At 47.8% G+C, this 60,948-nt stretch overlaps 3 protein-coding genes and 2 pseudogenes across 3 annotated transcripts; all 5 read right to left on the bottom strand.

Moving 5' to 3' along the window:
* Nucleotides 1-42,798: 42,798 nt before the first annotated feature.
* On the bottom strand, nt 42,799-47,236 carry LOC109787531 (putative disease resistance protein RGA1; annotated as a pseudogene).
* Nucleotides 47,237-47,332: 96 nt separating this feature from the next.
* On the bottom strand, nt 47,333-49,074 carry LOC109787545 (disease resistance protein RGA2). The gene has a single exon (XM_045232296.2). The coding sequence runs from the start codon at nt 49,072-49,074 to the stop codon at nt 47,593-47,595; it is 1,482 nt and encodes a 493-aa protein (XP_045088231.2). The 3' UTR covers nt 47,333-47,592.
* On the bottom strand, nt 47,333-51,819 carry LOC109787544 (disease resistance protein RGA2). Its single transcript, XM_020346088.4, has 3 exons — nt 50,082-51,819; nt 49,297-49,473; nt 47,333-49,080 (listed from the first exon to the last, which is right to left on the bottom strand). The coding sequence occupies exons 1-2, from the start codon at nt 51,539-51,541 to the stop codon at nt 49,458-49,460; spliced, it is 1,476 nt and encodes a 491-aa protein (XP_020201677.2). The 5' UTR covers nt 51,542-51,819; the 3' UTR covers nt 47,333-49,080; nt 49,297-49,457.
* A 532-nt stretch (nt 51,820-52,351) lies between these two features.
* On the bottom strand, nt 52,352-54,705 carry LOC109787530 (disease resistance protein RGA2-like; annotated as a pseudogene).
* A 124-nt stretch (nt 54,706-54,829) lies between these two features.
* LOC109787529 (disease resistance protein RGA2) lies at nt 54,830-56,783 on the bottom strand. The gene has a single exon (XM_045232297.2). The coding sequence runs from the start codon at nt 56,666-56,668 to the stop codon at nt 55,190-55,192; it is 1,479 nt and encodes a 492-aa protein (XP_045088232.2). The 5' UTR covers nt 56,669-56,783; the 3' UTR covers nt 54,830-55,189.
* Between the last annotated feature and the right edge of the window lie 4,165 nt (nt 56,784-60,948).

A 60,948-nucleotide genomic window follows, 5' to 3' on the forward strand; every position in this document is an offset into this window, starting at 1 on the left:
AAAATTTTACGGGGTTTTAACAATTGATTTTCCAACATGAGTAATGTCCATACCAGTTCCACTTGCCGTGTGTATCTGGTCACCGCCGTGGTACCTTTCCCGCATCGTCAGCTTATCGAGTTCCCCCGTGATATGCTCAGTGGCGCCGGAGTCTGCATACCAATTGGTGTCGATGTCGTAGTTGTTGGTGATGAGGTTGGCTGCTTTCTTCTCCTCATGATCATCATCGTACCGATGCCAGCAGGCTCTTGCCCCACCAGCATGGAACTTGTAGCAGATCTGGCACTCTGGATAGTCTCCTTCTTGCTGCTGTTGTTGTTGCGGTTGGGGGCGAAATCGTTGCTGATGACCGCCACCACCACCACCACGACCAGGAGAAGGAGAGGAGCGGTTCCCTCGACCGCGTCCTCCTCTGTTGCTTCGGCCACGGCCTCCCCTGCCACGGGACTGCCCGCGCCCCCTGTAGACGGCGTTGGCAGAGGAGCGAAAGCCTGCTGGTCCGCCCCCGGCATCTCCATCCGATGATCAAACGCATAGATCTGCGCGAAGAGGTCGTCGACGGTGATGGAGTTCTTGATGGCGCCGACCGCTGCCACGATAGGATCATAGTCCCGATCAAGGCCAGCCAGGATGTAGTCCACCATCTCTGGATCGGTCACCGGACGTCCAGCCGCAGCTAGCTTGTCCCCGAGGTTTTTCATCTTGGCGATGAAGGTGTTGCTTGACATGTTGCCTTTCTTGGTGTTGGAGATGGCCATCCGCAGATTGGTTATGCGTGATTGCGACTGCGAGCGAATAATGTGGTAAGAGCAGTCCATAGATCAAAGGTGATGCCCTTACCGATGACCTGCGCAAGGATTTCCTGAGTGAGAGAGTTCGGCAGGTAGCTCAGAACCTGTTGATCCTTCGACAACCACGGGCCGTATAGAGGATTGGGCTCCATGGCCGTGGTTTTGTCCACCTTGGTGACTTCTACTGTCTTCGGCGGTGCGGCGTCGCTGCCGTCGAGGAGACCGGTCACTTGCGCGCCTCGCAGTGCCGGCATGACCTGTGCCTTCCATAGGAGGTAGTTCCCCCTTGCGAGCTTCTCTGTTGGTGGAGCACCTAGGTTGAGGCCGACGGCGCTTGAGCTCGTAGCCATGGCGATGGAAGGGTGTTAGGGTTTTGGTTTCGCTAGATGATAGGAAGCGACTTGGCTCTGTATACCATGTAAGATTGGATCGATGGAAGCGTTCCTACTCCTCCATAGAGGAGCCGCGGGTATATATTGATTGAGGGCAGGAATAACCCCTGCCCTGGTTTACAAGTAACCCACCGATCGCTAGGATCCAGTAGGATTAGGATAGGAAGTTAAACGGGAGAGGTAGAGATAGATGAAGTAGTTAAGATTACAAAGACTCAAATATCTCTAAGTCTAACACCTGCTTCATCATAGCTTCAGGGACGGGTTCTTGCTTCACCGTAGCTTCAGCAACGGGTTCCTGCTTCACCATTGCTTCAGCAACGGGTTCCTGCTTCACCATTGCTTCAGCAAGGATGGGCAGTGAGATGGATGTCACCAACGGCGACCAAGACACGGGTTCCTGCTTCACCACAGCTTGAGCAGGGATGGGCTGTGGCGAGCTCGCTGCAACGCTGGTGCTGGTGCTGGTGTTGTTGTCTGTGTCATCGTCGCTGGAGGAGTTGATCACACCGTGCGTGCTGACCAAGTCGGCGCCGTCCAAAAGCGAGATGTACGCCGTCTCATCGAATTCCATGATCGTCTCCATAGGCGGGAGGTAGATGGCCGTCGTCTGCATAGGTGGCGGCAGGGGTGGAAGTGGAACTGGAAGCGCGTCCTCGTGCGTCTGCCCGAAGACGCTGGCCGTGCTCTGCGGTGCATGCAGAAGCAGGCCAGACGCAGACGACGCCTGGTTGACGGACGAACTGGACAACGGCGGCGTCGTGTACGCGGGCGGCCACACCACGGGATGCAGATGACGCCTGGTTGCGTGAGTGACGGGCGGCCACGCCACGTCAAGCCATAACAGGAACACGCTTCCGCTTCCGCCTCCGTTAACGCCACCGCCCGACGTGGGATACAGCTCCTCCGGATGCGACAATGGTGGCATCTCATAGTCGGACGACCCGGAGAGGTTCTCCTGCCACTGCGGGAAGGCGCTGCCGCCGACGAGCGACGGTGGAGCCTGATCCTGGAAGTAGTAGGAGTAGGACGACGAGGATCCGTAGATGCTCTGCCAAGAGGCGGAGCTTCCCGCGACGCTGCCGGCGCCACCGCCCGACCCGTGGGTTTCAGAGAGCGGCGGGGGTTGTGGCTGGTGGGACGACGAAGAACCGGCCTCCCACCCGGATGCGGCGGACAACGAGGCGTGCGCGTGAGAGGCCGAGCTCCCTCCAACACCCCCGGCGGCACCGCCGGACCCGAGGGTTTGAGAGAGCAGCGGCGGAGGTGGTGGTGACGAGGTGGCGGCTCCCCATCTGGATCCGTAGGCAGAGGAGTGGGAGGCGAAATGGGTGGCGGCCGGGTTGTACTGGGACGTGCGACGGAGGGAGGAGCTTTGGGAGAGGGAGGTGCGGCCAGGTTGGAAGTGGAACGGCCGGAGTTGCCGGCGGCGGCTGGCGGAGCCGTCCTCCTTGTTCTCCATCGATCGGGATCGAGGATTCGAAGCTCGGCGCTAGGGTATTGGGGAGGAGGAAGGGTTTTGCCGGCGGCTAGCTAGATGGAGGGTGCAATGAATCTGGGCTTGGCAGATGGACGCGCTTTTATACGCGGAGAGCATCGGCGGTCTCGGCATGAACAGAAATGGAAAGTAGCGGGAACTCTGAGAGTGCGAGTAGGCTTTGAGATTCTCCTCGAGTGAGGGGTGATGGGCTGCCGGGCCCCCTTTGTGCCAATCCAGCCCATGCGATGAGAGAGTCTTTTTTTTCTTTTTGAGGATTGCGATGAGAGAGTCTTTTTTTTTTTTTGAGGATTGCGATGAGTGAGTCTTGTGGCTGCTTGCTTTATGATAACCTTTTTTTTCAATTAGCCATTTGTCATGAGATAAATCACCGGACATTCCACAGAGTATGAAATCTTGTACAGTTCTCTGAGGAAAAAAAAACTTGCGCCCAGCTCCATTTGAGCACCCATAGCTTGCAAGTAGAGGAAGAACCACGGTTGCACTATGTCATGGAGAAAGCAACTTTGTACCCCATCAAGTTTGTAAGGAGAAGATATTTTCCATCACAGAAGATGAAGTCGTGCCACGCCAGCTAAGTAATGAGAATTGCTCTGGAAGGCATCGCGAAGTACCTAAGCGTCAGTCTCTTCGGTTTTCTCTACTAACTTTAGTCTAGGGCTCCGTGGCTTAGTAGCTTCGGGCTCCGGCAACAAAGGGCATGTGATCACGAACTTGAAGAATTGATGAACAAAATGGGTTTGAAGCAAGATGATTTTGTTGATACCGTGCTCGAGGAAGAAGAGCCAATGTCGGCGGAAGCTACCCGGTGGCTTGTGGTGCCTAGGGTTCACACCAACACCGAGTATAGCCAACTCTAGACCTATACGAACATGGGATTGGCCTAGGATCCAGCGCATGAACTCCACTTCTGACATTTCGATGAAAACATGTATGTTCTTTAGTATGCACGCCTTGGTGATTTTCCAAGCCTTCTACAATTGAGCTAAGGCGTTTGCATGTGTGAATTAAGATCTACGACCTCTTGGGTCGTTTAGGTACCTCGTCGGCAAACTAGCATGAAAGGTTGGGAAAGTGGACTCAACGGAGCAAATTTGGAAGATTTTGAAGGCAACTTATATCGTGTGCGGGTGAAGATTGATGTGAAGGAGACGTTGAAGCAGACGGGTTCGATCACATGGGGTGGGGGCAATCGCCAAAACTTTTAGTTAAAGTATGAGTGAATCATAGACTAGTGCACCTTGTGTGACATGTTGGGTTACATCCATAATGAGCATGGAGAGGGGTGCACAAGGCTAAATGTTTGGATGGGGACCTCTTGACTGACCCTGATTGGCGTGGCATGGCGTGACCCTGGTTGTGGGATGATCGTGGCTCGTGGAATCTTAGGCTTCTCAATCAGATATTTCCCCCCAATTTCTTTTATTTAACATATTAGGTCGCGTGTTATGACTAGCCTGACTAAAAACTACTCTATTAGTATGTATTTATGTAACATAAAATTGATGTTATTATATTTGTATTCCAAAGTACTCCTTTATCATTATGATTTTGTATCACAAAAGTTACATATTAGTAGTGTAGTTGTTGGTCAAAGACTTGTCCTAACACACAACACAATATGCAAAGTAAAAAAAGAATGAAGGGAGTAGAAGAATTTGTCAAGGTTTTGCCAACACCTCGTCTGGTCACCGGAGAAGCGGAGTCTTCTTGGTCCAGGGTGCATACAATCTTCACTACTTGGATCTTCACCAACCATATTCATGTGCAGCCAGCAGGGTACCAGGGTGTCAGCGCGATATCCGGACGGCATTTTTTAGGTGCCCTGCCGCATTTTTGTGTGGAAAAGCTGTCTATGAAAAGAAATCTTGAATAATCTAGGCATGTGTCCCATTTGTTGTGTAACGTGAGGCCACATTTTAGGCCTTCTAAAGGTTTACGACAAAAAGGAAGTTATGGCAATCAATGACAGATGTTTGGCACCTTCCGGATGTTGGTTCACTGTTGAACACTAGCACAGAGTGGTTCTCTATATCATATGTGATCTCCAGGAGATTGAGCAAATGATGCTGCTACACTTTGGCGCATATGTCATATCTGAAATGAGATTGTTCATTACAAAGCTCCCCCTCCTACTAAAGCTTCATGCCGCTTCTTGTGTAGTTATCTCAATTCTCCACTAGGCCCAACTCAACATCGGATGCTTGAGTGATGTCGTCAAGAGCAATGGAGTTATATAATATGGTCCTAGGTTGCACTGAGGGGTAGCCTCAGTAGAACTTCGACTGATTGTACGAAGGAAGTGTGGATTCCGCCAGAGTTGGGTCGGTAAGATTGGATGTTGATGGTTCATTCTTGGCGACTGATGGAATAGCTTGCACTAGCATGGTTCTACGTGATGACATGGGCAGAGTCATATTCACATCTTGTTGTCAATCCTTCATGTGACATGTGTATTATATATTTTAAGTTTACATTAAATAGACTAGATCCACCAGGTCAAAACAAATAGATTGATAATTTTTGTTCTTGAGAGTAGAAAATGAAGGACTGATCCTCAATGTTATCTATATATGTTTAATTTGTATGTTACCTACTAATGTGTTGCATTTAGGACAAACACTTTTGGGACATCATATTTGTAAGGTCTATGTATAAGTGATCAATACTACCATCATTTATGTTCGTGATACACACAAACATTTGGATCTCCACCGATCACACCACGTACACAACATTTGCTTCCATGTATTGAGAGGTTAAATTAAGAGCCCTAGGCTGACATCTGGGTCCCATCAGGTTTGACAGGTTGGCCATATACTTGTATACATACGGGTCCCCATCGATCACATCGCGTATGCAACATTTGGCTTCGTGTATTGAGAGGCTGACATCAAGGACCCACCAGGTCAAAGCTACTCATGGCATAGCCATCAATGTGAAATTGACAAGATAATTGATCTTAATTCTATGATGAAACTTCTCGTCATAGACGTGCCTAATTTTCACGATGTCCAGACATCTGTCAAGTGTAGTGTACCAACCATCCTAGAAGTTCTCAGGCAGAGCCTGTCGTGGTTCTAAGTCTGATAGTAGAATGGGGGGTAGGGATGTAAAGGCAAGGTCCTAGCTATGGAGAAGTTGTACGCATGAGTTTTACGAGTTCAGGCCCTTCTCGGAGGAAGTAACAGCCCTACGTCTCGGAGCCCGGAGGTGGTCAACTGGATTATATGCGTGTGTGTTACAGGGGGTGCGAACCCTTGTGCCAGTGGAGGGGGTGGCTTATATAGAGTGCGCCAGGACCCCAGCCAGCCCACGTTACAAGGAGTTAAATGTTCATAAAGAAGGAGCGTTACAGGTAACGTCTGTAGTAAAGTAATATAAATGACTATTAAGTCTAAGAGTAAATGCCCGACCGTTGCTGCGCGGAGTGGCTTTAGGTCTTCTGCACGTCGAGTGGTTTAGTGGTCGAGTGACATAAACATGAGGGGTCGTCGAGTGAATGGTAGGTCGAGTGGATTGCATTCGACACCTTCGTTGGGTCCCCCCTATTTACTCCTGAACATCTTTGCTTCTAGGACAAGGACCTTGGGTAGGAAGTATAGGTCATGCCTATTACCCTATCCCAGGTCTATGTCCTCATCATTAGCCCCCGAATGGACTGAGGTCCGAGTGAAAAGAAGGTTGAAGTTGACCCTGCTCTGGCTCTTGCTTTCATCTCCAAATGGATGCCACTTGTTGGAACTTCGGCTTCGTTTCAGTCGCCTTGATCGATTCAGAAATGACCGACTGGTTTTATAACGTCATCCGTCGAGTGTTATCTTTGACATGGAATCTTTGGCATGATCAGTTGTAGAGGATCCCGGATTTCGCGGGATTCGAAATTTTGGTGGAAGCGTGCCAGGCGGAGCACGCCATGGTAAGCGGAGTAGATAAGTAGGGCGTTTCGATTTCTGCGCCACCTTTTTCGCCACGTATCCCGTGTGCGACTGTTAAGGGATTTGACAGGATCGCCCGGACCCACGCGTCAGCCACTCGGAAGTAGGCCCTTAAAAGTGGCGAGGCCGAGGCGTCCGCACAGTGTGTGCACATTCTCCTTCTTCTTCCTCTTGCTCCTTTACCTCGTCCGGCTTCTCCACTCTCGACGCCGCCGCTCCGCCGCCATGGGGAAGGAGAGAACGGCGGCGCTGGAACGCGCAAAGAAGGCGACGGGGGCGGCGAAAAGCAAGAAGGCGAATTGGGGATCTTCATCGCGCTCGGGGCTGCCGTCGGGTTGGATCCAGGGAGATTGGATCTGATCCTCTCTTCAGCAGGAAGACTTGGACGATATGGCTGAGCTAGGGCTGATCGTCCATGAGTCTGCGCGGCTGCCGGAGGGGGAAACGGAGCCACAGCCACGACCGGGTGAGTGTGTTCTGCTCGCCACTCATGTCGACCGCGGCTTCTCGCTTCCTCCACACCCCTTCTTTCGAGGTTTCTTGAATTTCTTCGGGGCTCAACTCCATCATTTCACTCCCAACACTATCACATATCTTGCCGCATTTGTGTCCATGTGCGAGAATTTCCTGGGGTGTCGACCGCACTGGGGTCTTTTTAAGCACATTTTCACTATCCGCTCCCAAACAGTGAAGAAAGCGAACTCGAACGACGAGAAAACCCATGTTATCCAGATGTGTGGGGGTCTGGGTATTCAGAAGAGGAAGAGGAGTTCCTTCCCTTCGATGACTCTTCCTGAGTCGGTCAGGGGCTGACAGTCGACCTGGTTCTATTGCCAGGATATCGCGACCCCAGGCCACTCGACTGGACTTCCCCCTTTCTCTTTTGATCGTGTTCAGACTCCATCTTCGTTGAAAGTGACCGCCGCGGAGAAGGCGGAGACGGGCATGTTGGTCGAGAGGGTAGTTCAACTGATCAACCAAGGTGTCACCGGCATGGATCTGCTGGAGGTGTTCCTTAGTCGGCGCATTCAACCACTCCATGTGGATGTACTCCGGGGCTGGTGATACCGCTCGGGTTCATCCGGAGGAGGTGACGGCCAAAAGAGTGGCCGAGTGGCTGAGGGGCATCACCGGGAACAAGGACAACCCCAGGGGCGCTAGGAGAGTCGAACCTTTCAGCGACAGCAACCAGCCAGACAAGGTTTGGCCATTACAACTGATTGAATTTGGATGTGTTTTCTGACTGTTCGTTGATCCGACTGATTTCCACTTGGCTCCCTGTTTTGTAGATTTATACAAAGATGTACTCAATCCCCAATGGCGAACAAGCTCTGGAGCAGTACCATGAAGGCGAGGACAGCGCGGAGGAGAGCGGCGAGTGGGAGTCACCAGCCGACGATGATGAAGATGAGAGTGATGAGTCGGACGACGAGGAGGTAGCCGACTCACCACCTCGTTCTGAACGTCGATCCAAGCAGCACCATGATCCCGCGGGCAGGCGTGGCAAGGCTGTGGCCTGGAACGCTCCATCTCAAAAGCGCGCTCGGTCTTCGACTCCAGAATTGGCTGAGAAGGTCACCAAGCAGTCCAAGATCAATCTTTCGAAGGCTCGGAAGACCTTGCCTAGAATCAAGATGGACGTTCCTGTTGCTTCTGGGTAAATGTTCTCCCCGTACTTTCTTGTTCTGACCGATTCTCTTGTACTGACCGAGTGGATGATGAACCTTTACAGCCCGGCCTCGGCTGCGACTAATATGGATATCGACTAGACCCCATACAACGAGGAAACCGACGACGCAACTACCTCCAAAGCGAGTAAGTCTGCCCGACTCGAGTTTATTTGGACGACTGAATTGTTTGTCAGCTATCTCCTTGACTTTCTCTATTTGTTGCAGCGCCACGGGATGTTGTTGTGCTCCCGGACGATGAAGAAGAAGTACCGCTGAGGGGAAGGAGGAGGAGGGACAAGGAACTGAGCGGGAAAGCGCCTGAGGCCCAGGTTCCTCAGTCGACTGAGACGCCTGGGACGGCAGTCAAACGATCGTCAGATCCGACACGTACCAACGTCACTTTCGCTATCCCGCTGTCGACTGATTGCCCATCAGGATTGGCTGCTCAGACTTCTGTTGTACCAATACAACCCCACGCATCAGACCCAGCGGTTGCTCCGACTGCTCTGCCATCATCGCTTTTCACTGCGTATCAAACCCCGGACGACCCACCGTCTGCCGCCAAGGAAGCTCTTCTTCAGTTGAACCTTGTGATGGGGCAAATGAAAGTGGTGCATGAGGCCAGTCAGGTGGCCTTCAACGTCGGAGCTGCTCTGCAGACCAATGTCCAGGTTAGTTGATTTCCGATTGATCATATTTCTCGTCCGATCACCCACTGGGGTGTGACTGTTTTGAAGTTGCACGAGTCAATTTGAGTCGTCTTGGATTGAATATTTGAACTAGTGGGGGCACTCTTAGTGCACCCACTGGGTGTAGTCCCCGAGACCATAGTTGACTGCGGGCAGTCGACTGTGGTTTGAGAAGCTGAATTTTGTCACTCGGTCTGGATTGGCCAGGTCGAATGACACCAGAGCCAGTGGGGGCACGCTAAGTGCACCCATTGGGTGTAGTCCCCGAGACCGTGGTTGACTGCGGGCAGTCGACTATGGTCTGAGAACTATTTTTTTTACTCTCGCACTGGGCAGACCATGTCGAGTGTTTATTCAAACCAGTGGGGGCACGCCAAGTGCACCCACTAGGTGTAGTCCCCAAGACTGTCGTTGAATGTTTGATTCGGCGGTAGTCTTAGAGTAGCTATCACTGTGATGTCTTTTTATCTCGGTCAACTGATATGGCTTAAACTGCAGAAATCTTGTGATCTTAGGGCTCAGCTTTCCGCAATGAACAAGCAGCAAATCAGCCTCAACCTTGATCTAGAATTGGCCCAGAAGAATCTCAAGACTGCTCGTGATGAAGTAGCTGCCATGGGAGGTAACCAATCGTCAACTGTCTTTCTCACTGCCGGCCCTTTTCCTTTCCATTTTTGAACCGAGTGACTCCACTCGAGCAGATGTATGTAGTGAAAACCGTCAACTCCAAGCCCGTCTGAAGAATGTTATTTCTTTAGAGAAAATGAAGCAGGCTTTGGAGAAGAAGGATCTGGATGTTGCTGCTGCACAGAAGGAAGCACGAGAGAAAACGGCACTTGCTGACAAGAAGCTTGCTTCAGTCGGCAAGTTAGAAGAGGAGAACTCCAAACTGAAGACTGCTGTCTCTGACGCCAATCAGGAGGTCGAGCGACTGAAGAAAGACAGGGATAGGCTGACTGACCAGCTTGGGAGCCTCAAGGCCAAGAAGGGCGAGTTGGAGTCTTATCTGGGCCAGCTTGCTGCAAAGCTGGTCCTAAAACTTGAAGGTACTGATGATTGACTGACTTATTACGGTCGACTGTCTAGCTTGATTATATCGTCGACTCATCATTTACTCGACTATGTAGAGCTTTGCCAAGACTTTGAAGCGGAAACTGGGCGGGTCGAGACGGGTCTCGATCCCATAAATTGTCCAGTCAAGGATGATGTTGCGATGAATGTGCTGCGGTTGGAATCTCGCATGGACAGCGCGGTTGCTTATCTTGCTCGCCTGAAGGCAGCGATGACTCGGGTTGATGCTGAACTCTGGCCTCAGGCGGAACTGTCTCAAGACCTCGAGTCTCTGATGGCTCGACTGAATCAAATACCTGACCGAGTGCAAGAGTGGAAGAAGTCATCTGCTCGCTGTGGCGCTGATGTCGCGTTGTCCTTGGTCGGAGTGCACTGCAAAGACGTCAAAGAAGACAAGCTGGCGGAGCTCAAGGTTGCTAACACAAAGAGGCACACCTTCCAATCCTTCATGGACACTTTCCTTGACGCTGCCACTCATATTGCAGACAGCATAGACCCTGACAGTTTCTGCGACCCAGCCAGTCCTTCTCCTGACGCGTGACCGAAAAACATTATGCTCCACCTTTATTTGCCTCGGAATGCCGAGTGATTGTGTAATCGTTAAACTTCTTCGGGCTTGATGCTCGAATACTTTTGATCCGTCGTCCAGAACTTTAGGATTTATCTGAACTTGGTTTATCTCTGAATATGCTTGTGTTTGCCTTCGAGTGGATTTTGCTTCTTCAATTGGAATAATCTTTGTACTTGAGATGCAGCTATTGTACTTAAGGCGCAGCTCTGAAGGAGAAGGTCGCAGTCGACCTGCACCTCGTCGTCCTTGCGGATAGGGAGGGAGCACACGTTGTACTTGTGGCGCAGCTCTGAAGGAGAAGGTTACAGTCGACCTGTACCTCGTCGTCCTTGCAGATAGGGATGGAGCGCACATTGTACTTGTGGTGCAGCTCTGAAGGAGAAGGTTACAGTCGACATGTACCTCGTCGTCCTTGCGGATAGGGATGGAGCGCACATTGTACTTGTGGCGCAGCTCTGAAGGAGAAGGTTGCAGTCGACCTGCACCTCGTCGTCCTTGCGGATAGGGATGGAGCGCATATTGTACTTGTGGCGCAGCTCCGAAGGAGAAGGTTGCAGTCGACCTGCACCTAGTCGTCCTTGCGGATGGGGATGGATTTCGAATTTGGCGAGTACTAGACTGCAGCTAAGCCCTTGAGTGGGAGGGTTGCTCATCACTCGGTAGGATTTTACAAACTTAGGCGAGTACTGGACTGCAGCTAAGCCCCCGAGTGGGAGGGTTGCTCACCACTCGATAGGATTTACAAACTTAGGCGAGTACCGGACTGCAGCTAAGCCTCTGAGTGGGAGGGTTGCTCACCACTCGGTAGGCTTTTACAAACTTAGGCGAGTACTGGACTGCAGCTAAGCCCCCGAGTGGGAGGGTTGCTCACCACTCGATAGGATTTACAAACTTAGGCGAGTACCGGACTGCAGCTAAGCCTCTGAGTGGGAGGGTTGCTCACCACTCGGTAGGCTTTTACAAACTTAGGCGAGTACTGGACTGCAGCTAAGCCCCCGAGTGGGAGGGTTGCTCACCACTCGGTAGGATTTTACAAACTTAGGCGAGTACTGGACTGCAGCTAAGCCCCCGAATGAGAGGCTTGCTCACCACTCGGTAGGATTTTTCAAACTTAGGCGAGTACTGGACTGCAGCTAAGCCCCCGAGTGAGAGGCTTGCTCACCACTCGGTAGGATTTTTCAAACTTAGGCGAGTACTGGACTGCAGCTAAGCCCCCGAGTGGGAGGGTTGCTCACCACTCGGTAGGATTATTCAAACTTAGGCGAGTATTGGAATGCAGCTAAGCCTCCGAGTGGGAGGGTTGCTCACCACTCGGTAGGATTTTACAAACTTAGGCGAGTACTGGACTGCAGCTAAGCCTCCGAGTGGGAGGGTTTCTCACCACTCGGTAGGATTTTACAAACTTAGGCGAGAACTGGACTGCAGCTAAGCCCTCGAGTGGGAGGGTTGCTCACCACTCGGTAGGAATTTACAAACTTAGGCGAGTACTGGACTGCAGCTAAGCCCCCGAGTGAGAGGCTTGCTCACCACTCGGTAGGATTTTTCAAACTTAGGCAAGTACTGGACTGCAGCTAAGCCCCCGAGTGGGAGGGTTGCTCACCACTCGGTAGGATTATTCAAACTTAGGCGAGTATTGGAATGCAGCTAAGCCTCCGAGTGGGAGGGTTGCTCACCACTCGGTAGGATTTTACAAACTTAGGCGAGTACTGGACTGCAGCTAAGCCCCCGAATGAGAGGCTTGCTCACCACTCGGTAGGATTTTTCAAACTTAGGCGAGTACTGGACTGCAGCTAAGCCCCCGAGTGAGAGGCTTGCTCACCACTCGGTAGGATTTTTCAAACTTAGGCGAGTACTGGACTGCAGCTAAGCCCCCGAGTGGGAGGGTTCCTCACCACTCGGTAGGATTATTCAAACTTAGGCGAGTATTGGAATGCAGCTAAGCCTCCGAGTGGGAGGGTTGCTCACCACTCGGTAGGATTTTACAAAGTTAGGCGAGTACTGGACTGCAGCTAAGCCTCCGAGTGGGAGGGTTTCTCACCACTCGGTAGGATTTTACAAACTTAGGCGAGTACTGGACTGCAGCTAAGCCCTCGAGTGGGAGGGTTGCTCACCACTCGGTAGGAATTTACAAACTTAGGCGAGTACTGGACTGCAGCTAAGCCCCCGAGTGAGAGGCTTGCTCACCACTCGGTAGGATTTTTCAAACTTAGGCGAGTACTGGACTGCAGCTAAGCCCCTGAGTGAGAGGCTTGCTCACCACTCGGTAGAATTTTACAAACTTAGGCGAGTACTGGACTGCAGCTAAGCCCTCGAGTGGGAGGGTTGCTCACCACTCGGTAGGAATTTACAAACTTAGGCGAGTACTGGACTGCAGCTAAGCCCCCGAGTGAGAGGCTTGCTCACCACTCGGTAGGATTTTTCAAACTTAGGCGAGTACTGGACTGCAGCTAAGCCCCTGAGTGAGAGGCTTGCTCACCACTCGGTAGGATTTTTCAAACTTAGGCGAGTACTAGACTGCAGCTAAGCCCCCGAGTGGGAGGGTTCCTCACCACTCGGTAGGATTTTACAAACTTAGGCGAGTACTGGACTGCAGCTAAGCCTCCGAGTGGGAGGGTTGCTCACCACTTGGTAGGATTTTACAAACTTAGGCGAGTACTGGACTGCAGCTAAGCCCCCGAGTGGGAGGGTTGCTCACCACTCGGTAGGATTTTACAAACTTAGGCGAGTACTGGACTGCAGCTAAGCCCCCGAGTGAGAGGCTTGCTCACCACTCGGTAGGATTTTTCAAACTTAGGCGAGTACTGGACTATAGCTAAGCCCCCGAGTGAGAGGCTTGCTCACCACTCGATAGGATTTTTCAAACTTAGGCGAGTACTGGACTGCAGCTAAGCCCCCGAGTGAGAGGTTTGCTCACCACTCGGTAGGATTTTTCAAACTTAGGCGAAACGGATTCGCGGCAAAGTCACCCACTGGGGGATTTCAGACGCAAGAAAAAGTTACAACAACCATTTAGGAAGACTGTAAAGCTCTTGTCTTTGATAAACAAACTACAAAGGTATTTCTTATTACATCTCATCTGAATGAGTACTTAAGTATAATAGCGGCGGAGCAGCTCCGCGTTCCAAGCCTGTGGCTCGTCTTTCTGATGCTCGACATTGTAAAGATGGTATGCTCCATTGTGGAGAACTCTAGTGACAATGAAGGGACCTTCCCAAGCAGGGGCGAGCTTGTGTGGTTTCTGCTGATCCACTCGAAGAACCAAGTCTCCCTCTTGAAAGGCCCGGTCCCTCACGTTTCTGGCGTGGAATCGACGCAAGTCTTGCTGATAAATGGTCAACCGGATTAAGGCCATCTCTCTTTCCTCCTCTAGGAGATCGACTGCGTCTTGTCGGGCCTGTTCTGCTTCATCTTCAGAGAAGAGCTCGACTCGGGGTGCATTGTGAAGCAAGTCACTCGGTAGGATAGCTTCAGCTCCATAAACCAAGAAGAATGGAGTTCGGCCAGTCGACCGATTGGGAGTTGTCCTCAATCCCCAAAGAACTGATGGAAGTTCATCAACCCAGGCGCCTGCTGCGTGCTTAAGATCACGCATCAGTCGGGGTTTCAGTCCTTTGAGAATCAAGCCATTTGCTCTTTCTGCTTGTCCATTCGACTGGGGGTGGGCGACTGAAGCATAGTCGACTCGTGTGCCTTGGGAAGCACAGAAGGCTTTGAACTCATCAGAATCGAAGTTCGACCCGTTGTCAGTGATGATGCTGTGCGGAACTCCATATCTGAATGTCAATTCTCTGATGAAGCAGACGGCAGTACTGGCTTCAAGATTCTTGATAGGCTTGGCTTCAATCCATTTGGTAAACTTGTCGACTGCTACAAGCACATGAGTGAAGCCGCTCCTACCAGTCCTCAGGGGTCCAACCATATCCAATCCCCAAACAGCAAATGGCCAGACGAGTGGAATAGTCTTCAGGGCTGACGCTGGCTTATGGGAAATATTGGAGTAAAACTGGCAGCCTTCACATTTGTCGACTATATCTTTCACCATTTCATTTGCTCGTGGCCAATAAATCCGGCTCGGTATGCTTTGGCCACGATGGTCTTAGAGGACGCATGGTGACCACAGGTCCCCGAGTGGATGTCGTTGAGGATCACTCGACCTTCTTCTGGTGTGATGCATTTCTGGCTGACTCTGGTTACACTTTCCCTAAATAGTTGTCCTTTTATCACAGTAAAGGCTTTGGATCGATGGACGATCTGTCGAGCCTCTTCTTCATCCTCTGGGAGTTCTTTCCTAAGGATATACGCAATGTATGGCACCGTCCAGTCGGGAGTGATGACCAAAACCTCCATGATCAGGTCGACCACGGCTGGGACTTCGACTTCAGTAAGATCTGTGGCGCTCTTAGTCGACCGATTGGGAGTTGTCCTCAATCCCCAAAGAACTGATGGAAGTTCATCAACCCAGGCGCCTGCTGCGTGCTTGAGATCACGCATCAGTCGGGGTTTCAGTCCTTTGAGAATCAAGCCATTTGCTCTTTCTGCTTGTCCATTCGACTGGGGGTGGGCGACTGAAGCATAGTCGACTCGTGTGCCTTGGGAAGCACAGAAGGCTCTGAACTCATCAGAATCGAAGTTCGACCCGTTGTCAGTGATGATGCTGTGCGGAACTCCATATCTGAATGTCAATTCTCTGATGAAGCTGACGGCAGTACTGGCTTCAAGATTCTTGATAGGCTTGGCTTCAATCCATTTGGTAAACTTGTCGACTGCTACAAGCACATGAGTGAAGCCGCTCCTACCAGTCCTCAGGGGTCCAACCATATCCAATCCCCAAACAGCAAAGGGCCAGACGAGTGGAATAGTCTTCAGGGCTGACGCAGGCTTATGGGAAATATTGGAGTAAAACTGGCAGCCTTCACATTTGTCGACTATATCTTTCGCCATTTCATTTGCTCGTGGCCAATAAATCCGGCTCGGTATGCTTTGGCCACAATGGTCTTAGAGGACGCATGGTGACCACAGGTCCCCGAGTGGATGCCGTTGAGGATCACTCGACCTTCTTCTGGTGTGATGCATTTCTGGCTGACTCTGGTTACACTTTCCCTAAATAGTTGTCCTTTTATCACAGTAAAGGCTTTGGATCGACGGACGATCTATCGAGCCTCTTCTTCATCCTCTGGGAGTTCTTTCCTAAGGATATACACAATGTATGGCACTGTCCAGTCGGGAGTGATGACCAAAACCTCCATGATCAGGTCGACCACGGCTGGGACTTCGACTTCAGTCGGATCTGTGGCACTCTTAGGCTGTGGGGGCTCTTCAGTGAAAGGATCTTCTTGAATTGGAGGTGTATGAATGTGTTCCAAAAACACGTTGCTGGGAATGGCTTCCCTCTTGGAACCTATCTTTGCTAGATCATCGGCTGCTTGATTTTTCAGTCGGGGTATATGATGGAGCTCTAACCCCTCAAATTTCTTTTCCAACTTCCTCACCGCATTGCAGTAACCAGTCATAGCTGGGCTTCTGACGTCCCACTCCTTCATCACTTGATTGACTACCAAATCTGAGTCCCCGTAGACCATGAGGCGACGGACGCCGAGTGAGATGGCCATACGTAACCCATATAAGAGTGCTTCATATTCTGCTTCGTTATTGGAGGAATCCAATGAATCTGGAGAACATATCTGAGCTTGTCTCCTCGGGGAGATACCAGTACCACCCCGGCATCGGAACCATTCAGCATCTTGGAACCATCAAAGAACATGGTCCAGTGCTCCGAGTGGACTTGAGTCGGCAGTTGCTGTTCGATCCACTCGGCGAGGAAATCTGCTATTGCTTTGGACTTGATAGCTTTCTTTGCCTCAAACTTGATATCCAAGGGAAGAAGTTCAATCGCCCACTTTGCCACTCGACCAGTTCCATCTCTGTTGTTCAGAATCTCTGATAATGGAGCGTCGCTGACGACTGTAATGGAGTGGTCAGAGAAATAATGTGCAACCTTCTTCGTGGTCATATAAATCCCATAAACAAGCTTCTGATAATGTGGATATCTTTGCTTTGATGGAGTCAAAACTTCAGAAACATAATATACTGGGCGCTGAACTTTATAGGCTTTTCCTTCTTCTTCCCGCTCGACCGTAAGTACTGTACTGACGACTTGTCCAGTGGCTGCAATGTAAAGCAGTAAAGGCTCTTTGCTGATTGGGGCAGCAAGCACCGGCTGGGTGGAAAGCAGGGCTTTGAGCTCTGCAAATGCTGCATCAGCTTCAGGAGTCCACTTGAACTTATCAGACTTCTTCATCAGTCGGTAAAGAGGCAATGCCTTTTCACCGAGGCGAGAAATGAATCGACTTAAGGCGGCCAAACAACCTGTAAGCTTCTGAACATTGTGCACACGCACAGGGCGTTTCATTCGGAGAATGGCACCAACTTTCTCTGGGTTAGTGTCGATCCCTCGTTCGGAAACGAGAAAACCAAGTAATTTTCCGCCCGGAACTCCGAATGTGCACTTTGATGGATTAAGCTTGATATCATACCTTCTGAGGTTGGCAAAAGTTTCAGCAAGGTCAGCCAGCAGGTCGGAACCTTTACGTGACTTGACCACAATGTCATCCATGTATGCTTCCACATTCCGCCTGATTTGAGTGAGTAAACACTTCTGAATCATCCTCATAAATGTGGCTCCAGCATTCTTCAGGACGAATGGCATGGTGACATAACAGAAGCACCCAAATGGAGTGATGAAAGCTGTTTTTATCTCATCGGGTCCATACAGTCGGATCTGATGATACCCGGAATAAGCGTCCAAAAAGGACAAGCGCTCACACCCTGCAGTCAAGTCGACTATTTGATCGATGCGGGGGAGATGAAAGTGATATTTCGGGCAGGCCCGATTGATATGCTTGAAGTCAATGCACATGCGAAGTGAGTCGTCCTTCTTGGGGACCATGACAACATTGGCTAGCCACTCGGAGTGGTAAATTTCTCGGATAAACTCAGCTGCTAGGAGCCGAGCTACTTCTTCACCGATCGCTTTTCTCTTCTGTACGGCGGACCGTCGAAGATGTTCTTTGACTGGTTTCACTTTTGGGTCGACTCGCAAACGGTGCTCAGCCAGCCCCCTGGGAACACCTGGCATGTCAGAAGGTTTCCATGCAAAGATGTCCCATTTCTCACGGAGGAACTGGATGAGCGCTTCTTCCTATTTGGAGTCGAGCGTTGTCGAAATGTGAGTCGGAGCAGCATTGGGATCGGTCGGGTGAATATGAATCGGCTTCGTTTCACCAGACGACTGAAATGCTGAATCGGTGGCAGGCTTCTTAGCTCGCAACAAATCACTCGGATCTGCATTCTTTTGATACTCCTGCAATTCCACTACTGCCATTTGTGCATCGGCAATCTTTGAGCCCTTCTGGAAGCACTCTTCTTCCTTCTTCCGATTGCTAGTGATAGTGATCACTCCTTTGGGACCAGGCATCTTCAATTTGAGGTACACGTAGAACGGTCGAGCCATAAAACGTGCATGAGCTAGCCTGCCCAGAATAGCATGATAAGCACTCTGGAAATCGACGACTTCAAACGTCAACTTTTCTTTGCGGTAATTCTTGGAATCACCGAAAACCACATCAAGGGCGATCTGGCCGAGTGACTCAGCCTTCTTACCAGGAATAACCCCATGGAAACTCATATTGCTTTCACTGAGTCTGGACATCGGAATGCCCATTCCTTTCAAGGTCTCCGCATACAGTATATTCAGGCCACTGCCACCGTCCATCAGAACCTTAGTCAACCGAGTGCCTTCGACGACTGGGTCGACCACCAACGCTTGCCTCCCAGGGGTGGCTATGTGTGTTGGGTGATCAGACTGGTCGAATGTAATGGCAGTCTGAGACCACTTCAAATAATTGGGCGTCGCTGGGGCGACCATGTTCACTTCTCTGTTGATGACTTTCAGTCGACTTTTGCTCTCAACATCAGCAAAAATCATCAGAGTTGAATTGACGTGAGGGTAACCATCATCGTCCTCTTCCTTATCCTCAACCTTGTCTGATTATTTCTCTTTCTCTTTGGGCTGTTTCTCTCGGAATTGCTGGATCAGGAGCCGACATTGTCGAGTGGTATGCTTCGGGTAGATGAGATTACCCTCCTCGTCTTTTTTGGTGTGAATGTGGCACGGTAAATCCAACACATCATTTCCATCTTGATCTTTTACCTTCATGGGGTTCCATGGCCCATTGGCATCCCCTTGAACTTTCCTTGAGTCACGGCTAAGGCTTCTCCAGGAGCAGCTGGCTCGGCTTTGCGCTTCTACTTCCGACTGGAATTCCCTCCCCCGGTTTCGTGGGCGACTGTTTTGTGCTTGCCACTCCGGAGCCGATCCTCCTCTTCACCATTAGCATACTTGGTGGCAATTTCCATCATTCGACTCAGAGACATATCTCCAGTCCGACCGATCTTCAGATTCAATTCCCGATACTTGACGCCTTCCTGGAAGGCACAAACTGCTTGGTGATCAGACACATTCTCCACCGTGTGGTGCAACGTGATCCATCTCTGGATATAATCTCTCAAAGTTTCATTCGACTTCTGTACACAAGACTGTAACTCTGTCAGCCCTGCTGGTCGTTTGCATGTACCTTCAAATGTTCTAACAAACACCCGAGCGAGCTCTTCCCAGCTATAAATACTGCCAGGTGCTAGCTGATTCAACCACGCTCTGGCCGAGCCCTCTAACATCAGAGGAAGGTGTTTCATGGCCACTTCATCATTACCACCACCAATCTGCACAGCCACTCGGTAGTCCTCAAGCCAAGTGTCAGGCTTGGATTCACCAGTGAACTTGCTGACTCCAGTCGCCAACCTGAAGTTGGGAGGAATCACTGTTGCTCTAATGGCTCTACTGAAACACTCGGGACCCGAAACATGCACCCTGCTGTCGGTCGGGTAATCTCTATCGTGGCCATCTCTGTGTGCTCTATTCCTGTCAACCAGACCTTGAACGAGAATGGATCTCGCGTCAAAGCCCGGCTCCCGGGGGTCGACTGGAATCCTTTGTCCACCACTATGAGGGCATCTGTCATCGTGTTGCCGAGGCGTGTATGACCCACTCCTTGGGGGAGGCGTGGGCACTCGACGACGATCATACTGCTCACAGTTCCTGTACTGATCCTGTCGATCTCCACGTCCCTCACGCCTTGGAGGCGATCTTGGGCTGTGAGCCGACTGAACTGTGCCTGCCATCACAGATCTACTATGAATCCTATTCCGAGACTGTGACACTGTTGTGTTCTGCTCCCCTGCCGCCCGGAGCAAATCCCGGATCTGCATCAAACCCCTACCAGCCTCCGACTGGGAAGGCTGAATCGATTCTGCTATTCGGGCAGCAGCCATGAGATTCTGGATCGGAGTTCGATATACCTGGGTTGGAGGCGGAAAGAGTTGACGTCGACTGGATTCAGGAACTCGCTGCCGAGCACGCTCGTCGAGTGCGTGCTGGAGATTCTCCAGTCGAGTGCGCTCAGCCAAGTTGGCCAGGCGCACCTCCTCCAAGGCCCGGGCCTCGGGGGTTTCTCCAATGATAGGAGTGTGAAGTGCATCCATGTTACGGCGGCGAAGCTCTTCCTTCTGCTGCGAAGAGAGGGGCTCGGGGCGGTACTCCTCGTGGGCACGCGACGGATCGCCTCCGCCATCACCACCGTCGACGCAGGGGAAGCCAGGAGGACTGCACGGTCCGTTGACCATCAGGACTTCCGCCGTAGGGTCACTGCTGTCGCACTTGCATGCGGTCTCAACGGAGCCAGTCAAACAGGCCGTAGAGAGTTTCGTCGGGCTCGATTGCCGCGACTTGAGGGGTGACCGACTGGCGAGCCACCGCGTACCTCGCCCACTGCTAGAGCCTCGACCGACCGGAACGCTTGTGCCGGCGGGCTGCAGGGAGTGAAGACGCCACAGGAGCCGACCGATACTGGGTCGACGGCTGCCGCAGGAGGACGCCGCGGACGCATGCGCGAAAGTGCGTTGCCCCGCGGACGGGGAGCGCCTCGACGTCGAATGGAGCCTCCTGGAGCCAAGCGGAGTCGTCGGCGACGAACACGAGCGCGCCGAGATGGATCTTGCGGCCCTCGGTCAATCCTCCGCCTGAAACCATGCTGATGGGGATCGGAAAAATTGCAACTTCTCCAACAAGTCGCTAAAACACCTGCCCCACAGTGGGCGCCAACTGTCGTGGTTCTAAGTCTGACAGTAGAATGGGGGTAGGGATGTAAAGGCAAGGTCCTAGCTATGGAGAAGCTGTACGCATGAGTTTTACGAGGCCCTTCTCGGAGGAAGTAACAGCCCTACGTCTCGGAGCCCGGAGGCGGTCGACTGGATTATATGCGTGTGTGTTACAGGGGGTGTGAACCCTTGTGCCAGTGGAGGGGGGTGGCTTATATAGAATGCGCCAGGACCCCAGCCAGCCCATGTTACAAGGAGTTCAATGTTCATAAAGAAGGAGCGTTACAGGTAACGTCTGTAGTAAAGTAATATAAATGACTATTAAGTCTAAGAGTAAATGCCCGACCATTGCTGCGCGGAGTGGCTTTAGGTCTTCTGCATGTCGAGTGGTTTAATGGTCGAGTGACATAAACATGGGGGGTCGTCGAGTGAATGGTAGGTCGAGTGGATTGCATTCGACACCTTCATTGGGTCCCCCCTATTTACTCCTGAACCTCTTTGCTTCTAGGACAAGGACCTTAGGTAGGAAGTATAGGTCAGGCCTATTACCCTATCCCAGGTCTATGTCCTCATCAGGGCCCACTTCATATCTATGACACAACGGCTCGCATTCCTATGATGATTTTCAGACTTCATCGTAGATTATTGTCAACTCAATTGGGCATCAACCATGGCTATAACGAAACAAATATATTCATCATAGATGTGCTCACATCTATGATGAATTTTCTCGACCATGGAGTCATTTATATCACTATTTGTTGTAGTGATATGCATATGAGAATAAGCACTCGAAATGACATGGGATAACCATAACCATTGGCGTTCTCACCTATTATACTCTTAAATAGTAGAAGCCAACAAAAAGGGAACATGATGTCCACGTGAAATGCGTGATATCATCAAATCTAATTTTATTGCAAGATATTCCTGGCATGTATTCCCACTAAAAGTAGTGTGAATAGATGACAAATGAAATGTAAGTAATGGAACCTACCATTTAACTACTAGCTTAGCATAATGATACTGGTACACACATAAAATCTAAATTATCTAATGATTCTTATCCAACTACCTACTAAGGGGAAGTTATCACGAACTTGTATGGTGTAGCATGTTTGTTCGTTTATTCACTCAGTTTTTTGTTGTTTCTTTTTCTTTCATTTTAAATATTGTTTATATTTTCAAAATATTCTAAATACATATATTTCAGAGAAATTTACTTCAATTTTGAAAAGCATTTGTCGTGCATTAAGAAATGCTCATGCAAGGGGACCCATTTAATGGTGTGCCTGGGAAAAATATACATTGCAAATACGGTGTCAGGCAAGGGGACCCATTTTCCCCACTGTTATATGTTCTGGTTGGAGAATTATTCCAAATATTAGTCAATGAAGCTTGGAGAAATGGTGTGCTTAGTTTACCTATTGACACCAATAACACTGAAAGTTATCCCATTATCCAGTATGCTGATGACACTCTTGTCATATTACCTGCTGATGAGGAACAAATTAGCAAATTCACTGAGATACTGGACAATTTCTCTAGGTTCACTGCGCTTATTGTTAACTATAGTAAATCATCACTTGTCCCAATCAACATCTCTGATGACAGAGCCCAAGAATTAGCAGACATTCTTGAATGTAAGAAGGAGTCTATGCCTTTCACTTACCTAGGATTGCCTATGGGTATTACAAGACCTAAAGTCATTGATCTCATGCCCATGGTATCCAGATTGGATCAGAGATTATCTGGCATTGCAAACCTGATGACATACTCTGGTAGACTCACACATCTTAAAGCCATTGTATCTGCTTTGCCCATATTTGCCATGTGTTGTATCAGAGTGCCATTTACCATTCTGGATCATTTTGAGAAATCTGGGAGAAGCTTCCTTTGGTATGGGAAGGGGATCAACAAACATGGAAATTGCTTGATTAAGTGGGAGAAAGTTTGACTACCAAAAAAAGCAGGAGGACTAGGTCACTAGTAGAAAAAGGGCCATTTGTCCCGGTTCGTAAGGCCCATTTGTCCCGGTTGCTGAACCGGGACTAAAGGGTCGTTACTAAAGCCCTAGGCCTTTAGTCCCGGTTCTTACACGAACCGGGACAGATGGGCCTCCACGTGGCCGGTGCGGCGAGCCCAGGCAGGAGGGCCTTTGGTCCCGGTTGGTGGCACCAAACGGGACCAATAGGCATCCACGCGTCAGCAGCTGGCAGGAGCTGAGGTTTTTGTTTTTTTTTCTAAAAGGGGGTGGTTTAGGGGGTAATTTAGGGTGTGTTAGCTAGCTAATAGAGAGAAGTGTCCTCTCCTATCTCCGTGCTTGGTTTACCAACGCTACTGCTATGCCTAAACATGGCTTAGATTAAAGTGAAGGCAACATGTGGTGCATGTCGAAAGTAATACTAATCCTAACTTGATCAAGTTTGGATTAGTACTACTTTCGACATGCACCACATGCGTGTTGCCTTCACTTCAATCCAATCCATGTTCATTTCAGCCACTGATATATAATAACTCTTCATGCTCGCATCACGCATCATCATAATAATAATTCCTACTAATCATCATCATACAACTTCTACTCGTTATTAATAACAAGTCATACGATCATCATCCTCATAGTCATCGAACCAACCCTACTTAATTGTTCTTAGCACATGATCATCAGTATTAGGTAGGACCTAAATACCCTCTTTAAGGTAAAATAGCATAAAACAATATAGACCCTGACTCTCCATTATGGAGAATGGAGATCATCCTGTCTCCAATTCTTGCGCTTCACTTCCTTTTGCTTCCAAGAACCTCCTTACGACTGTCCATACATTTTTTCCATTCCTTGATTTTCATGTCTCCACTTCTTTTAGTAATCCGGTATGGACAGTTGAGATTTGTAGGATGACCTGGCCGTATGTTCAAAACATCAAGGTGACCACTCTGATACATCAGATGAGGCACACAATCATTCGGGATTTCCTGTTGAAAAACATATAGTAATAACTTCGTAGTTAGCAATGTAGTTAAGTTTTAAAAGAATTTATGCAAAAGATGTACGGATGTCGTAATACTAAAAAAATCTTACCATGGCATCTCCATGGATGTTACCGTAGTTCAACACGTGCACTAGTGGCACGTATTGACCATAATGTGGAGGAGTTTTACAATAGATATTGTAATTCTCAAGATCAGTACAAAATGCGACCAGATGATTTTTCTCCTTATAAGTTAACTCAGAGCCATCGGTGTAGTAGGTTCGGTCTACCATGTTCCGCACATTGTTTGAACAATCAAAATAAGCTGTCAATGGAAATAAGCTGTCAACTATTTTGAAATGAACAATATAAATTAGTTAATAACTATGTTTGAGAAACTCACATAGCGGTAGAATTGGAGGCGTATCAACAAGGACCCAAATGTCCATATTGTCTTGGTCGATGTCAGGATCACCAAGATCCATGGTGACAAGCATACCCTCATCAAAATCATACATCTTGCAAAGTGCTTCCCAATTTTTGCAACCAAAATGGGTTACGCTCTCAGAATTATACAGATTTACTTCAAAATCCATATCATGATAGGTCCTTCGGTGAATTTTCTTTGTTTCCATACTTTCATGGTCTTCAAAACCCATCCTCTCCAAGACATAGCGTCTTGCATGGCATGAGATAAGCTAGTCGAATTGTAAAAGATGAAAATTACACGTTGAAATAGTTGAAGTCGTGCTTAATTACGAAAAATAACACTTGTTGTCGTTGCCTACCGTTTCAACATCGAAGGTCTCCTCCAGCTTAACACTACTAGGGAAAACCCTAGCAGTAGCGCGGGTATTTTGCCTATCAGTAGCGCGGGACGACGCGCTACTGATAAGGCGCTACAGCTAATGTGTAGCAGTAGCGCCTGTCGTCCCACGCTACTGCTATACATGGCTAGCAGTAGCGCGCCTTAGTGAAGAGCGCTGCTGCTAATATCTGCAGCGCTTTTTAGCAGGAAGCGCTACTGGTAAGGCAGCGCTGCTGCTAACTTTGTTCCCCTCGCTACTGCTAGTTTTATTAGTTTTTTTTCTGCATATTTGTTTTGTATTTGAATAGGCTTTATACAATAATCTTTAGCATATCATACACATACAAATGTAATCATAGCATATACATACAACTAGTCTCATCAAATCATGTCATCATCATAATCATCATCCAACACAAAGTGGTCTCTCGTCATCATCTCGAAAATAGCGATATAAGTATCGATTACTTGCAACACATCGTCATCCACCTAAACAATGATATATGCGAGAAGAGCTATCACTTTGAGTGAGAGCGGAACTATGCAGTACATGAGTTCATATCCCTCTCTCGCATTAGTGTGAACCTAAACTAACTACTGCATGTCGCTCGGAAACCGGAAACCGGTACACCTGAGCCTGACACTCCGGCCACTCGTCGTATATATACTCCTGGCGTAGCACTTCTTCGCCATCGATGATCTATGCACCTGCATCATCACATGAGTCGATGATATGCAACATATATAGTTGAGCAACAGAAAGAGACAGACTTGGCAAAAATAGAAGCAACATATCATAAGCATAAATAACAAAGTTGATCGTACCCAAAATGCCCTAACTAGAGTGATCGTCGCAAGTCGAGGAGGACGGTTTAATTACATCACAAATAAAGTTTCGTCGTGCATAACTCAAAGTTTCATCATACAGAAAGTATGGACTAAACGGACACATTGTCATATATCGACAATCACTCCAACATGGCATGCCATCCATCCAAGTCAGAGAGATAGTCCCCGAGCCTAGTGAAAGGCCTCAGGTCGAGACGCTGAGAGGCTACCCATGTTCGGACGTCTTCCCGCGACATTTGTCCTTCTTCGTAGAACATCCCTGTTTTTCCGACGACCTCCTTCATGATAATTTGGGCAAGTTCACGCTGGATGTGATAGAACTCAGCTCGAAGTCGATGATACTCGATATCTCCTACGTTCTTTGCCCATTGCAGAATATGGGCATCGCCGGATGTAGGTGACATGCGAAGGTTCTGGTGATCCCGTCTGTACTCAAGCATGTGGTGTAGGACATAGAATCCATCATTAAGAGAATCACTCGGTTGCTGGATGCAGCACAAGTCGGTCTTATGGCCGAAGGCGGGACTGCCGTCCCTTCTCTTCTTGTCCTTGACCTCTCCACCCCGTGCGTCGTAGTAAAACATAGCATTGTCGAGAACATCCTTGATGTCAGTGTAATCCTTTTTGTTAATGTTCTTCGACGAGTCCAAGTAAAGAGCGTGGGAGTATCGGGGGTAGAGGATGATGAGGACAGCGCGCCCGCCGCTGCGCAAAATAAGTACACCTCAAATTAATTAGCCTCCACCGTGCAAATGAATGATTGAAATCGAAGGAAGGATATCTGCGCGGATGACTTACAGGGGATGATAAGGCACGAGAATCGCCTCCTTGTCCTTATTGGCGAGCATGAAATTGACGGTGTAGTCCCTCGCGTATTCAAGGTGCTTTGCGCAGACTCCCAAGAAGCCCTCGTGCATGAAGTACGGGTCAGCGACACAGATATGAGGTATCTGCTCAACCCCGATGATGTAGTTCATGTGCAAGGCATAAAGGCGGACAAACGTAAAATCCAGCTTCTTCACGTGAAACATGTCGAATATGTAATCGAATCGAAGGAAGAACTTCTCCGCGGGGAATGTGTCGACGTACGACAATTGTCGCGGAACGTTAACCACGTAGAGTGGGTATCCTGGATCTTTCGAGGCGATGAGGCCTTTCTCTATCCGCAACACATCATCATGAAGTCTCCTTAGATCGACGAATCTGGCCCCTAGCGCTGCTGCAGGTAGGATTGGTTGACCGGAGATATGCCATTTATCCGCAGCGGGGATATCTATACGGTCTTGAACCCGAGGCTGCTGAGGCGGCTGGATCATAGAATCAGCTTTTTTGCCTTTCCTCGGTCTCTTCCTAGACTTCTTTACTACCGGAAAGTCGTCCATAATACGTTCAGCCTCCGGAGACGGCAATTCATGCACCGACTCATGACGCTCAAACCCTAAGTAGGCGCCAGTATAGACATACTGTTGAGTGCCATCGTCATCCTCATCCTCATCTATGAGCCTTTTCCTCACCTTCTCCGCTATCACCCAGCACGACAGCCGACGCTAATTGGGTAGGTGAGGTGTTGATGTTCATACCTAACTGCATGCTCGTGGGTGTGCTCCCGGCTGCCTCCAGACGAAGCAGACTCTTTGGCCACAACAGGACCCACCCATTGCAACAATCACCAAGCCGCCGTGGGGTCTCGTCGTCATCCCCCACTAGTACCAGAGGAGGCAAATTCTCGTGGCCCGGTTTGACACTGGCCACGGAAACCTTGAAGACGTTTGGGGGGATTGGCCGGCTGTGGAACAATGGTTCCTTCGGCTTCATTATCGTCGCCTTCCCCACGTCCACCTTCTGGTCGCCGATGGTGTACAATATGGTGCACGGGGTTTCGTCGGCCTGCAAAGAAAAGTCTGCGACGTGAGACATCCGAAAGGCAATGAAAACGGGAGATTATACATTTATTGAAGGGGGCCAGTGTGACAGATATCATGAGGGCGTCGAGCTCAGCCAAAGCTGAAGCACTACCGAGCACGTTCGGTGCCAGAGCCGGTGCCGGAGCCGGTGCGGGAGCAGGTGCGGGAGCAACCCTAGTCGAGCTGCTCCCCAAGAAGTCAGCAAGGGGAAAGTCCGCTGCATTTTTTTCTGGATTTTGCCTTCTCCAATTGAAAACGGCGGGAACCAAGGAAGTAGACATATCTACAACCACCTGTTTTGCGGCAGCTACCGCTGTTGCGACTGTCTGAGATGATTTCTTCTCAACCGCAATCTCAACCTTCTTGTCGATGTTTTCTTCAGTTAACCTCCGTCTTTCCTTTCTCTCCTCTGTGGTCTCACGGTAGTACTTCTTCCACGTGGCGCCGTCTCCGACACCGTGCATGCGTCCATACGACGGTCGAGTCTCCACTGGGAGTCGTTTCAATATGTTCAATGCCCGGTTGAATGGAGTGTCCCACTTGGGCCTCGCCAATGCCTCAAACGGCGAGTCGCTTTCGGCCGCAATCCTGTGTTGCTCTCTCTGCAAAAGGCACAAGGATTGTTTACAAATATGACTAAGGTGTAGTCGAATTGATCAGAAACTAAAATTACCAGCAGTCTCATGAACTCCGTCGTGACCGCGTTCGTCTCGAAAACCTTCTTCACTGGGTCCCAACGGTGCCAGGCCCTAAGGACGTCACGCTCCTGCGGGACGGTGAACTCCGCCAAGGGGTCTGGGATGCCCAGACTCGCGGCTTCCGCATCCTCCTTGGCCCATATGGACCTCTTCCCGCCGTAACCATGGCTTCCGAGGTGGTGGCACCCAATGTTCCTCTGTTGAAGCCCCTTCATGTAGTTTGACTTTTTTTTGGCATCTTCGGCCTCGCAAGCCGCCTTGAATATTTCAAAGTGCTCTGCCGTGATTGTCGGATTATCCTTTACAATCTCGGAGTAGGGTTCCTTTTTGTCGATGATCCTTGCTTTCACCCATGTTTTCCAGGCGGCCAACGCGTCGCTAAACTTGGACATGGCGTGTTTGTTTATCTTCTTCATTGCCGGGTCCTTATCTGGATTTTTATAATCCTTTTCATTCCGGCCCGGGAACAAGAATATCTGGTGCAGCTTCTTTAGGAGGGAGGGCCTCATATTATCTATCTTCTGTAGTTTCTCATCGTTGATGGTGGAGGTTGTCCATACAATGCAGCCTATTTGATTGTCGTAGCACGCGCGCGCTTCGTCGGGTGCGTTTGGCTCAAAATTGTCGTCGTCCACCTCCGTGACCACCGGTCTAGTAGTCCTGAGTTTGTTAGGAAGTCGTTGCCTCTTTGCTTTCAGTTCTACACCGGCTCCGCTCCCCGAGGCAGCGCCGGTCTCAGTCTCAGCGCCGGTCTCGATGCCGGTCTGAGTCTCAGCGCCGGTCTCAGTCTCAGCAACGGTCTACCTGTCAGTCTCAGTCCCCGATGCGACCGGTGGGCCCAGCAACAACATCGGTTGATCGTCGGCAAGGTTCAAAAATTCGTCTGCCGCCAGGTAGACGTCGTCGCAATAACCAGAACCCTGTCCTTCATCGTTGCTAGCCATGTTTCCTACGATTAAATCTAGTCAATTAATTCTAGACCTAATAAAATGAATAATGACATAAAAAAGGCCTATGTTTTGCAGGAACGTTGACTCCTTCCCGGTGCAGCAAATCCCGGGCACTCGATATCTCCTAGTTTGTAGCATAAGTCATGCCGAAATTCACGGAAAATTTCGGCATGACCTTTGCTAAAAAGTGGACAAATCGAGAACCTGAAATTTACGGGAATGGAAATGAATCAAAATTCCGGCAAAACATAGGCCACTCAGCTTCATTCCCTGGAAACAACAAAAGGCCACTTGGGCACAATTGAACCACCTCAATGAAAAGATATAATCAACAATAAAAGTCTAGGAAGGGATCATCTTTAAAATAAAACTTGCCTAAATTCTTTTCCTAGAAAAATAGTGGTCGAAAATAAATTTTTCTTCTAACCTAGCGAACCTAGTTAACCTAGCTTGTTAACCTAACGAACCAAATTAACCTAGCTAGTTAGTTAACCTAGTTTACCTAGATAATTAACCTAATTAAACTAGTTAACCTAGCTAGTTCTCTGTCAAAGCCCTAAATAAATTTTTGCTTAACCTAGATAATTAACCTAATTAAACTAGTTAACCTAACTAGTTCTCTGTGAAAGCACTAACTACATTTTTGCACTAACCTAGAAAATTAACCTAATTAAACTAGTTAACCTAGCTAGTTAGTATGTCCAATGTTTGTGCTATGCATCAGAGAGAGGGAGAGAGAGAGAGGAGGGGTGCTTACAGACGATGGCTCCGGTGGTGGCGAGGGAGGCAGTGGTGGCGAGGGAGGCAGGGGTGTCTCCGGTGATGGCGAGGGAGGCAGTTGTGGCGAGGGAGGCAGGGGCGTCGAGGGTGGCTCCGGTGGCGCCGAGGGCGGCTCCGGTGGCGTTGATGAGGCCGCGCGGCTCCAGTGGCGTCGACGGCGCGCGGCTCCGGTGGCTCCGGGGGCGTCGACGTCGGCAAGAGACGGCGGCGAAGTGGGGCGACGGCGAATTGGGGACACGGCGGCGAAGTGGGGGAGAGGGATTTGGGGGAGAAGTGGTGGCCGGGTGGAGGGAAAACCGCTGGTTAAGTGAAACATAGCGGTAACGCGTTAAGGGAAACACGCTATAGCTAAGTTAGCTATAGCGCGTTTCACAAAACGCGCTACTGCTAAGCCTGTCTCTTTTTTTCCTTTTCTCATCTATTTTTCTTTACATTTTCTTTTTTCCTTTCTCCTTTTTCTATTTCTTTCATTTTCATTTACTTTTCTATTTGTTGTTCGATTTATTTTATTTTCGTTAGCAGTAGCGCCTTTCTACGAAAACGCGCTGCTACAGTAGACATAGCGGTAGCGCGGTTTAAACAAGAACGCTACTACTATGTGTAGCTTATCGGCTTAGTCGTGAGAATTTTAGTTATAACGCGTTTATAGTTAGGCGCGCTACTGCTACGTTTGTATCTGTAGCGCCCTTATCATGCACGCGCTACTGCTATTTAGCACTAGCGCCCTTTTTTAACAAACGCTACTGCTAAAGTTCTGTGTATAAGGTTTTCCCTAGTAGTGTAATGCTGAAGCGCCGATCTTCGTCCAGGTGAGGCCTGTCGCACAGACCTCGGTCGTCGTGGCACTAGTCGCACTCCCCCGGGAGACTTTCGTCGTCCGAGTATGACATTTTCTATATTCATAATTCAAATATTAAACTTTTACAATTAAATATATGTACTAAAAAACCGAAATTAGATCATTATTATTCATCACGGGTTGACTATCGGTCTGTCGAGTCTTTTCTTGAAAACTCTCAGCTCATGTGGTGTACATATTTGACTGTCGGTGATGGTAGCTCCTCCTTTCATTCCCGAGTGCATTACACCAAGTTGTCTAGCACACGGGAATGAAGGAGAAGCTACCCCCACGACAACAGTCGGGATTCTTCGTCCTCTCATATATATATATATATATATGGTGGAGACTCTCCCTCACTGATTCCTCTCTGACATTTGTGACCGTCGGTGATGGTAGCTCCTCCTTTCATTCCCGAGTGCATTACACCAAATTGTCTAGTACACAGGAACGAAGGAGAAGCTACCCCCACGACAACAGTCGGGATTCTTCGTCCTCTCATATATGGTGGAGACTCGACAGACTTAAAGTCAACCCAAAATATCGTTTAATTATCTTTCTAAAAAAGGACATATCGAGCGCCTGAAATTTGCCGGAACGGAAATATACATGTTTTATCTACATCATATGAGCATTCAAACTTGATGGCATTACATTTCAATGGTTGAAAATATGAGCAAAAACATTTCAAAATATCTTATAGGACTCATATTGACATGGAGATTTGGCTGGTCTCACCTCGAGGTCGGAGGGGGTCGGTGACGGGGACGACAGCGGGCATGATGGAGGGGGCTCCTAGATTTCTGCAAAAACAAAAACCCTATAAGCTATCAACTAATCAAATGCATACGCCTTGCATAGTGCTCTCCAATTTTAGCATTCAAAGTAGGAGTAGTTTTCCAATTTGAGCATTCAATAAGCAAAACCAAATCGTAAAATAAAGTAGTATTCAAATAAGCATGCATTCAATTATAAGCAAAACTACATCATCTCTTGCGTCCGTACATCGTCGAATATTATCACTAATACACCTCGAATACTATCATGCATATAGCATCGCTAATACAGCTAGAACCATAGCGCCCGACGGGTATCGCCGCGGGCGGTGGACACCCAAAGAGAAGGAACCATCACAGGATCACTCCAGTGAGATCCCTGAAGAACCTGCCAGGTATTGTCGAACCTGCCCTCCAACGCAACCATGTAGCGACGGACGTGCTCGTCCTCCTCGCTGACACGGTGATGTACCACCTCCGCGGTGTCCGCAAGCCTCGACACCATCACTGGCCCACGCGACCGCCACCAAACAAGGATCGGGTCAACGACGGGCTGGCTCCTCACCAACCTACGCCCCCCGGAAGGTAGCACCTCCCAATACCAGCCCGGCAGAGCCCAGTCCTGGACATGGCCCCTCTGATCAAGCAGGCCTCCTCCGCCAAGTCGACGACGAGGATGCGGGATAGGCATCGTCAACGTCGATGCGGGAATAATTGCTTGAACTAAAAAATAAACTAGTTCTATTAATTTTCTTGCTAAAAATAAACTACTTCTATAGTAAAATAAAGTAGTTTTATTAAATCAACTAGTTCAACTACTAAGCACTTACTATAAATAAAATAAAGTAGTACTTACTAAAAATAAACTAGTTTAACTAGTTATATTATTTTTCTAACTAATTATATTAAACACTTTCTAAGTAGTACTTACTAAAAGTTATCGGGGAGGGGGGTATATCGACAACGACATACCCGATAAAAAATAAGAAGAGGAAGAAGAAGAAAAAAAAGAGAAGAAGAAGAAAGGAACAGAGGAGGAGATCGAAGAAAAAAACAGAAGAAAAAAAAGAGGAGAAGAAGAAAAAATAGAATAATATATTATTCTATTTCTTCTTCTTCTCATCTATTCCTTCTTCTTCTCCTCTTTTTTTTCTTCTTTTTCATCTTCTTATTTATTTCTCCTCTTCTTCCTCTCCTCCTCCTCTTCTTCTTCTTCTTCTCCTTCTTCCTCTTCTTATTTTCCTTTTTCCTCTCCTGCTTTTTCTTCTAAATATGAACATATACATAAATGACTTTGATCATACACAATTTTCCTATACATACACAATATGAACATATACATAAATTGATAAAGAAAATTCTATGAACAAAAAAAACATAAAAATTCTATGAACAAAATTACAACAGAAAAAAAATCATAAAATTTCTATGAACAAAATTACAACAGAAAAAAATCATAAAAATTCTATGAAAAAATTGACATATTCTTTGCATATGAGCATACAAACATTTGCATATTCAACAATAATATCATCAAAAAAACCTATGAACAGAAAAAAATCTAACTTTTGCATATTCTTTTATGAACAAATTACAACAACTAAACATCTAAATTAATACAACTACACATCTAAATTAATAAAACTACACATCTAAACTTAATTAGCTAGAAAATGCATATGCAGATAGGGCGCCCGGCGACGAGGACAATGAGCTCACTGCAGGGGGGCGGCGACGAGGAAGCAGGGCACGGCGACGGCGACGGTGGGGTAGGGGTGTGGCGACGGGCGACGAGAGGAGGCAGGGCCGGCGGTGTCGGGGCAGGGGTGGCGCGGGGCGGCGACGGCGTCGGGGCGGCGCGGGACGGCGTCGGAGGCAGGGGCGACGATGGCGACGGCGAGGCAAAGGGGCAGCCTGGCGGCGTCGTCGGGGCGGGATCGAAGAACTGAACGAAAATTTTCACAAGTGTTGATTATATAGACGGAGCATTGGTCCCAGTTCGTGCCACCAACCGGGACCAATGCCCCCTTTAGTCCCGGTTGGTGCCACCAACCGGGACCAAAGGTCTCTTTTCAGCAGCCCAAAGGGCGGGAAACAGAGACCTTTGGTCCTAGTTTGTGCCACGAACCGGGACTAAAGGGGGCCATTAGTTTCGGTTGGTGACACGAACCGGGACCAAAGATGGGCATTGGTCCCGGTTCGAGCCACCAACTGGGACCAATAGCCTGTGCCTGGCACAGCCGCGGTGGATGTTTAGTCCCACCTCGCTAGCTGAGGGGCTTCCGCACCAGTTTATAAGCGCGGTTGTGCCTCCCCTTTCGAACTCCTCTGAACTGCAGGCTTACGGGCCTAAACACACTGTATATTTCTGTGGGCCTACTGGGCCTTCTGCGGGCCTGAATCCTAGCCCATGGGTAGGTTTCTAGTCGTATTGAGGCTGTGGTGGCCCAGTAGGTGGCATTTTTTTATTTTTCCCAGTGTTTTTGTTTTCTTTGTTGCTTTATTTTTTTAATTTTTTTCTACTTACAACAAAATACTTACTGTTGCTATTTTTATTTATTTTATTAAGGTTTATTTATTTTATTTTATTATAGTTTATTATAGTTTATTTTATTTTATTTTGTTTCTACTTATTTATTTTATAAAAGTTTATTTTATTTTATTTTTTTTCTACTTATTTATTTTATTTTGTTTCTACTTATTTATAAAAGTTTATTTTGTTTATACTTATTTATTTTATTTTATTTTTGCTTTTTGTATTTATTTTATGAAAATTCTTTTTGCTTTTAATGTTTTGAACAGAAAATACTTTGATAATTTTAGTTGCATAAATTCTATATAATTTTAGTTTCAATAATACTAGAGGTTTATAAAAGCTTTTTAGTTGATTCCTTTAGTACCGGTTCTAAGGCTATTACAAAGGCATTTCATTTGGTACCGGTTCTAAGGCTGGGGCCCCACGAGCACCTTTAGTACCGGTTCGTGGCATGAACCGGTAAAAGAGTTTTTTAGTTGATTCTTTCTGCAGCTGTTTTTTAGTCCCACCTCGCCAAGCGAGAGGCACTCGCAGCGGTTTATAAGCCCTGAGTGCAGAGACGATGAAGGAGAGGTGCAATGCTCACCTGCACGTTGCTTAGCTTCAGGCCTTGAGGAAGTCGTGTAGACTGCACGGAGCTATCAGGGTTTCGGACGAAAACTACACATAGCTCCGTGCAGTCTACACTATTTCCTCAAGGCCTGAAGCTAAGCAACGTGCAGGTGAGCATTGCGCCTCTCTTTTATTTTTAATAATTTATTACAACTCCGGACTTCTTGTGTGTTCAAAATGCAATATTCAAAGCCACATCATCAATTTTCAACTCTTTCTGACTTCATTTGTTATTTTTCATGCATTTACTGATTTTTTTGAGCTATAAGACCCTAAAATTGAAAAGTATTTCAAATGAACTACGAAAAGGTTGAAAGTTGCCATGGTATCATCATTTCACCCACATAGCATGTGCTGGAAAGTTGAGAGGGTTACGGCAAAAACTGGATGCACTTCGTGTACAAAACGGACAATCTATTTTGAGATATCAGGGTTTCATACGGAAACTCGTCTGTTACAACAGGCATTTCAAATGAACTACGAAAAGGTTGAAAGTTGGCATGGTATCATCATAGTAGTTGTGGAGAGAAAGTCTTCACTTTTTCTTCGGTTGTGTCCTTTGCTTATTGCGCTGTAACCATGGATAATCTTCATCGTTTATCAGGATGCTTGGGTCAGCCTTGACTTTGAAGGGAGGAATTTCATGAAACTTTTCATAATCTTCAGACATGTCTGTCTTGCCCTCCACTCCCACGATGTCCCTTTTTCCTGAAAGAACTATGTGGCGCTTTGGCTCATCGTATGATGTATTCGCTTCCTTATCTTTTCTTTTTCTTGGTTTGGTAGACATGTCCTTCACATAGATAACCTGCGCCACATCATTGGCTAGGACAAACGGTTCGTCAGTGTACCCAAGATTGTTCAGTTCCACTGTTGTCATTCCGTACTGTGGGTCTACCTGTACCCCGCCTCCTGGCAGATTGACCCATTTGCACTTAAACAAAGGGACCTTAAAATCATGTCCGTAGTCAAGTTCTCATATGTCCACTATGTAACCATTATATGTGTCCTTTCCCCTCTTGGTTGCTGCATCAAAGCGGACACCACTGTTTTGGTTGGTGCTCTTTTGATCTTGGGCGATCGTGTAAAATGTATTCCCATTTATCTTGTATCCTGTGTAAGTCAATACAGTCGAAGATGGTCCCCTGGACAACAGGTACAGCTCATCACAAACAGTGTTGTCACCTCTGAGACGTGTTTCCAACCAACTGCTGAAAGTCCTGATGTGTTCACATGTAATCCAGTCGTCACACTACTCTGGGTGTTTGGAGCGCAGACTGTTCTTGTGTTCATCGACATACGGGGTCACCAAGGTAGAGTTCTGTAGAACTGTGTAGTGTGCTTGAGACCATGAATGCCCGTCCCTGCATATTATTGAGTCCCCTCTAAGCGTGCCTTTTCCAGTCATTCTCCCCTCATACCGCGATATAGGGAGACCTATCTTCTTAAGGCCAGGAATGAAGTCAACACAAAACCCAATGACATCCTCTGTTTGATGGCCCATGGAGATGCTTTCTTCTGGCCTAGCGTGGTTACGGACATATTTCTTTAGGACTCCCATGAACCTCTCAAAGGGGAACATATTGTGTAGAAATACGGGGCCCAGAATGACAATCTCGTCGACTAGATGAACTAGGACGTGCGTCATGATATTGAAGAAGGATGGTGGGAACACCAGCTCGAAACTGACAAGACATTGCGCCACATCACTCCTTAGCCTTGGTATGATTTCTGGATCGATCACCTTCTGAGAGATTGCATTGAGGAATGCACATAGCTTCACAATGGCTAATCGGACGTTTTCCGGTAGAAGCCCCCTCAATGAAACCGGAAGCAGTTGCGTCATAATCACGTGGTAGTCATGAGACTTTAGGTTCTGGAACTTTTCCTCTGGCATATTTTTTATTCCCTTTATATTCGACGAGAAGCCAGTCGGGACCTTCATACTGAGCAGGCATTCAAAGAAGATTTCCTTCTCTTCTTTGGTAAGAGCGTAGCTGGCAGGACCTTCATACTGCTTTGGAGGCATGCCGTCTTTTTTGTGCAAACGTTGCAGGTCCTCCCGTGCCTTAGGTGTATATTTTGTCTTCCCATACACGCCCAAGAAGCCTAGCAGGTTCACGCAAAGGTTCTTCGTCACGTGCATCACGTCGATTGAAGAGCGGGCCTCTAGGTCTTTCCAGTAGGGTAGGTCCCAAAACATAGATTTCTTCTTCCACATGGGTGCGCGTCCCTCAGCGTCATTCGGAACAGCTAGTCCGCCGGGACCCTTTCCAAAGATTACGTGTAAATCATGACCATAGCAAGTACGTGATCACCGGTATTCATGGTGGGCTTCTTCTGGTGATCTGCCTCGCCTTTGAAATGCTTGCCTTTCTTTCGACATTGATGTTGGTCGAAAGAAATCGACGATGGCCCAGGTACACATTCTTCCTGTATTTGTCCAGGTATATACTTTCGGTGTCAGCTAAACAGTGCGTGCACGTGGTATCCCTTGTTTGTCTGTCCTGAAAGGTTACTGAGAGCGGGCCAATCGTTGATGGTTACAAACAGCAACGCGTGCAGGTTAAATTCCTCCTGTTTGTGCTCATCCCACACACGGACCGTTTCCATTCCACAGCTGTAAAAGTTCTTCAACTAATGACCTTAGGTACACATCAATGTCGGTGCCGGGTTGCTTAGGGCCTTGGATGAGAACTGGCATCATAATGAACTTCCGCTTCATGCACATCCAAGGAGGAAGGTTATACATACATAGAGTCACGGGCCAGGTGCTGTGATTGCTGCTCTGCTCCCCGAAAGGATTAATGCCATCCGCGCTTAAACCAAACCATAGGTTCCTTGGGTCACCTGCAAACTCAGCCCAGTACTTTCTCTCGATTTTTCTTCACTGCGACCCGTCAGCGGGTGCTCTCAACTTCCCGTCTTTCTTACGGCCCTCTCTGTGCCATCGCATCAACTTGGATGCTCTTCGTTTCTGAACAGACGTTTCAACCGTGGTATTATAGGAGCATACCACATCACCTTCGCAGGAACCCTCTTCCTGGGGGGCACGTCGTCAACATCACCAGGGTCATCTCGCCTGATCTTATACCGCATACCGGGCATGCGTTCAAATCCTCTCGTACGCACCGCGGTAGAGGATGCAGTCATTAGGGCATGCATGTATCTTCTGCACCTCCAATCCTAGAGGGCATACAACCTTCTTTGCTGCGTACGTACTGTCGGGCAATTCTTTATCCTTTGGAAGCTTCTTCTTCAATATTTTCAGTAGCTTCTCAAATCCTTTGTCAGGCACATCATTCTCTGCCTTCCACTGCAGCAATTCCAGTACGGTACCGAGCTTTGTGTTGCCATCTTCGCAATTGGAGTACAACCCTTTTTTGTGATCCTCTAACATGCGATCGAACTTCAGCTTCTCCTTTTGACTTTCGCACTGTGTCCTTGCATCAACAATGACCCGAAGAAGATCATCATCATCGAGCACATCGTCTGGTTCCTGATCTTGATCTTCATCAGCTTCCCCCATTGCAGCATCACCGTATTCAAGGGGCACATAGTTATCATCGTCCTCTTCTTCTTCGTTGTCTTTCATCATAACCCCTATTTCTCCGTGCCTCATCCAAACATTATAGTGTGGCATGAAACCCTTATAAAGCAGGTGGGTGTGAAGGATTTTCCGGTCAGAGTAAGACTTTGTATTCCACAATTAGGGCATGGACAACACATAAAACCATTCTGCTTGTTTGCCTCAGCCACTTCGAGAAAATTATGCACGCCCTTAACGTACTCGGAGGTGTGTCTGTCACCATACATCCATTGCCGGTTCATCTGCGTGCATTATATATAATTAGGCAAGTATCTATCTAAAGTAAGAATTCTTTTCTTTCAGAAAGAAGATAAGAACAAGAGGCTCAACACGGTGGTGCCGGCGACGAGATCGGCACGGGCGATCGATGGCGGTGAAGACGGGGACAGGACGTGACAAACCGCTAAACCCATGCAAATCTCGGGGAAAATGGAGCTTGGAGGTCGAGCTTCGAGAGGAGAAAGCTTAACTAGTGTGGCTCGGGCATTTCATCGAACACCTCATGTGCATGGAGGTGAGCTAGAGCACCCAAATACCCTCCCCTCGCCGGCCAGAAAAAACAGAGCACTGTGGAGTGCTCTGCTGCGGCGATGGGGTATATATAGGCAAATCATTTGTCCCGGTTCGTGGCTGGAACCGGGACTAAAGCCCCACCTTCTGTCCCGGTTCGAGCCACGAACCGGGACAAATGTATGTGGGCCAGGAGCGAGGCTTATTGGTCCCGGTTCGTGCCAGGAACCGGGACAAATGGGTCCAGATGAACCGGGACCAATGCCCACGAGGCCCCGGCCGGCCCCTTGGGCTCACGAACCGGGACGTATGCCCCCATGGGTCCCGGTTCGTGACTGAACCGGGACTAATGGGCTGGCCAGGCCCCAACCAAAGCCCTGTTTTCTACTAGTGGGTGTACTAGATCTAAGAATGCAAAACAGAGCTTTACTTACCAAGTACTTATACAAATTCTTCAACAAAAATGATATCCCCTGGGTTAACTTGATATGGAGCAATTACTATGATAATGGGGAATTGCCAAAATTTCCCACACCTGTGGGATCTTTCTGGTGGAGAGACTGTTGTTCTATTCTCCAAGATTACAAAAACATGACAATTTGCTCTGCAGGAATTGGCAACACTGTCAGCCTATGGCATGATAATTGGTGTCCACAGCCAATGATGAACATGATGGCTCAACTATTCTCCTATGTAAAAAATGAACACATCACTCTCGAGGCTGCCACCAATCTGGATGACTACAATTTTTTTGAGATGTTTCATCTTCCTATGTCCAGCATTGCTGTCCAGCAGAGTACTCAACTCAGAGCCCTGATCAATGACAGGGGGAACCAGGCAGAGAAGGATTCATGGAAATTTTATTGGGGTGGCTCTAACTATTCCAATAAAAGAATATACCTGGAATATATTGGGAACCCTGCTGATCCACCCAAGCCATTTCAGTGGATATGGAAATCATGCACCCTAGCTAAGCAAAAGTTTTTCTTCTGGTTGCTTCTACAGGACAGACTAAACACTAGAGATTTGCTTACAAGGAAAAATTTCCATATTGAGTCTACAAGATGTGTGCTATGTGATGATGAACTAAAGGAATACCTTACTCATCTTTTCTTTAGTTGTGATTTCAGCCAGAATTTCTAGATGGCTATTGGATTTCAATGGAACACAGATTTTGAGCTTTTGAAGATGCTCGTGGAGGGTAAGAGATATAATAATGATGTACTCCCTCCGTCCCAAAATTCTTGTCTTAGATTTGTCTAGATACGGATGTATCAAGTCACGTATTAGGTACATCCGTATCTAGACAAATCTAAGACAAGAATTTTGGGGCGGAGGGAGTATGTTATAAGGAATGCCTCATAGCAGGATGTTGGAGTATTTGGAAGCACAAAAACAGCATCATCTTTGATCACAAACCCAAAAATATGCAATATTGCATTAGTACTTCCAAGGAGCACTTTGAGATGATCATTAAAAAAGTCAAACCTAGTTTGAAAGAAGGGATGCAGAGTTGGCTAGATTACTTGTAGACTCTTTTTCTTATCATGTAAATCTTGTACAGTGATATAACTTGTGTCCTCATATTAATGAAAATCAGAGTTACAGTGGGGGTCTTCCCCACTGTGTTTGCTCAAAAAAAAATTGCTCATGCAGTGTAAACAAATGTTCATGCAACTTCTTAAAAATGTTAGTAACAACCAAATTCATGACATTAGAAAATGTTCACGCGTTTCAAAAAATATGTCCGTGACTTTAAAAGAAATGTTTAAATGACCATTCAAAAAATGTTAATAACATTTTACAAAAAGTGTTCACGCATTCTAAAATACGTTCACGACATTTTTGCAAAAATGTCAATAGAATGTGAAAAATGATTTTCATGTAATTTACAAATAAAAAATGTTTGTAACATTTTAAAAATTCAACTGTGTCACATATGTGTTTTTGAAATTTTTAAAAATATATCAAAGCAATTTTTAAAAAATCATGTTTAAAAAATGTTTGGTATCATTCATAAAATGTTCAATGTGTATTTGAAATTGTTTAACATTTTCTCACAAAAATATTCAAACAAGAATTGAAAAATAATTATACTCATGAAATGTAAAGAATATTCAAATAAATAAAAAATGGTTAGTGCCATTCAAAAAAATTAATATGTATTTGAATAATGTTTAACATGTATAAAAATTTTCAAAAACAACTATTTGAAAAAAAAACTCATGGTATATTTGAAAAATGTTCAAGTTGCATCAAAATATATTCCATGTATATACAAATAGTGTATAGCAGTATTGAAAAAATTAGACATGTATTGAAAAAAGAAAAGGAGAAAAAGAAAAAGAAAAAAAAAAGAAAACAGAAGCAACATAGGCAGAAAAAAAGAGAGGAAAGTATACTTTTCCCACTCCAATGTCCTCTTACGGATCAAATCACGGATAAATCACCCCTAGACTTGTTCTTACCGGATAAATCTGCCCCTGAGTGGTTTCGCTCTGAAAAGTATACTACATGGAAGGTTCTAAAATCGGTCGATACCGGTCAGTAGAACCTTCACCCGCAAAAAAAAAAGTAGAACCTTCCTAAAACCGGTTTAATGGGTTGACCCACTAAGATGTGGGCGACTCCAGTGACAGAGGCCAGGTCAGGCTCCTCTCGCAATAAGTGGATATAGGTTTGGTGATTAGGGTCCATCTATATCTCAATCGATTGTCTCAAAAAAATCTATATCTCAATCAAGACTTCAACAGAGATTTTCCTTAAGCAAAATAGTGCAGGCAGTTACATTTTTGTGTAAACAAAATTACACTTTTATAAACTAAATGAGACTTGCAGAAATCTCAGACGATTGAGACTTACTAACAGGACATATATCCTTCTCTAAAAAATGATTTTATTCCAAGGCTTGTTTGTTGACCAGATTATGTATATAAGTGATTGCAACTAAACGATGAGCTAGCTACTGGCCGGGTAGCAACCACAACATACTCCACTAGGAGATCGGTCAGCCGAGAACTCTAACCATGCATGAACCACCTCTCTATGGCTCCATTTCGGTTGCAGTGCTCTTGTTCTAGTGCCGCACAAACTCGCACTCACACACATACAGGTACCTGCAGTACGGCGGTCTCGCATCTCGACGGCGAGCTCCATGGCGATGGACGTCAGCTCCGGGTGGTCCTCGGGGTCTGTGCTCCCGAACGCCAGTGTCCTGAAGAAGTACCAGTAGGCCTCTTCAGGCAGGCGTCTTAGCCTGACGGCCTCGGTTGTTCCGAGGCCCGCCGGCTACTCCGATCGGCTGGCGATTATGATCTTGATCCCGCGTGTCATGGACCTTGTGGAAGAGCGCAGCAGCCTGCTCCATGAGCCTTCGTCGATGTCTACGGGGAGCTCCATGAGAAGCAAGGATCTTTCATCAACTGGGGCATGGCAGCGATGCTGATCTTTCGGTGCTTGACTGCACAACGCTCTCTGAAAGTTGCTATGGTTTCATCTGTAACAAGACTGTCTCCGGTGTAGAACAGGATCGACGGGAAGTGATTGCGCACCCGCTCATCGTCACAAACATGCTCCATGAGATATACTCAGAAGCAGCTGGCGCAGCCTCTGAAGATCCTCCTCGGCGATTGTCTACTCGCTGCACTTCTCAACCAAAACAGCGGATATGAGCGCCTCCATTGTAAAGCACAAGAAAACGGGAACCCCTCCCATCCTTTCACCAGATAGATGGTGCTCTGAGCTTGAAAGAGTTTTCAGGTTAGGCAGTTGCTCACTCGGTGACTTTGAACGGTCAGCTGAAAGCTTCAGAAGGCAAATGTATACCAACTTTCAGAAAATGTACCTATCCAATCATCCAACAAAAGGCCACCGCTTGGGAGTACTACAGGCCGAGGTGACATGATTTCTCCGATCTTCCCTGTCAGATATTTATACGGATTGGCGTATGTCGCTCCTTGATATCTACATCGGAAAGACTCCAGTCGCGCGCGCTCACATTATCAGCCAACACGGTTTCAAGAGGGCGTGGCGCGAAGCTTCGCTTTCTTATCGGAGTCATGGGACATGTCTAAGTTAAGATTCCCAGGGCATCGATGGAGGCGGAGGAAGTCATGGCGGATGCGATTGGAGATCTTGAAGCGTTGACAACAAGGTGTATCGGATGCGATGAAGACTGCGTGCTACGTGTTTGGTGACTTGCAATAGCGGCCTCAGCAAGTGGGGGCGGCAGCACTGGAGGACTGCAATTTTGGTGGTACTCCTCGAGTACCGAGTCTCGATTTTCATGGTGAAGACCCAAGGTCTGGCCTTTATTGGTTGTACCTCGCAATGGCCTTGTTTTTTGGGTGATTTCAGACTTTCTCCTGGGTGAAAGCTTAAGATCTTCGATCAGGCAACGACAACGCTTGTGCATTGTTTCCTTCTTTAAGGCGTTGCTTTTGGAGAAGCTCTTTTGTAATCCGGATGTTATCTTCGGTGGTGGTTAGAGCGTTGTTGTTGCTAGTGATTGATCACCGTGGCAGGAAATTTTTTTTTGTTCCTTTTATTTTCTTGTTGGTTGTGTGTATCCTGGATGCCTATGGACATCTTGTTGGTACAGAGGCCAGGTGTAATTGGTATCTTCGCGATATTAATATATTCCCTTTATAAAAAAACACAAAGGCCACAATGTTATGACCGAAGATTGTGCTATAAGTTTCAGAAAATGGTGGCTGTCCTAATCTTTAATTCTTTATTGACCCATCCAAGGAAAGAGACACTGTTATGACAGAAGAAAAGTACCTGTTTTTTATTCAGATGTCAACATGGTGGAAACTTGATTCCACATGTTTCCATTTTTCTTCCGTTCTTTCCAACACATGCCCAATCTGACGGTGATTGTGTCCACCCACTGTGTTCTTCTTTCAACTGTTGTTTCATCTTGTTAGCCTGAACTCCCCAGACCGTAGTTGGTCATGCTGTCATCTACAAGAAAACTGTTACCAGCATCATGCTTGAAAATGCCAGGAGCAGGCAACTGCAGGGTAGCATCTGCATCCGGGGATCCTCGCCGATGTCGAGTGTACTTGTCCTGCCTCTGAGGTGCACGGCAATTTTGTCCAAGTGATTCGGACCTCTCAAGTAACTGGACACAATCCAAACGATATTAGTACGTACTAGCAAGATATATCAGCTTTGTCCAAAAATTGAAAATATAGTCTGCAGAAATATCAATAAGTAGGTAACGGCCCCACATGGACTTTATTCAAAGGGTTTGCTTCCTGAGATGAAGAGTATAACAAGGGAACCCTACAGAATGAGCTACTGGGTTCCAGTATACTCCATCTAAGATCGATCGGTCTAGGACCAGATCAACTTAAATCAAGCACCAGCATTCAGAACAACATGCAAGGAAGCCTAATACAGTACATACCAATATGGTAAGCCATACATAATTAATCCAGTATACAGGAGGAGAACTATGGTGTGGTGTTCTTGTGCCGCACAAACTCACAAGCATATACGTAGTTGTAGTATGGCGGTATGGGAGACCTCCAGCCCAAGATCTCAAATTTTCCCAGCGGCACCGTGCTCCATGTCCTCGCTAGAACATCCACCAGTGTTATCGTCGGAACTTCGCCCTGAGCAGCATGCGCTTTTTCGTAAACATCATGTAGCACAAAGAGCTTAAGATCCTCAGATACTCGTCGTGTTTGAGCAAGGCTCCAAACATACCGAGGCTTATCCTCGTCAAGATATTCACCAGCCAACAATGCATTCTTCTGCAGATACTTCCTACTGTTTCTGAGAACCCTGCACCAGAACTGGACGCTGAGATTTTCTCTCAGTAAGGCAGCGACAATATATACGAAGATGAAAGATCCTTGCATCTCGAGGGCTGCCTCCATGGCTATGGATGTTAACCTTGGGTGCTCCTCCGGGTCAGTGCTTCCAAACACGAGCATCCTGAAGAAATACCAGTAAGCTTCTTTAGACAGACAACTTAGCTTGATGGCTTCCGCTGTTCCAAACCTGACCATCTTCTCTGATCGGCTAGTCACTATGATTTTACTCCCACTTGTCATGCATCTTTCAGCAGAGTGCAGCAGCCTCTTTTCCACACCCCTTCGTCCACATCCCCTATGAGCTCAATAACAACCAATGACCTTCCATTACCTGATGCAGTATTTTGATGCTTGATCACACAATGATCTCTAAAAGTCATCACCGTTTCATCTTTAAGGCCGTTTCCGCTGTAGAGCAAGATCGAGGAGAAGTGACTGCGCACACCCTCATCATTGCAAACATATTCCACAAGAGTGCTCTTCCCAATAAGTCTAGAACCAACGATTGGAAGGACACCCAAACTCCCAGCCCCTAGAGGATCAGCTTGTAGCAAGAAGCTGATGGCTTGTTCCCTCTCCATTTGGCGGCCAACATACACTTGTCAAAAAATAAATATGCACCATAAGGTTGGCGGTACATGCGAGGGTAGCTCATCAGAAATATAACAAACTCCTTCATATCAGCAACCATGCTTTCCAGGACAAGAACAACATGTTTCAACTCCTTACTGACGTCTCTACCAAATTCCATGCTCCCAATTTGAGTGTCACTAGAAAGGCGGCGAAAGCGCTTAGCCGGATTAAATTTGGATTGAACGAACGAGCAGAGACTCACCTCCTCATCGCCGGTCTTCTTCTCTCTGCACCTGAAGGCATCGAGAAGGTAGTACCCTCTGAACGTCTGCTCTCTCATCGTGCTAGCCTGATGTATCATCCCTCGGTTTGTGACACACCGCCCCTCGGCCTCCTCGACAACAGCACTTATCCTCAGAAGCAGCTGACGCAACCTCTGCAGATCCTCCTCAGAGGTTGTCTGCTCGTGACGCTTCTCGACCACAAAGGATATAACTCTGCCGACAAGATCACCAAGAACCGCAGAAATGATTACCTCCATTGTGAAGCGCAAACAGACAGGAAGCCCTCCCAGCCTCTTACCAGATAGATGGTGCTCTGAGCTAGAATTTGCTGACTCAATGAGTTTGAATGGTCAGCTGAAAGCTTCAGAAGGCACTTGTGCTGTAAATTTCCTAGTACTTCCTAGTCTTCATTGACCCATCCAATGAAGGCGACATTGTTTTGACAGAAGAAAAGTATTTGTTTCTGAAACGGATGTCGAAATGGTGGAAGCTTGATGCTGCACGTCTCTTCTGCTGGGAACAAAAGTCAAATCACACTCTTCTGTTCTTTCCACCACCAGCAGAATCTGGCATTGGTTGTTTTCACTCACTGTGTTTTTCTACTGTTGTTTCGTCTTGTCAGTCAAAACTCCTTGCATGGAGATACTGATCTTTGTAGCAACACATGCAGGTTGTCTGAAATCTGAAATCCCCACACCGCGCAGGTGTTGTTTTCTTCTAAGTTCTACAAGACACTATTAACAAGCATCATGGTTGAGAAGTGCTGGGAACAGGCAACTGTGGTTCAGCTTGCGGAGTTCGGCAGTTTCTGGCTCGTGACTTTAAAGGTCAGTTGAAAGCTTCAGAAAGCAACTGTGCAAAAAATTCAGAGAATAGGCTTTTGACCCAGCGAACGATACTGTTACGACAGAAGAAAAGCTATTATTTCTCTGTTTTTTCATCTTGATAGCACGAACTCTCGTGTGGATTTTCACTTGTGGTACTGATCTTTGTAGCAGCCATGCAGGTCGCCTGAACTCCCCAGACTGTCAACTCCTTTCTGCTTTCTCTAGCAATTAACATGCTCTCAGTCTGGGTGTCACTAGAAAGGCGGCGAAAACGCTTAGCTGGATTAAATTTGGATTGAACGAACGAGGAGCGACTCACCTCATTGTCGGTCTCCTCTCTCTGCACTTAAAGGTATCGAGAAGGTAGTATCCTCTGAACATTTTCTTTGTCATCATGCAAACCTGACAGATCATCCCTATGTTAGTGACACGCTGCCCCTCAGCCTCCTCAATGACGGCACATAACCTCAGAAGCAGCTGGTGCAGCCTCTGCAGCTCCTCTTCTGTGGTTCTCTGCTCATGGCAATTCTCGACCACGAAGCATATGGCCCTGCTGACAATATCACCAACTGCGAAAATTAGTGCCACCATCATAAACTGAAAGCAAACAGGAACCCCTCCCAGACTCACCAGAACTTGAAGGAGTTAGGAAGTTGCTGAATCAATGACTTTGAATGGTCAGCTGAAGCTACAGAAAGCAATGATGCTGTAACTTCCAGAAAATAGGTGCTCTCCTCGCTAGTCTTTATTGACCCATTCAACAAAGGTGACGTTGTTGTGACAGAAGAAAAGTACTCCATCCGTCCGGAATTACTTGTCGCGGAAATAGATAAAAATGGATGTATCTATAACTGAAATACGTCTAAATACATTTATTCCTCCGACAAGTATTTCCGGATAGAGGGAGTACCTGTTTTTGATTTAGAGATCAACATGGTGGAAACCTGAACTGCATATTTGCACCATTGGAATCAATATCCAAATCACATTTTTTTTCCTATGTTCTTTCCAACACCTGTACAATCAAGCAATGGTTGTCTCTGCTCACCGTGTTCTTTCAACTGTTCTTTCATCCTGCACAATCTCTGGGCGGTGCAGCCGTTCGTTCGAAATAAGGCACTAGCAAGATATATCAGCTTTGCCCAAAAAGTGAAAAGAGTGTGCAGAAATATCAACTACTCCTGTATACGGAGTAGATTTTATTCCAAGGATTTGCTTATTGAGATCAAGAGTATACAGGTGATTACAAACATAACCTTACATGATGATCTACTGCATTCTAATTGCAGTAATACTCCCTATATGATCGATCAGTCTAGAACCAAATCAACTTAAATCAAGCACCAACATTTAGAACAACATGCAAGGAAGTCTAATATGTGCCAATCTGGTAAGCCAAACATAATTGATCGAGTATACAAGAAGAGAACTACGGTGTTGTGTTCTTGTGCCGCACAAACTCACAAGCATTTATATAGCTGTAGTATGGTGGTATGAGAGACCTCCAGCACAAGACCTCAAATTTGTCCCGTGGCACAGTGCTCCATCTACTGAATAGAACATCCACCAGTGTTATCCTCGGAACTTCGCCCTGAGCAGCAGGCCCTTTTTGATAACTATGATGGAGCAGAAAGAGCTTATGATCCTCAGAAACTCGCCGTGTTCCAGTAATGGTCATAACGTACCGAGGCTTATCCTCGTCAAAATATTCACCAGCCAACAATGCATTCTTCTGCATGTACTTACTATTGTTTCTGAGAAGCCTGCACCAGAACCGGGTACTGAAATTTTCTCTCAGTAAGGCAGCAACAACATATGCGGAGATGAAAGATCCGCACATCCTGGGTGCTAGCTCCATGGCTATGGATGCTAACCTTGGGTGCTCCTCCGGGTCCGTGCTTCCAAACACGAGCATCTTGAAGAAATACCAGTAAGCTTCTTTAGACAAACAACTTAGCTTGATGGCTTCCGTTGTTCCAAACCTGACCATCTTCTCTGATCGGCTGGTCACTATGATTTTGCTCCCACGTGTCATGCATCTTTCAGCAGAGTGCAGCAGCCTCTTCCACGCTCCTTCATCCATGTCCCCCGAGAGCTCAATGACAACCAAAGACCTTTCTTTACCTGATGCAACAATATTTTCATGCTTGATCAGGCAATGTTCCCTAAAAGTCATCGCAGTTTCACCTTTAAGGTCATTTCCGCTGTAGAGCAAGATCAAGGAGAAATGACTGCGCACACGCTCATCATCGCAAACATGTTCCACAAAAGTGCTCTTTCCAATAAGTGCAGGACCGACGATTGGAAGGACACCCAATCTCTCAGCCCCTAGAGGCTCAGCTTGTAGCAAGAAGCTGATGGCTTGTTCCCTCTCCATTTGGCGGCCGAACATAAACTTGTCCAAAAATAAATATGCACCATAAGGTTGGCGGTGCATGCGAGGGTAACTCATCAGAAATATAACAAACTCCTTCATATCAGCAACCATTCTTTCTAGGATAAGAACGGCCTGTTTCAACTCTTTGCTGCTTTCTCTACCAATTACCATGCTCTCAATCTGAGTGTTGCTAGAAAGGCGGCGAAAACGCTTAGCCGGATTAAATTTGGATTGAACGAATGAGGAAACACTCACCTCCTCATTGTTGTCTTTCTTCTCTCTGCACTTGAAGGTGTCGAGAAGGTAGTACCCTCTGAACATTTGCTTTGTCATCAAGCTAACCTGACAGATCATCCCTCGGTTAGTGACATGCCGCCCCTCGGCCTCCTCGACGATGGCACGTAACCTCAGAAGAAGCTGCTGGAGCCTCTGCAGATCCTCTTCCGCGGTTCTCTGCTCACGGCACTTATCAACCACGAAGGATATGGCTCTGCTTGCAAGATCACCAAGAACTGCAGAAATGAGTGCCTCCATTGTAACCTGCAAGCAAACAGGATTTTCTCCCAGCCTCTCATCAGATAGATGGTACACTGAACTTGAAGGAGTTAGGCAGCTGCAGACTCGGTGACTTTGACCGGTCAGCTAAAAGATTCAGAAAGCAATTGTGCTGCAAGTTCCAGAAAATAGGTGTTCTCATAGTCTACATTGTGACCCATTCAACAAAGACGACATATTGTTGTGACAGAAGAAAAATACCTGTTTTTTATTTAGAAGTCAACATGATGGAAGCTTGACGCTACATGGTGATTTAGAGGTCACAACTTTGTTTCATGCTTTCAAACACCTACAGAATCAAGCAGTGGTTGTTTCTGCAGTCTCTGAGCAGTGCGGCCGTTTGCTTAAAAGAAATGACCTTCTCAACTTCTCATGTCACTGGAAACAAGTATTAGCAGGATATATCAGCTTTGTCTGAAAAGAAAAACATAGTCAGCATAAGTATAAACTGGATTTTATTCCAAGGCTTTGATTTTTAGATGAGGAGTAGACAATTGATTACAAGCTTAATCAGTAATTAGTGAGCTCTACATGATGAGCTACTGGGTACCAAGTACAATATATTCCAACATAAGATCAACTCAAATCAAGCACCAATACTGGACCAGAAGTCTTAGCACATGCCAATCTGGTAAGCCATTTTCTGTAAAGACAAATACATTTTTCTATATCAAATGAGACTTCAAGAAATCTCACATGATTGAGACATTCTAGCAGGACATAATATGTCCAAGAAATGAAACACAGAGAGATCAACTGGATTTTATTGCAAGGCATGTTTGTTCAGACAAGAGTATATATATACAACCAAGTGATTGCAACTAAACGATGAGATTACCGGCCGGGTACCAACCACAACATACTACAATATATGATCGGTCAACTAAGAACTCAAAACATGCATGAACCACCTCTATGGCTCCATTTCTATCGTGGTGTTCTTGTTCTTGTGCCGCACAAACTCGCACTCGCACACATACATGTACCTGTAGTACGGTGGTACGAGGGACCTCCAGAACAGCACCTCAGACCTGCCCAGCGGCACGGCGGCGCTCCCGGACAGGAGGTCGACCGCCGTCACCCTCGGCACCTCGGTGCGATCATCCGGCCCTCTCTGGTAGCTATCGCGCAGCAGGAACAGCTTGAGACGACCCAGATGCGGCGCTTGGGCCATGCTCCAGACATACCGGGACTGGAGGTCGAGCGGGTACTCGCCACCCAGCAGCAGGGTGTTCTTCTGCCTGTAGTCCCTGAAATGTGCGAGGACCCTGCGCCAGGTCCGGGCACGGAGACGGTCTGCGCCCAGTCCCAGCAGCAGGCCGGCGCTGATGAACGCGTTCATGAATGAGCCACGCATCTCGACAGCGAGCTCCATGCCGATGGACGTCAGCTCCGGGTGATCCTCGGGGTCCGTGCTCCCGAACGCCAGCGTCCTGAAGAAGTACCAGTAGGCCTCTTCAGGCAGGCGTTCTAACCTGACCGCCTCAGTTGTTCCGAGACTGGCCACCTTCTCTGATCGGCTAGTGATTATGATCTTGCTCACATGTTTCAGGGATCTCGTGGAAGAGCGCAGCAGCCCCCTCCATGCGTCTTCGTCGAAGTCTTCGCAGAGCTCGACGACAAGCAAGGATCTTTCTTCAACTGAGGCGATGTTGATGTTTTGGTGCTTGATTGTACAGTTGTCTCTGAAAGTTGTTGCCGTTTCATCTGTAGTGAGACTGTCTCCAGTGTAGAACAAGATCGACGAGAAGTGGTTGCGCACCCGCTCGTCGTCGCAAACATGCTCCACAAGAGTGCTTTTCCCAATAAGTGCAGAACCAACAATTGGAAGGACACCAGGATCTCCATTCCCTAGAATCTGCTGATCCGCTTGTAGCAAGAAGTTGATGGCGTGTTCCATCTCCATCTGGCGGCCAAACATACACCTGTCCATGAACAGGTACGTGCTACGAGGCTGGCGGTGCATGCGAGGGTAGCTCATAAGAAACACAGCAAACTCCTTCATGTCAGCAACCATGGTTTCTAGGCCTAGTACAACCTGTTTCAACTCCTTACTGCTTCTTTCTCTACATGCTATTATCATGCTCTCAGTTTGAGTGCTGCTAGAAAGGCGGCGAAAGCGCTTAGCTGGACTGAATGCGGACCGAGCGAAAGAGCAGTGGCTCACCTCGTCTTCCTCGGTATTCTTCTCTCTGCACCTGAATGCATCGAGAAGGTAGTATCCTCTGAACATCTGCTCTCTCATCATGCAAACCTGACGGATCATCCCTCGGTTTGTTACAAGCCGCCCCTCGGCCTCCTCGACAACAATAGATATCCTCAGAAGCAGCTGGCGCAGTCTCTCAAGATCCTCCTCGGTGGTTGTCTGCTCGCGGCACTTGTCGACCACAACAGATATAGCTCTGCTGACAATATCTCCAAGAACTGCGGAGATGAGCGCCTCCATCACGAAGCGCAAACAACCCCTCCCAGCCTCTCTCCGGATAGATGGTGGTCTGAGCTTGAAGGACTTAAGCAGTTGCCAAGTCAGGTGCACTGAGCTTGAAGGAATTAGGCAGTTGCAGACTTGATGACTTTGAATGGCCAGCTAGTCTTCATTGAACCATCTGGTGTTCTAGTCTTCATGGACTCTCTATCTGCCCTCTCATCACGCTAGCCTGATGGATCATCCCTCAGTGTGCGACACGACACCCCTCGGCCTCCTCGACAGCAACAGATATCCTCAGAAGCAGCTAGCGCAGCCTCTGTATATTATCCTCTGCTCCTTGGCCAACCAAGACGGATATGGATCTGCTGACAATATCACCAAGAACCGTAGAAATTATTGCCTCCATTGTGAAGTGCAAACACACAGGAACCCTCCCAGCCATTCACCAGCTAGTGGTGCTCTGAGCTTGAGGGAATTAGGAAGCTGCTGACTCGGTGACTTTGAGCGGTCAGCTGAAAGCTACAAAAGGCAATTGTGTTACGAATTTCAGAAAATAGGTGTCTTCCTAGTTTTTATTGCTGCTACATGAAAGTGACATTGTTGTGACAGAAGAAGAAAAGTACCAGTTTTGCTTTAGAGGTCAACATGGTGGACACTTGACGCTGAATGTTTGCACCATTGGAATCAATAACCAGATCGCATTTTTCCTCCATACTTTCCAACAGCTGCGCAATTAAGCAGTGGTTGTGTCTGCTCACCCTGTTCTTTCATCCTGCACAATCTCTGAGCGGTGCGGCCGTTCGTTGGAAACAAGGTACTAGGAAGATATATAAGCTTTGAACAAAAAGTGAAAACAGAGTCTGCAGAAATATCAACTAGATTTTATTCCAAGGGTTTGTTTACTGAGATGAAGAGTATACAAGTGATTACAAACACAACCCTACATGATGGTCTACTGCGTTCTAATTGCAGTATAATCCGTATAAGATCAATCAGTCTAGAACCAGATCAACTAAAATCAAGCACCAACATTTAGAACAACATGCAAGGAAGTCTAATACATGCCAATCTGGTAAGCCAAACATAAATGATTGAGTACACAAGAAGAGAACTACGGTGTGGTGTTCTTATGCAGCACAAACTCACAAGCATATATGTAGTTGTAGTATGGTGGTATGAGAGACCTCCAGCACAAGACCTCAAATTTGCCCTGTGTGGCACAGTGCTCCATCTACTGAATAGAACATCTACCACTGTTATCCTCGGAACTTCGCCCTGAGCAGCCGGCCCTTTTTGATAACTAGGATAGAGCAGAAAGAGCTTAAGATCCTCAGAAACTCCCCTTGTTTCAGCAATGGTCATAATATACCGAGACTTATCCACGTCACGATATTCACCGAACAATAATAAATTCTTCTGCATGTACTTCCTAAAGCTTCTGAGAACCCTGCACCAGAACCAGGCACTGTGATTTTCGCTCAGTAAGGCGGCAATAACATATGCAGAGATGAAAGATCCGCACATCCTGAGGGCTAGCTCCATGGCTATGGATGTTAACCTTGGGTGCTCCTCCGGATCCGTGCTTCCAAACACGAGCATCTTGAAGAAATACCAGTAAGCTTCTTTAGACAAACAACTTAGCTTGATGGCTTCCGTTGTTCCAAACCTCACCATCTTCTCTGATCGGCTAGTCACAATGATTTTACTCCCACTTGTCATGCATCTTTCAGCAGAATGCAGCAGGCTCTTCCATGCATCTTCGTCCACATCCCCTAAAGAGCTCTACGACAACCAATGACCTTTCTTTACCCGAGGCAATATTTTGATGCTTGATCACGCAATGATCTCTAAAAGTCATTGCAGTTTCATCTTTAAGGTCATTTCCGCTGTAGAGCAAGATCGAGGAGAAGTGATTGCGCACACGCTCATCGTCACAAACATGTGCCACAAGGGTGCTCTTCCCAATAAGTCCAGGACCAACGACCGGAAGGACACCCAAATTCTCACCCCCTAGAGGCTCAGCTTGTAGCAAAAAGCTGATGGCTTGTTCCCTCTCCATTTGGCGACCGAACATACACTTGTCAAAAAATAAATATGCACTATAAGGTTGGCGGCACATGCGAGGATAGCTCGTTAGAAATATAGCAAACTCCTTCATATCAGCAACCATGCTTTCCAGGGCAAGAACAACTTGTTTCAACTCCTTCCTGATGTCTCTACCAACTTCTATGCTCTCAATTTGAGTGCTGCTAGAAAGGCGGCGAAAGCGCTTTGCGGGATTAAATTTGGATTGAACGAACAGGGAGCGACTCACCTCCTCATTGCTGGTCTTCTTCTCTCTGCACTTGTAGGTGTCGAGAAGGTAGTACCCTCTGAACATTTGCTTTCTCATAATGCTAACCTGACAGATCATCCCTTGGTTGGTGATACACCGCCCCTCAGCCTCCTCGATGATGACACGTGACCTCAGAAGCAGCTGATGCAGCCTCTGCAGATCGTCTTCCTCGGTTCTCTGCTCACGGCACTTGTCTACCATGAATGATATGGCTCTGCCAGCAAGATCACCAAGAACTGCAGAAATGAGTGTCTCCATTATGGAGTGTGAGCAAACAGGACCTCCTCCAAAGCCTCAGATTAGCTAGATGGTAGTCTGAGCTGGATGGAGTTAGGCAGCTGCTGACTCTATGGCTTTAAACAGTCAGTGGAAAGCGACAGCAAGCAATCATGTAAAAAAAAAGGGAATAGGCGGCTAACCCAGTCAACAACACTATTAGGACAGAAGAAAAGTATCTGTTCCCGATTCAAAGGTCAGCTTGGTGGAAACTTGAAGCTGCATGTTTCCCCTGCTGGGATCAACAGTGAATCAGGAACTGGTTGTGTTTATTCACTCTGTTCTTTCAGCTGTTTTTTCATCTTGTTAGCTCCAGCTATCTGTGTTGATTTTCACTTGTGGTACTGATCCTTGTAGCAAGGCATGCAGGTTGCCTGAACTGAACTCCCCAGACTCGTGTGAGTGATGTTCTCTTCTACAGGACACCATTAACCAGCATCATGGCTGAAAGGTGCCAAACTTCACAGCACGATTTGCAGAGGTTGCACCAGCTGATTCTGAGGATCTGTGCTGATGTTGAGGACGCACAGGGTACTTGCCCTTCGTCGCCCTCTCTGAGCGGTGCCGTCATTCGTGTAAACGAAACAGAGGCTTCTCAAGTAGTTGGAAACAACACTAGATGTTAGTACTAGCAAGATATGTTAACTTTATACAGTAAGTGAAAGGAGAGTCTGCAGAAATATCAGCTACTTAGTCAAGGGCTTGTTTATTCAGATGAAGAGTACACAAGTGGTTACAAGCACAACCGGCAATTAAGGAGCCCTATGTAAACATCTGGCTCCATATAAGCTCAACCGGTAATTAAGGAGACATATGTACTAACACCTAGCTCCATACAAGTAAGCACAACCGGTAATTAGGTACTAGTTACAATATACTCCATATAAGCTCGAGTCAAGAACCAGATCAACTTAAATACCACTAACTTTTACACCAGCAAATTAAGGAAGTCGCATCTACCAATCTGGTGAACCATGGTCCAAAAGACAAGAAGACAACCACCAGTAATTCAAAGCAGTGTCACGACGGTGCCAAAGAGCACTCCTCTTCTTCATCTATGCTGTGGTACTACTCTCGTGCCGGACAAACTCGCAAACAGTTGTGTAGCTGTAGTACGGTGGTATGAGAGACCTCCAGGACAAGACCTCAAATTTTCCCCGTGGCATAGCACTCCAGGTGCCAGATAGCAGATCCATCACTGTTATCTTTGGAATCTCGCCATGAGAAACAGGCCCTTTTTGAGGGTGACACCCTTGCAGATAGAACTTAATATCCTCAGAACCTTGCCGCCTTTTGGCCATGCTCCAAACATACCGTGGCTGTTCTTCATCAACAGGACATTCACCTAACAACAAGATATTCTTCTGCCTGTGCTCCCTAAGGTGTCTGAGAACCCTGCACCAGAACCGAGCACTAAAATTTTCTCTCAGTAAGGCAGCAACAACATATGCGTATATGAAAGATTCACGCATCTCTAGGGCTATCTCCATGGCTATGGATGTTAGCTTTGGTTGCTCCTCCGGATCCGTGCTACCAAACACGAGCATCCTGAAGAAATACCAGTAAGCTTCTTTAGACAAATAATTTAGCCTGACGGCTTCCGTTGTTCCAAGACTGGCCACCTTCTCTGATCGGCTAGTGATTATGATCTTGCTCCCATGTGGCATGCATCGTTCAGAAGAGTGCAGAAGTCTCTTCCATACTCCTTTGTCCACGTCCCCTAAGAGCTCAATGACTACCAACGACTTCTCTTCATCCAAGGAAATATTTTGATGCTTGATCACGCAATGATCTCTAAAAGTTGTCATCGTTTCATCTTGAAGGTTGTTTCCAATGTAGAGCAAGATCAAGGAGAAGTGATTCTGTACACGCTCATCATTGCAAACATGGTCCACAAGAGTACTCTTCCCAACAAGTGCAGAACCAACAATTGGAAGGACACCCACATTTCCATACGGAGGCTCTGCTTGTAGCAAGAAGCTGATAGCTTGTTCCCTCTCCATTTGGCAGCCAAACATATACTTGTCCACAAATAAATATGCGCCATAGGGTTGGCGATACATGCGAGGGTAGCTCATCAGAAATATAGCAAACTCATTCATATCAACAACCATGCTTTCTAGGCCAAGAACAACCTGTTTAAGCTCCTGACTGCTTACTCTAACAATAACCGTGCTCTCAATCTGAGTGTTGCTAGAAAGGCGGCGAAAACGCTTAGCCGGATTGAAATTGGATTCAGCAAACAAGAAGCGACTCACCTCCTCGTCACCGGTCTTCTTCTCTCTGCACCTGAAGGCATCGAGAAGGTAGTACCCTTTGAACATTTGCTCTCTCATCGTGCTAGCCTGATGTATCATCCCCCGGTTTGTGACATGCCGCCCCTCGGCCTCCTCGACAACAGCACTTATCCTCAGAAGCAGCTTGCGCAGCCTCTGCAGATCCTCAGCGGTTGTCTGCTCGTGGTGCTTCTCGACCACGAAGGATATAGCTCTGCCGACAAGATCACCAAGAACCGCAGAAATGATTGCCTCCATTGTGAAGCGCAAACGAACGGGAAACCCTCCCAGCCTCTTACCAGATAGATGGTGCTCTAAACTAGAAAAACTTAGGAATTTGCTGACTCAATGACTTTGAAGGGTTAGCTGAAAGCTTCAGAAGGCACTTGTGCTCTAAATTTCAGAAAATAGGTGTTTTCCTACTTCCTAGTCTTCATTGACCCATCCAATGAAGGCGACATTGTTTTGACTCTTGACAGAAGAGAAGTATTTTTTTTAAAGGATGTCGAAATGGTGGAAACTTGATGCTGCACGTCTCTTCTGCTGGGAACAAAAGTCAAATCACACTCCTCTTCCGTTCTTTCCAACACCAGCAGAATTTGGCATTGGTTGCTTTCACAGTTTCACTCACTGTGTTTCTTTACTGTTGTTTCGTCTTTTCAGTCAAAACTCCTTGCATGGAGATACTGATCTTTGTAGCAACACATGCAGGTTGTCTGAAATCTGAACTCCCCACACTGCGCGGGTTTTGTTTTCTTCCAAGTCCTACAAGACACTGTTAACAAGCATCATGGCTGAGAAGTGCTGGGAAGAGGCAACTGAGGTACAGGATCTAGAGAGGCTGCTTCTGAGGATTTGTGCCGTTGTTGAGGAGGCCGGGGGGGGGGGGGGGGGGGGGGGGGGGGGGGTGGGGGCGGGGCGTCGAAAACTGACGGATGATCCATCAAGTTGTGGAGCTGACTGGTGATTCCAGTAGTCGCACCTTAGACACTTCTAACAGAAGACATCTTACAAAGAACAGAAAATTGCTAAAGTCTACAAAATTTTGATCCGGCCAATTCAGTGAGAGACTTGAAAGTAGCAACTACCTGTTGCATATAGACATAGCATGTGGGAGCTCAATGACTGAAACCACACGGCGATATGTCCTATAACTACAAAGAGATGAATAAATAAGGAAATATAAGGTATAAATGAGCATGAACTTCAAACAGAAGATATGCTCAGCAGAAGCTGGCGCAGCTTCTGCAGATCCTCCTCCGTAGTTGTTTGCTCGTGGAACATTTCTACAACAAAGGATATAGCTTATTTCAAAAAAAGAAGGATATAGCTCTGCTGCCAAGGTCACTTAGAACCCCAGAAATGATTGCCTCCATTGTGAAGCGTTTACGAACAGATACCCCTCCCACGCCGGTACTAGATAGATGGTGCTCCAAGCTCGAAGGACTGAGGCACGCCTTCAAATGGTCAAGCTGAAAGTTTCAGAAGGCAACTGTGCTATACTTTTCAAAAAAAGTAGGTGTTATACTGTTATCCTCGTCTTTATTGACCCACCAACAAAAGCAACAATGTTATGACAGAACATTGTGCTATACGTTTCCGAAAATGGGGGTTCTCCTAATTTATTTATTTTTCTGAACTTGGGTTCTCCTAATATGAAAGCGAAACTGCAATGACGGGAGAAAAGTACCTATTTCAACTACTTGCTGCTTTCTCTACCAATTATAACTACCCTGCTCTCAGTCTGAAATTCAGAATGTCACCAGATAGGCGGTAAAGACGCTTAGCTGGATTAAATTTGGATTGAACGAACAAGGAGGGAATCACCTCCTCATTGTCGGTCTTCTTCTCTCCACACTTGAAGGTGTTGAGAAGTTAGTACCCTTTGAACATTTGCTTTGTCATCATGCTAATCTGACAGATCATCTTTGCAGTGACATGCCACCCCTAAGCCTCCTCAACGACGGCACGTAACCTCAGAAGCAGCTGGTGCAGCCTCTGCAGATCCTCTTCCGTGGTTCTCTGCTCACAGCACTTCTTGATGGATAAGTCTATGTACTAAGGTCTTTGTGGGGCTGCAGCACATGGTCCTTTGGCTGCAGCACATGGTCCTTGTGGCAGTTAGGATAGAATCCCTGACCATCAAGGACTGGCAGTTAGGATAGCATCTTAGACTAGCATCTTAGACTGGCATCTTAGCATATGCTTGGCTGGCTAGCAGCCTATAAGTATGTATCCCCAACCCCTCAGGTTGGCAATGGCATTTGTGTGAGAAATAAACCAACGAAAATTGCCCCAACTCTCCTAGTGTCATCCACAACTATGAAATGCACAGGCTGAAAGGTCTAACAAGTGGTATCAGAGCCAGGTTATCTTGTACCCTGAGCATTTCCTGCTTACCTCCCTCACCGGGAGCTGAGCAGCCCAAGTTGGTAGCAGCAGCTGCTCCGTCTGCCTCTGGTTACCTCCCTCCCTCTGAACTGTCGAGCAGCGGCTCGGCAACAACAGCCTCCTCTTCACGCAACAGCCCCCCTGCAGCGAGCCATGTCTGCAGGTCGCTCTCAGCACACGGCTACCTCGAGCATGCGGTGCCGGCAGGAGGCCGAGCGCGCCGTGGCAGAGGAGCGTGAGCGAGCGGCTGTAGCAGCAGCTGCTGCGGCGGCAAGGGTGTCGAGGCTGGCTGCAGCGGAGCTGGCAGCAGCCAGAGCGGAGGTAGAAGCAGCCAGGGCGGAGGTAGAAGCAGCAGCAGCAGCAGAAGCAACCCGTGAGGCTAAGGCGGATGCCAAGGCACTTCGCGGCGGCCCTGGCAGCTCCAGCAGCTCCGCGCCTGCGGACGACGGCGCCGACGCAGATCGCGCCAAAGTGGCGCAAGAGCGGACGGCGCAGTGGGCAGCCGAGCACGCCCGCGCTCCAGGTGGAGGCGCGCACCGCGACGGCGGCTGCAACGACCAGGACCGCGGCCTCTACGAGGTCCGGACTGTGGTCAGGGATGTTGGTCCCAGTGTTGGGTGGCCTACCCTCACTAAAACTAACTACGTCGAGTGGGCCGGGATCATGAAGGTCAGGCTCCAGGTGCGGCGCATGTGGGAGGCAGTCCAGGACAGCAACGTCGACCACCTAGAGGATCGACGGGCGCTGGACGCCCTCATCGCCGCAGTCCCGCCCGAGATGCAGTTCTCGCTTTCCAACAAGCGGACTGCCAAGGAGGCTTGGGACGCCATCGCCGCAGCACGCATCGGCAGCGACCGTGCTCGCAAGTCCACCCTGCAGGCACTTCGTAAGGAGTGGGAGAACCTGGGCTTCAAGCCATTCGGTGCATTCCCGAGAAGTACAAGCAGATGGCTCGCTCGATCGAGTCGTTGCTGGACCTCTCCACGATGACGATCGAGGAGGCGATAGGCCGTCTCAAGGTCGTCGACACCGACGAGCCACAGCCTCCCTCGGGGCCCATCACCACCGGTGGGAAGCTGATCCTAACTCGGGAGCAGTGGGATCCCAGCCCTGGTGACAGGAAGAAGGGGGAGCCTTCTTCCACGACGGGCGGCCGCAAGCGTGGCAAGCAGCGCAAGGCGCGAAGAGGCCCCCCGGGCAAGGCACAAGGACGTGCCGAAGGTGACGCCCGCGGAGGCGCCAAGGACGGCGCCGCTGGCAAGCCCAAGCCGGCACAGGATAACAGTTGTCACAACTGTGGCCGGCTTGGCCATTGGGCCAATGAGTGTCGACAACCCCGACAAGGCCAGGCTCACGTCGCACAGGCGAAGGAGGAGGAGACAGCTCTGTTCATGGCGCATGCAAGCATCGAGCTATCTTCAGCGACACCAATCACAAAGGCTCCCCTCCACCTCGACGAGCCAAAAGCACACGCTCTTCTTGGCGATGGCTCCGGGAAGGACAAGACTGAGGGGTGATGCCTCGATACTGGCGCCACCCACCACATGACCGGTCGAAGGGAGTTCTTCGCCGAGCTCGACTCCGACGCGCAAGGCTCCGTCAAGTTTGGGGATGCCTCCGCTGTGGAAATTAAGGGCGTCGGCTCCGTCATCTTCACCACCAAGACGGGAGAGCACCGGCTGCTCACCGGTGTCTACTACATCCCCGCGCTAAGGAACTCCATCATCAGCTTGGGACAGCAGGATGAGAACGGCTCACGCGTGCTGATTGAGCATGGGGTCCTACGCATCTGGGATCGCCAGGGTCGCCTTCTCGCCAAGGTACCCAGAGGTGGAAATCGACTTTACGTCCTTGATGTGCAGGTGGCACAACCGGTCTGTCTCGCTGTCCGTCGGGACGACGAGGCGTGGCAATGGCATGAGCGCTTTGGGCACCTTCATTTTGAGGCCCTGAAGCGTCTAAGTGCCAAGGAGATGGTGCGAGGCCTGCCATGCCTCGACCATGTGGAGCAGTTCTGCGACATCTGCGTGATGACGAAGCAGAGACGACTCCCCTTTCCCCAACAGGCGAGTTTTCGGGCCAAGGAGAGGCTGGAGCTCGTGCACGGAGACCTGTGCGGCCCGGTGACGCCAGCCACACCAGGAGGT

This window comes from Aegilops tauschii, chromosome 1, assembly GCF_002575655.3.
Source record: "Aegilops tauschii subsp. strangulata cultivar AL8/78 chromosome 1, Aet v6.0, whole genome shotgun sequence".
NCBI classification, from domain to species: domain Eukaryota; kingdom Viridiplantae; phylum Streptophyta; class Magnoliopsida; order Poales; family Poaceae; genus Aegilops; species Aegilops tauschii.

Coding starts and splice junctions, on each gene's coding strand:
- LOC109787545 (XM_045232296.2), bottom strand. CDS start 49,074: ATGGAGGCACTCATTTCTGCAGTTCTTGGTGATCTTGCAAGCAGAGCC.
- LOC109787544 (XM_020346088.4), bottom strand. CDS start 51,541: ATGGAGGCGCTCATCTCCGCAGTTCTTGGAGATATTGTCAGCAGAGCT.
- LOC109787529 (XM_045232297.2), bottom strand. CDS start 56,668: ATGGAGGCAATCATTTCTGCGGTTCTTGGTGATCTTGTCGGCAGAGCT.